This window comes from Lissotriton helveticus, chromosome 8 (assembly GCF_964261635.1).
Source record: "Lissotriton helveticus chromosome 8, aLisHel1.1, whole genome shotgun sequence".
Classification (NCBI taxonomy): Eukaryota; Metazoa; Chordata; class Amphibia; order Caudata; family Salamandridae; genus Lissotriton; species Lissotriton helveticus.
Window position 1 is genome coordinate 1,270,571,288 of NC_136069.1, and position 72,089 is coordinate 1,270,643,376.

The window sequence follows — 72,089 nt, forward strand, 5'->3', positions numbered from 1 at the left end:
TGTTCTGTACATTCTCACGTGCCTTTAAAGATCTGGTAGCAACTGCCAGCACAGATCAAAAGTCTTTTAATTTGGGAGCCAGATGGCACAGGTCTCTTTTTCAGCAGGAGGGCCGCTTTTAAAACGCCAGCTGGAGGAATAACAGAATCAAATGCGCATATGCATTTTTAATGTCTCTATTATACAAAAGTGAACAACTAGATTGTCTCTTTGAATGTAGTATCATTCTAATTATTACATAAAAGAGAAAACTCTCTAACCTGTAATCCAATTCAGAAATGTTGATATATTAGTATTAGGTAGAACACTGACTACTTGAAAATGCTCCTTTAATTAACATCGCCTCCTGGGAATGTATATATTTAACTTAATACAACTGTATTCAATATTGAGAACACATTTAATATACACCTGCACGTGGTTCTAAGTTTAACGCTTTTGTGTATTGGCTTATTTCGTTGGTAAACAGCTAATCTGCGGGAAACACCCATCACAGCGGAAGCACTGCATCGCGCTGCTATCGCATCGCGACTATTACATCGCAGATGGCTGCACACCGCATGCTACCGCGTCGCATGCTAAGACGCCGCAATGACTTTTAAAGCGCTAGGTATTACATCGCATTACAGGGCAAAAGCAATTACATCGCCACAAAACGGCAGGGCAAAAGGCATGCAAATGTACACCAAAGTTATTACGAAAAAAAGATATAACGGCAGGGCAAAAGGCATGCAAATGTACACCAAAGTTAATACGAAAAAAAAGATATAACGGAAATGACACATGATGGGCGAGGGCACCAAATAATAGAAAAGAAAAGCATAAAGAACGGATATGACACATGATGGGCGAGGGCACCAAAATAGAAATGATTACGACCCAAATAATAGAAAAGATTTACGAGCACATATTGTATGATACAATTATGACTTCGAGGGCACCAAATTATAGAAATCATTTACGACCTCACAACGGACAATGATGGTCAAACCGTCTCCAACACATATAAAGAGATGATATTATCTGATATACAATTATGATTTCCGCATAACGGACAACGATGGTCTGAGGGCAACGAGGCCAACTTTGGTGCAGGGGACTAATGTTCGAACCTCCTGTCACGTTTCCAACACATATAAAGTTATGATATTATCTGATATACAATTAGGATTTTCGCCTTTTGGCCACACCAGCAGTCCTACGTCATACTTCTCTGTTTTATAGTGGCAGTTACTGGATGAACTAAGAATTTGAACCCTTGTATATCAGTTCATAGAACTAAGATTTTGAACCCTTCTATATCAGTTCATACTTTCCAGCTGCCTTTTTTTGCTGCCAAATTGGACATAGGCCTCAAGCTGCTAATGCGCATAAATATACAACCCTACTGGGAAGTGGTGCATGCTAGTTAGCGGTCCTTGCAATGTTGCTAATCTTCACCTGATCTAATTTATACTTACACTCCACAAGCAGAATTCTCTTTGAAGAACAGCAGTTAAGATCTGCTTATATAACATTTGCTCTGCTACTTGAATTTACGTTAATTCTGTATATTATATATCTGGCCGATGGCCCCAAATACCAGAAATGATTCACGGCCAAATGATTCACGGCCACAAAACGGACAACGATGTGGTCTGAGGGCAACGCGCCCAACTTTGGTGCCCGGGACTAATGTTCGAACCTCCTGTCACGTCTACAATAAAAAAAACATAAACAATGTACATTTTGTTTTGGTGCCCAACATTCCAAGAAGAACTTACTTTTTATACACTGCGTGGAAGATTCAACAATATACCCTTAATACATTTTAAGTGTTTTTGTTACTTACTGTGGGTGATTGGGTGGATGGGAAAAAAAACCATATATATTTGCTTTCTATGGCTGCGTGCATGGGGTGGATGGGTGGGTCGGTTGGTGGGTGCGTGAATGGGTCGCTTGCTGGGTGCGTGAATGGGTGGGTGGATGGGTGGGTGGATGGATGCGTGGGTTGGATGCGTGGGTGGGAGGGTGGATGCATGGGTTGGTGGATGGATGCATGGATGAGTGGGTGGGTGGGGAGATGCGTGGATGGGTGGGTGGATGGATGCGTGGGTCGGTGGATGGATGCATGGATGAGTGTGTGTGTGGGTGGGTGGGTGGGTGGATGGATGGGTGGATGGATGGATGCGTGGGTGGGTGGATGCGTGGGTTGGATGCGTGCGCGGGTTGGATGCGTGGATGGATGCGTGGGTGGGTGGATGCGTGGGTTGGATGCGTGCGTGGGTTGGATGCATGGATGGGTGGGTTGGATGCGTGGATGGGTGGGTGGATGGATGCGTGGATGGATGCGTGGGTGGGTGGATGAATGCGTGGATGGATGCGTGGATGGATGCGTGGGTGGGTGGATGCGTGGATGGATGCGTGGGTGGGTGGGTGCCATAAGCAGGTGCACCTGCTTTATTTTGATACAACAAAAAACGGATTGTGCCCTTCAACGCGTGCACCTGCTTTATTTTATAAAAAAAACGGAATATCAAAAGGGCCAGGAAATGTTAAAAAACGTTGGGTTGTGCCCTTCAACGCGTGCACCTGCTTTATTCTGATCTATAAGTGCTTCGTGTTGAAATGTGACTTTTTGGGGCAGGAGCATCAACACGAAGCACTTACAGATCGATAATAAAGCAGGTGCACGCCTTGAAGGGCACAACACGACGTTTTTTTAACATATTCTGGCCCTTTTGAGAAGAGACGACAGTGGAATAAGTGAAAGGCATGCAAAATGCAGTCCCTGCACAGAGGGAGAGGAGGTGGAAACACGGATAGCGCTGCTGACTTTGGTGCTTGGAACCAAGGATCGAGACTCGCCTGAGCCACAAAAAAAATACACACTTACAAGTGCTTCTTTTTTATATTTCTGATTTATGATTACCTGCAATATTCCAACAATTTCAACAATGTTGTCAATATTGGCGTGCGCTGCCAAGCTTGCTGTTAGGCACGGAGTGCAATGACTGGCACAGATGCGCAGGCAAAGGGCATTTTTAGCAGATGCTGTTCATGTATAAGTGTAGAGGGGAGTCGCGTTCAATGTACTAGGAGAAAGAAGGTGAGATTGTGTGAGTTACCAATTAGCAGGCTTCCAGTGATTTTGGCACAGCTGTTTTTGCAGAGGATGGCAACCACGGTGTTTTCTACATGTGTTTGGCCTCGGAGTGCAGGAAGAAACACTCGCCACAAACACAGGCCGTGCTGCTTTCCGTGCCAATGTAAGCATGTCAAGAAAACATATTTTACATGAACACAAAGATTATGTATACAGCGCCACCTCAATTATACTTCTGAATGTTACCGCCCAAACTACAGACATTGATTTGAACTTCCCTCCGTTTTTGTTCTGATATCTTTCCTGTTAATGAGTTCACGATTCCCCCCAGCACGAACCTATCTTGCCACGTTATACGTTTTTTTCATTTTCACATTCACACATCCCTTCTGCCCTGCCCTTCTAAAACCTCTGCTGCAGTTACCTCATGTGAGAGGAAGATTCCAAAGACCGCGTTGTTTTGCCATGCGACATGCTGTACTGCGGGGTAAAGTACGGCCCAATAGAAAGCAATGGAATCGCGTTGCAATAGATTGCGAGGTGAAAACAGGCGATGTAATGGACTCGGCGATCAAATAGATGCGGGGAAAAAGCGCGCGATGTAAATGTGCGCGATGGAACGTCATACATCCCTAATCTGCTACATACTGCCCGCCCATAGTTCACAAGGACCTGCTTCAGGTAAAAAGATACAGATATAACCTGTTTACGAAATACAAACGTATTAGAAAAATCTGTATTTCCAGGTAAGATTGTTTAAAAACACCATTGTTTTTTCCGTTTAATTGACTGATTACACCAAGAACAATATGTGAAGAAACCTCAATTATATTTTCACAATTTTCACTAAAAGCATATTTAAAATGATTATATAAAAAATTTGACCATGCTTACAACAATTCTGTGCACGTCTATGAAAAATGACTAAAACAATGATCATGTATATGTCTTAAACAAGCATTTGCAATGCAATAGGTCTCCCATTTGTGAGAGTTTAAGCTACTAGTATTGCAAATGACAATGCCTTTTATTTGTTTTAAAAACCAAAACATAAATAAAAGACATTGTAATTTACAATGCGGATAGCTCAAACTCAAGTAAGTGCGAGACCTATTGCATTGCAAATGCTTGTTAGAGTTGGTGCTGACCCTCCACATCACTTGACTAATATGCCTTGATTCTACTTTCCATGCCGCTGTGGAGGAATATGTGTAGTTTACATTGTAAAGAGGTACAAAAGGGGGTGGTGATGGACGGAGCATCTGAACCAACCAAACACTCACACCCAGCCCACAGATCTGGGTTTAATCCATCACCGTTCTTTAGCCCACTCTGCCACCCCAGTTCAGACATGGCCATATGCAAATCAGTCTGACCCTGTGCCTCATGAGAACAGTCCAGTCCAAACTACCAAGCCATGCCTTACCTGGACCGGAATCAAGCTTCCTAGGACCGGTTTCTGGCATTACAGCCATCTTCAGCCAGGCTTGCTTGAATCCAGTGGCAAAGTGAGAAAGGGACTCAACGTCTGAGCATACCCTGCCAACTTATGGCGATCAAAGCGGTACAAAAGGGGGTGGTGATGGACGGAGCATCTGAACCAATCAAACACTCACACCCAGTCCACAGATCTGGGTTTAATCCATCACAGTTCTTTAGCCCACTCTGCCACCCCAGTTCAGACATGGCCATATGCAAATCAGTCTAACCCCGTGCCTCAGACGTTGAGTCCATTGCTCACTTTGCCACTGGATTCAAGCAAGCCTGGTTGAAGACGGCTGTAATGCCAGAAACCGGTCCTAGGAAGCTTGATTCCGGTCCAGTGAAGGCATGGCTTGGCAGTTTGGGCTGGACTGTTCCCACGAGGCACAGGGTCAGACTGATTTGCATATGGCCATGTCTGAACTGGGGTGGCAGAGTGGGCTAAAGAACGGTGATGGATTAAACCCAGATCTGTTGACTGGGTGTGAGTGTTTGATTGCTACAGATGCTCCGTCCATCACCACCCCCTTTTGTACTGCTTTACATTGTAAAGAAGCAGCTTTTGTGTATATATGTGTTAGAAAACCTCTGCACCACTGTGGTCTTCTTTCACTTGTACCACAGCAAGAGTGTCAGCAGTTATCGTCACAAAGTACCCTAAACATGCAGCCAGAGAGAGGACCGGTAAGCGCATCTCTCATGGTAAATGAATTAGCAGCATTTGCCAAATGAAGTTGCCTGCCATGAAAGTTTGATCTTGCACACTCAATAAATGCTTTGAGACTAATCAATATTTCATTGCTAATTTTCCTTCTAACTCCATCAGGGATACATGGGGATGCTGGAACCCCGCCCCCTCCCCATACTTCCATTGTCACTACACCCAGCTAGCCCAACCCCTGAACCGGGTCTGCGCTGAGTGGCCACATCAATGGCAGAACGCGTGCCACGTAATGACGTATAACATAACTACACACATGTGTGCCAGTTGCGTCACCAACATACGTCCTGCCATGTTAGAACAAACTTTTCTCGCTTGCAACTCGTGCCCCATAAAAAAAGTTTTTCTAAAATGGGAAATACAGGAATACATGTGCCGCCAACAACAAAAAAGTCTGCCAGCTGAAGGAAAGTATAGGCAGCTGAAGAACTGTTTAGTTTGGCTGCACAAGTTAAGTTTGTCTTATCACCCTTTCAGAATGACTGCATCTACAACATTTTGTTATTCCTGTAATGGATGTAATGCACTGATTGATTCTATATTCCCGGCTTAATTTCTTTTTCAAAATGTTATAAAACTGCAATTTTTTATAGACTGTTTTGCCACCTAGCCTGCCATGCTTAAAAGGAGATATTGTTTGGCAGGATAAGGTGACTGAAAGAAAGGAAATTAACATCTACATACATCAAAATCTGGCAAGGGAAATGTAGCAAAAGGGGAGGAAATATTGGTGCCTGGTGATGAGAGTGCCAAAACAATATTATGAATTAGTAAAGCTTATGTTTTTTTTATTTTACTGTTGTTGATGTAGTCCGTTCATGTAGTTGTTGGTTGTAATGTTGTTAAATTGTTTTTCTTTACATAGGTTTTTAAGTTAATACTAATATCTTTCTTAATATCTTTTAGAAATGTTAATATTGTTACAATGTTGCAATGTTGACTTATAGTGGCAGTTCCATCTTCAATGATTGTAACTGTGCTGCTGCATGTATATGTATGTATTCGGTACTATAGTCAGATTAGTGATTCTTCACACTAGTTTAACATTTTTAAACAATAGAGAGGCTTTGGCACAGAGGCAACTGCATCAACATGGTATATTATGCACTGTTGTCAGCAGCCTCTTCTCTGACTCTTAAACTATTGCCCAACTAGAACTGACCTACGGGTGTACTGGGTGATCCACAGTGGCTGTGAACGAATGTCTCCTAGCAAGACCACGGACAACCCTGCACAGCAACTCCTCTTCACTGAAGCTCTTAACCAGTCCAGCACCTTGGTCACCCCAAAGGGGGCCACACCTCCAGAGACTGTGTTGCCCCAGCCTCCAGTGATCACTGCCCAGGACAACACCATCGAGCATATCTTGTAGGAAATATCAGCAGTGAGCCAAAGACTAGAAGGCATGGATGCAAACATATCTTCCCTGGCAGAGAAGACCAAATCGATTCGGCTAGATATTGCAGGATTCCAAACCCATATGGACGAGATCGAACAGAGAGTCACAGTAATGGAGGGCCATCTAAGTGTCCTGCCGAACAGGGACAAGGAACTCCTATTCCTCCGCAGCAAGCTGACTGACCTGGAAGATCGCAGCAGGTGGTAAAATGTCAGTCTTTTTTGGCTTTCCATAATCAGTGGAGGGCCCTGACACCAAATCCTACCCAAGCTCATGGATCTCGTTTTTAACCCTCCATTGGAGATGCAAAATTCCCATTGTATCAGCCATCCACACCTGGACCCCTCGGCACATCCCTGGCCCCTCATCACCTGCTTCTTGCGACATAAGCAAGCAAGACAACTACTCTCTGCAGCTCCCTCACATGGTCCATTTACACACCGGGGCATGAAATATGCATAGTGGCAGACTTCTCCAGGGAAACCATTGATCTCCGTAAGTCTTTTCTCTGCCTCCTGCCCCGACTTTGCCAACTGAACATCAAGTATGGCCTCTTCTAACCCGTTTGATTATGAATCACAGATGATGGCACCTCAAAGAAATTCTTTGGCCTGGAGGACCTGGATAGACTTCCCACGTAGGCCATGATCACTTCCTCCTCATCAGCCAAAACAACACATTCTCTGTCGCCCTCCCTCAAGACTTCTAGCATCTGCTGGCAAACTGACAGTAGATCCCGCCATCAGGGCAGAGACCCAGATAGGGCAGTGTGAACCCATGGCAACAGAGTATGAGCTCTTTGCGTCAAATAGCAAACCCCCTTAAAGACCTCATATGAGGAAGAAGACTGGGCGGACATCCTGGAAGCACTGGACAAGAGTCCCCGAGAGGCCAGTTTGAAGTTCTGTCTTTTCAAAATGCTCCACGATTGGCATTGGTCACCGAAAAAACTGAACAGAGGAGGACTCCTTTCCCACATGAACTGCTGGCGGTGGGCAATCAACCACTGTGAGATAGCTCACATCATCAGTGCCTGCTGTTCGATACAACCCTACTGGTCACATATTGTAACAGTAGTGGGTGCGTCCATTCTGCTGTACCTCCGTCTCACCCCATCCGTCATCCTCCTCCATGACACTGGGGAATTTTCCAGATCTCTCCCAACCGCAGCACCTCCTCCCCCACACAGCCCTGGCTAAAGCTAAGATATGAGTTGTCCGTCACTGGAGGTCACCCATACCCCAATTCCAGGAAGACAGTTCGGTGGCAATGATACAAACGGCCTCGCACTGGTGTGCCATTTACAACTTAGAGAACCAGACTGAGCTATTTATGCAGATGTGGGCTCCTTTCTTCAGGGAATAGGCCGCTAACAGGTACCCAACCCTAGGTCCTCCATCCTCTTAATCGCACAACCAACCCTCACTGTATCTCCAGACGGCTGCCTCCTCTCCCCTCCTTTCACCACTCGCACAATGATGACGTACCCTTCCCTGGCCCTGCCCCACCTTGCTTTTCCTCCTTCCCTCAGTTCACCCTCCCCTCAAGGTCTCCCGCTCTATCTTATCTTCCCCCTTTTTTCTTCTTTCTCTCTTTCTCTTTCTCCCACCTTTCCACTCCTCTCCATCCCCCCTGTGTCCTTTCTTTCTTCCTCCCTCCCTAACCTCTCCGATGCCCTTTCCTTCCAAATCCCATCCCCTCTCTTTACGTCCCGCTCAGCGTTCTCTTCCCCACCACAGCTTTTCCTCCCTCTTTCCGGACACACAGGCCCACAGGTCTGCCGAACACCTTTCCTCTTCAAGGGTAACTGCCACCCATTTTGCCCATTCCACCTTTTGCCAAGGACCCCCATCCCCCTAGCAATGGGCATGGGAACTACTTAAACTGACAGGGGGAGGCTCTCCTCTCCCTTGCTGTCATCACTGCCTCCCTCTAGCCCTGCTATCTGCAAAACCCTGCCTCTGGAGGTGAAATCTTGCTCCTTGCCTTCCTGTACCCCTCACCCCACCACCCCCAACTTGAGGGCCCCTGGCCCAATGGCCCCCAACATATTTGCCTCCTGAAGGACATGCCGGCACCAGGAGAGTGGGTTATTCCTGGATACCAGCTTCCCTTGGATTTTGACTATCTCCATACCATCTTCCCTCCCCTCCTTAGTGAACTGTACCACATCACACTGCATTGCATTGCTCAGTACTTTTACTCTTTGATATCATACGGTGTTCATGTTGAATGCCTTTGCTTCACTCAATAAAAATTTACAACACAAAAAACTCCAAAATGATTTTTTTTTTAAACTACTGTCCCTGGGGGCACTTCTGCTCTTGGGCAAGCTTGTCCTTTGCAGATTTGCCATTCCCAGATGCAAATATGATCTGCTTCCATAAGCAACAAAATTGAGCTTTATTTAACAAGAAGGAAATTGTCAATCTGTGCAGTTAGAACCTGTAAAGGCAATGTATCTCTTAATGCAAAGATACTGAAGCCCCAGTAGAGTTATCTACTTCCGCAGCACAAGCCAACTATGCACGTGCAAGCCTTTATGGATACATATACCTCAGGTGTCTCCAAATCCCTGTGGTACTCATACTACATTGTTTAGTCTGCTTCCCTAGCTGAACTCTTTGCTGTAAAGTTTACAGAAAAACCAAAACTGGGTATGGGCTCCCAACAGCAAGGCCAAGCCACTGACTACTGTCAAACAAAAATCATGCCAATAATGTTCTCCTAGTTTTTGTGCAAATTCACCTCCACATATGATTCAAACAATATGTGTAATCACAGTTTATTGCCAGAATAAATCTATTTTATTTTTCTTTTTAGTTTTGATTCATTATTTTGGTTGAATTTTCACCAATTTCACATTTCAAAAACAACTGTACAAGACATACAAAAACATTGATTGAATTTTCCTAAAACATTACCTCCTACACATTCATAATCATACTCACAATGGCTTCATACCTCAATCATACTGTCTCTCACATACATACACACCACAATATTATTTACACTTTAAATATACTATTCACAAAATGCTATAGACCATTTAGTTTATCAATGTGACAAAAATTGAAAAAAGCATTTTCGATAATCTTATGGCTCAATACACAGAAGGTCTGCGCGTTTCGAACTCGCGATTGATTGTGGAGTTCTCATCAGGACCATAAGCTGTGAAAGGAAGAGGAAAGACCTTTCTTTAGGGATTGATGTTCTCTCAAAAAACGAATGAAGAACTAGCTAGCCCCACCTCTTGTTTCCAATCCTTACCTTTCTACACAAAGGCTTGTATCTTCACCATGTAAACCACAACGCTGAACACTCTATAAGAAAAAATTTATATGTAACACAATTGTACCACCAGTCATCTCAATACCATTCGGGATAAGCCCCACCAATTTTAAACAAATCTCACTTACTCGTTTTTCAGCAGTCATACATTTTCGTTATTACGGCTGGCCCTGCAAAGAAACAAATAGGGGAGGGCGGGGGCAGAAAACGCATTGTTTAGCACTCTGCTGACATAACGCGGTGTGTGTCAATAATCTCAGTTGAAGGAAAAGGCTTACTTTCTTAGTATCAGCCGGCACAGTGTACAGGGTTTGGTTTTTTGTTGGTGGCCACCTGGAAAGAAACGGGGCCCGTTACTACTTAGATTTCAATCAAGATTGGAAAATCTGACGGGACAATGGGTGGGAACTGACCTCATCAGGGACCCTTTGTAGCCGGACGGTTGATTCACGATCGGCGGTGTCGGGAATCCAATCTATGCAAGCAGCCGTGGATGCACTTATGACACGCGATCCACTTCCTGGTGTCGAAGGATCTTGGGAAATGAAGTTCTGTGAACTACATGGCGTTCTTCGTTACTGCGACCGCCATCTTTAAATGTATACTGTTAGGTTCTCCTTCTGTGCATACCTCACTTGGGAGGTACGGCGAGACTATTTGCAGTGCCATTAGGGGATTTGTTATTTATCGGGCAAGAAAGCTGCAAAATGTTTATTTCGATGTTCCGAATGGCGCAAGCTAAAAGTGGGGGGCTCATGGGAGACGTAATTCTGTGTACCAGCATGAGTTCGATTAGATCCCTCCACAAATGCCTACTGATACTGTGTTGGACTGAATTCATGAAAAAGAGATGTTACTCTGCCTTAGATTCCTTAGTCGCTGTGATCACACTGTTCAAATGTGTTTGTTCTTGAATTATCTCGCATAATCTGATACTATGTTGGGCTTAATTTGTTAAAAGAATGATACTCTGCGTTAAATTCCTTAGTGGCTGTGATCACACTGTTCGAATATATTTATTCTTGAATTATCTCGCATAATCAGCATTCTTTACTGTCCCAAAGGGCGTGGGCCCTATCGTCCCATTGTTGGGTACTGTTGGCAGTTTTTGATATATGCAAATGCCTGACTGTTTCTTCCAGGATTAATGGCTTAATGCCAATTCAGTTTAGTTTATACATTTATGTTAACTCATTCAAACCATGTACAGCTGAATTGAACTTGACAATCAGCATTGCCTCTTCTCGATAATTTAGTCTCCATATCACCACCTCTCATATCTTGTTCTACTTTTGAAATCACCGTCCAGCGCAGATCAGCTTCCAAACGATTATTCAAATGCCAGTGGTTGACCAAGGGGGCAGTTTGCACATTTCTTTTGATCCTGGATTTATGCTGTTGAATTCTTGTTCGCACTTCCTGGTTTGTCTTGCCAAAGTACAGCAAGTTGCACGGGCATTTAATTCCATATATCACAAAGCGAGACTTGCAATTGGTAAATGCCTCGTGTTTCCACACAATGTCGTTATGTCTAAAGATGTTACCTTCTTCTGTGGTTGCACAACAAATACAGACGCCACATTTATGATGCCCTTGTATCGGAGGTAAACCAATCATTGTCCTTAAAGTCGGCTGCTTTTTTTGTGGAAGGGCCGCCCGAACCAACCGATTGGCTATGCTAGAATCTTTTTTGAATGCGAACAATGGAGGCTTGTTCAATGATTCATTCAAATTTTTTATCAAATGCCAATTGCTATTGATGACTTTCTTTAGTATATTGGAGTTTGGACAATATGTTGAGACTAGTACAATTCTGTCCAATTCTTGTTTAGTTATCTTTTCTAAGAGGCACTCCCGTGGTGTCCACACGCTCTTTTCATTGATCTCTTCAATAATTTTTTCGGGTAACCGCGTTGTAGTAGATTCTCGGTCAGTTTCATTGCATGTTCTATGTACTCTTCTTTGTATTGGCAATTTTGACAAATTCGGAGATATTGTCCATACGGAAGATTTTCTTTGAGAATGCGAGGGTGATTGCTGGTAAAATAAAGTGACTTGTTGCGGTCGGTCGTTTTTTTTAACAGAGTTGTGACAAGGCCACCTTTTGAAGGATATATCTCGACGTCCAAGAATGGCATTATTCTTTTTGAGTGGCTGGGGCTGAATTTATTTTCCTGTATCCTATTATTTGGCCATTCATGGAATTTAAATAATTCTTCCTCTGTTCCTGTACTAACGAAGAATATGTCGTCTATATAATGACTCCAGTTTTTTATCCATCTCTCGTAGGGATTATTTTGATAGACAAAGTTTCTTCGTAACTCGACATGAATAATACTGCCAATTCTGGGGCAAATGGACATCCCATGGTGACTCCGCCAATTTGAAAATAAAAGTCGCCATCAAAGTTGAAATAATTTCTTTTCAACGCGAACTCTGCTAGTTTGAGAACAAATTCAGTCGGTACCTTTTGCGGTTTCTCTCGTGTCTCTAGAACAGGCTCCAATACATGGAGGCCTTCGTACTATGGTATTTGTGTGTATAAGGACGTTATGTCCATGGTCACTAACCAATTATTATTTTCCTCAAATTCAATGGATGCAAGCTTGTTGATAAAATCCGTTGTGTCTCTTATAAAAGATTTGACATTGGGCAAAAACGGCTACAAAAAGAAGTCAACAAATTTAGCAATGGGTTCCATTAATGATTCGCAGCCGGACACTATTGGTCGTCCAGGTGGTGCGCTTTCATTTTTATGTACTTTGGGCAAAACATAAAACAGCGGAATTCACGGATTTTTGATTTTAAGGTATTCCATTTCTTTTTTGCCTAAGAAACCCTGATTGTATGCTTCATCATTCCGTTGTTTTATGGCACCTGCCCTCATATCTAAGAATTGCCACACCAAGGATTCCTGTGGAGGCTGTGGTAGCTGAGATAGTACAGAATCCCCTGGCTGTTCATTTGAATCAGTGGAAGGTATATTTCTACTAAAAAAAAACAGGATAGTAGAGCAGGCAAAATATGTCTACTCTCACAAAAATCTAATAGTGAAATAAAGGAAAAAGGGTGGAATCTTCTAAAAAATGACATCCATTGGAACCAATCACAATCCTTCCTTAGGGTTCAGTTACCCTCCCGGACCACTCACAATACTCCCTTGAATGTCTCGCAAGATCATAAAAAAATTACTGCTTTATATATTTTATGGAGCAATTCATAATCAATGTTTAACCCCGGGCGGAGCTGGCGGAGTGCAACTATGCAGAGGTCCACAGAGTTGGGAAAAACTCAGTGGAACTCCAAAACACACCCCACCTCCCTAATAAAATAATACTTACCAATTCATTTAAAATAAATAAAGTCACTTACCTGCACTGCGGTGTCCCTTGGCTGCCCTCCTCCTCCTCGCTGTACATCCCGCAAGAAATGTGCATGCATGTGCACGCATTTCTCACAAGACGTCTTGTGAGAAATGGCCACACACACATGTGCAGTTCTCGCAAGAAGTACGGGGAGGAGGAGGAGGGCAGCCCGGGGTTCAAAAACTACAGGTAATTGACTTTATTTCTTTCAAATCACCTTGCAAATATTTTTTTTAGGGGGATGAGGCAGGGAGCCAATTTAGCGGGAGGGGCTGACTAACACCGCTCTGATGCGAGTTAGGGTTTTGCCCTTTACTCTGTGTTCTCAGTAGAGCGCAGAGTAGGGAAATCTGCACACACTCCACTGTCAAAGCGGAGTTCTCCATATGCCTTTATCAATTTTTCCAAGCTAATCAACATCTTGAATATATTTTTTTGTTCAGAATTACAAAAAAACACTAATATTCACGAAATTCCTTGTGGGTAGATCACGAGTGCAGCCCACACAGAGTCCACGCAGGGTATTGTTTGTTGGCCTCCTGCGAGCCTCTTATGAGATCATAAAAATATTATTTGTTTATACATTCAATGGAACAAATCATAATCAATTTTAATAACATATTAAACTTCTGTAATCTGTTACATTGTTCAGAATTACAGGAAAACAATGGGGCCGATTCACAGAACTAACTTACGACAAAATCCTAAACTTACTACTTTTGGTATTCACAGTGGGCATTTAGTAGGCAAAGATACTGAAGCCCCAGTAGAGTTATCTACTTCCGCAGCACGAGCCAACTATGCACGTGCAAGCCTTTATGGATATATAGACCTCGGGTGTCTCCAAATCCCTGTGGTACTCATACTAAATTGTTTAGTCTGCTTCCCCAGCCGAACTGTTTGCTGGAAAGTTTACAGGTCACATACTTCATGGATACCTTGATGGCACCTGCCCTAATTTCTAAAAATTGCCACACCGAGGATTCCTGTGGAGGCTGTGGTAACTAAGATAGTACATAATCCCCTGGCTGTTCATTTGAATCAGAGGAAGACATATTTCTACTCAAAGAGAAACAGGATAGTAGAGCAAGCAAAATATGTCTACTCTCACCAAAATCTAATAGTGAAATAAAGCAAAAGGGATGGAATCTTCTAAAAAATGACATCCATAGGAACCAATCACAATCCTTCCTTAGGGTTTAGTTACTTTCCCTGGCCACTCACAATATTCCCTTGAATGTCTCGCAGGATCATAAAAAATTACTGCTATATATATTTCATGGAGCAATTCATAATCAATTTTTAACCCCAGGTGGAGCTGTCGGAGTGCAACTACGCAGAGGTCCACAGAGTTGGGAAAAACTCAGTGGAACTTCACCACCCGCCCCACCTCCCTAATAAAATAATACTTACAAAGTAATTTAAAATAACTAAAGTCACTTACCTGTACTGTGGTGTCCCTGGGCTGCCCTCCTCCTAGCCATACATCCCGCAAGAACTGCGCATGCATGTGCACTCATTTCTCACAAGACGTCTTGTGAAAAATGGGCACACACATGTGCAGTTCTTGCAAGATGTATGGCGAGGAGGAGGAGGGCAGCCCAGGGGCGCCAAAATACAGGTAAGTGACATTATTTCTTTTAAATCACCTTGCAAGTATTTCTTATTAAGGGGATGAGGCAGGGAGCCAATTTAACGGGAGGGTCTGGCTAACACCGCTCTGATGCAGAGTTAGAGTTTTGCCCATTACTCTGTGTTCTCAGTGGAGCGCAGAGTAGGGAAATCTCCACACACTCTACTGGCGAAGCGGAGTTCTCCATCCGCCCTTATCAATTTTTCCGAGCTAATCAACATCTCTAATATATTTTTTTGTTCAGAATAACAAAAAAAACTGATATGCACCTGCAGCCTACCCAGAGGACACGCAGAATACACGCAGGGGATTGTTTTTTTGCCTTCTGCAAGCCTCTTATATGATCATAAAAATATTATTTGTTTATATATTCAATGAAAAAAATCATAATCAATTTTAATAACATATTAAACTTCTGTAATCTGTTACATTGTTCAGAATTACAGGAAAAAACTGGGGCCGATTTACAGAACTTACTTATGACAAAATCCTAAACTTACTACTTTTGGTATACACAGTATGCACTTAGTCATAAATTAGGATTTTGTCTTAAGTTAAGATTTTGCCTTAAGTTAGGATTTTGTCCTAAATTAGGATTTTTTCTTAAGTTAGTACTTTGTCTTCAGTTTAATTTAACACAACAGCCTAACTTAAGTCAAAATCCTAACTTAGGGCAAAATCCTAATTTAGGACAAAATCCTAACTTAACACAAAATCCTAACTTACGGCAAAATCCTAACTTAAGACAAAATCCTAACTTAAGACAAAAGCCTAATTAAATTGACACAATCCTAACTGAAGGCAAAATTCTAACTTAAGACTACTAAATGCCTTCTGTGAATATCAAAAGTAGTACAGTTAGGATTTTGTCTTAAGTTAGTTCTGTGAATCGGGCCCTGTGTTCTTAAATTAATCCCAAATGTACAATTTCACAGGAGGGTCATGAGAACCGACCATGAATTGCATCTCTCTCAGAGTCCCCACAGGTATTGAGTGGTCGACTCCCGCGAGTTACTAACTTGTAAAAAGAATTTAATGTTACAACCATATTTTACTGACTCTCTTATTACAAATACATTTTAAGTAATAACTGAACATGTTAAAAAGAACTCTGAACAGTTGATTACAACAAATATAGAGCTCTACTGAGTAATCAAACACTCAAAAGTGTGATTTATATATTGAAACTTAATACAATACAATATTAAAAATGATTACTCTCTTTCTGAATTATAAGGCTATGAAAAGTATGCTATTAAAATTTTAATGAACTTACTTTAAGATGTCTCAACATGATTTGATTTTTAATTTGTAAAGCACGGCGTATGCTCTAAGGCGTCTTAGCGCTGCTTGTGAAAGAGAGAAAATCAGAAAATAAACTAGAGCGGGAGTGTAAAAAGCCAAGTTTTGAGAAGCTTTCTAAAAGCCATGAAGTTGGTAGAGTTCCTCACAGAGATTGGCATTTGATTCCAGAGGCGAGATGTGGAAAGAGAAAAACTTCTCCCTCCCCTTGAAACCTTATGTATGCGAGCAATTGACAGAGTCATGAGAATTATTTGACTGCAAAGTCTTGATTGGGGTATACCATGCGAGTTTCTTGCTGAGGAGTATGGGGCCATTGGAACGCGCCACTTTGTAAGCTATACACAAAGCTTTGAAAACTACTCTTTTTGTTACAGGCAACCAATCCAGCTCATCTCAGTGTTTCGTCACTTTCCTGATTTTTTAACATTTTGTCAAAACCCTGACAGCAGCATTTTGTAACCTCTAGAGCCTGCTTAGAATACACTGCTGAGAACTGACCAGTAGTGCATTGCAATAGTCCAATTTTGATAGGACTAAGAAAGAATCTACAGTTTTTTGTAACTCCAAAGGTAGAAAGGAGATGATTTTTCTAAAAACATTTAGTGTATAAAAAAAACAGAGGAGGTGAGATGGTTGGCGTGATCCCTAAAAGACAGCTTAGTATCAAAATTTGTTCCAAGATTCTTGGATTTAGACACTGAGCTGGGAAATGGACCCAGATCGTCTGGCCACAAGGATTGATTCCTGAAAGGAATATCCCACCCAAAAAGGAGAACTTCAGTCTTTGCTGCATTTAATTTCAAGCAATGGTTTCCCATCCATTGCACAACAGCACTCATGCATTTATTGAAACGCAGGGCCACTTCATAAATATTGTTGGTTATGGGGACGATAATTTGCGTATCGTCCACATACGAGATTGTAAGAAGACTAAAAGAACTTATCAGTCCCATGAGAGGGGCAACACAAATGTTGAATAAGGTGGGGCTTATCGAGGAGCCCTGCAGGACTCCACACGGCAAGGATAAGGATTCTGACCCAAAATTGACTATACTAACAGACTGTTATCTTCCATCCAGGAAGGTGCAGAGCAGTTTGAAAGCCGTACCATTGACCCCTATGTGTAGGAGCCCCTGCTTTAGAGCTGCAAAACACCACAGAAAGATCCAAAAGGACCACTGCAGCTCTATCTCCATGGTCCAAAATTGTCCTAACCTCTTCCACTACTATAACTAGAGCTGTCTCCGTAGAATGGGCTTTCCTGAACCAAAATTGTGATTCGTCCAAGATGTCATGTTGGTCCAAATACTGTAAGAGACAGGAATTAATATGTCTTTCAAGTACTTTCACTAGAAACTGCAGTCTCAATATGGGGCAATAGCTTTGTTCTTCATCTGGGTCTATGGTTTGTTTATTAAGGAGTGGCAAAACGGTAGCATTTTTCCACTCTGTGTGGAAAATTAAATATTTTAAGATGTTGTTAAACATCAAGGAGAGAAGATTTGCAATCCAATCAGTTATTTTGTGGAGAAACTTAGGGGGTCAAGGACCAGAAGGAGTACCAGATTTAGTTTGTTTAAGAAGCTCTATCGTTTGGTCTGAGGGAATGCCAAGAAAGCTATCAAGAGACTGATGGCCCAGATAAAGTTGGGTAGTGACTTGTGGTTGATGGTTTAAACCATTTTTAAGAATGAGATCCTTGTAAACTGCCTAAATGTTGTTTTTAAACCTTGCTACATTGTCGCAAAACCGATGTGAGGGGATCTGAGTAGGCTGGTCAGTCAAGGCTGATAAATTGGACACTATCTTGAACAGCTCATGTGGCGAATTTGCCACCAATCTAATTATTTTAGTGAAGAAACTTGTTTTCTTTGGCTACAATCAGGTTCTTGTATTTCTGGAGCTGTTTTTTATATATCATTTTCTTTCTCCGGAGCATAGTTAATTCTCCGTTTCCTTTCCTGCTAATGACACATTATCTTTCTTCTCTTAATTCCTTGGAAAACCAAGGGGCTGACGGACCTTTTCTGTAACTAGTGATTTTCTTCAAAAGGATTAATATATGTATTGCCTCATCAATCCAGTTGGAGTATAGCAAAACAGCCATATCAGGGCTATGCATTGACACAGGTTGAGCGGACTCAAGCGTTCTAATTAGATCTTGTTCATTTACTTTGTTCCAAGGCCTGATCATCTTAATTGGGTGTTCCGAGCCAAGGCCTGTCTTTGTCGGCTTGGAGCAAAAATCAAACTGGACAGCCATATGATCAGACCAGGTAACCTGAATGATATCAAGTAAATGCAATTCCAGAACATTTATGAAAGTACCATCTAAAATGTGGCAGGCTTGATCAGTGGGAGCAGTAACCAGTTGTTTAAGTCAAAACATAACAGATTATCAATAAAAAAAATAGTATCTTTAATACTAGGCTCATAAAGATGAGAGTTAAAATCTCCAAGTATGATGAACTTATCTAGAAGCACACTACTTTCCAGGTATTCATTAAGGGCTTCTAAACATGCAGTCTTAAGACCAGGGGCTCTGTAGACTAAAAGCCGATGTAATTTAGTATGATTCCTCACATTACAACTAAAAGAGAGCGCCAGAAAATCCGTAATAAGAGCAGGATGACAGGATATATCTAGGCAGTTTTTATATAGGATCGCAATCCCGCCACCTTTTTTAAAAATTCCTATCTGGACGGGCAATCTGTTACCCTGAAGGAAGGGCTGCTATGATATCTGGGGCGGAGGTTGCATCAGCATTAGCTCAAGTTTCCATAAGAAACATAATAATCGGGTTGTGGGCTTCTAAGAACTCATATATCTCGTAGCGATGTTTAATCATCCACCAAGCGTTGAGTAGGGTACATGTAATGGAGGGAGAGCAGGTGGAGGGGGCATAAGTTTGCAGCCCTTTCCAACTTAGTGACTGTGTACTGACATTAAGGACATGTATAGGAAGTTTGTAAAATATCGGAAAAATTGCAATTAAAATTACAATTAGAGTATCTGCCTGTTTCATTGAATTGTTTTAAGAAATCACTGGAGTACTTACCAAAACTACCAGGTGGCATGATGAAGTTATACTCCTCCCAGTGAGGGGGTGTGTCCAGAGGGCATGGTCAAGGCTGGGTGCTGATAGCAGGAGACCGGAAAACAGGTGGGGTAAATCAAAGTTAAACAGGGGTCCAGCAACACCTCAAGACTACTCAGGCACCCCTGCGAGAGGCAAGGATACTGGTAACATTAATTAAGGAAAAATACCAGTGCGAAAGAGAACAAATAAAATGATTAAAACAGGTGTTTCAACGCAATAAATATGGCGCTTTGCACTACAGGAGCCAGGCAACTCCTGAAAATGGCACAAGCAGTGCCTACAAGGAACATAAAACAGGGCAATTCTTCTGACATTCTTAGTACAAACTGTATATGAGAGTCAGAAGAACTGAGGAGATAGACAATCTCAACACAAATATTGTTGTATTACTCTGTTTTATACTCAAACATAATTTTTTAGAAACATTTTACAATGTGTGCCCTCTTTTGTGTTAAGTGACAATACAAAAGCAGTTCTCTTTCAGAAAATGCTGCGCACAAAAAATATATTGCTCAGTTATTCTACCATAAATGCACATGAAAAATATTAATTTACTTCTGAAGAATATGGAAGCCGTGGCTTAACCACTATGAACTTACCCTCATTGACCCCCAATGATGTCCTAGGACGGGTTGGGGGGGGCGAAGGGGGGGGGCCAGAGGGGAACCGGAGTGACATGCAACCGCCGTCTTACCGTTTACCACTGCTAAAGGAACTTGATGTTGATGAATTATTACCAAAGCATCTTCACTTTCTTGCTGAGAAGTGTTCCTGTACTGCAACTGTGAAAAATGCCAATAAATACACTTTAAAAAACAATACTAAAAAACAAGAAATTCACTGAAAAAAACAAAGGCTAAAGTAACATTATAGTTAAATGTGAAAAACCTCTGAAATTCACTGCAAAAAAGAAAGGTTATAGCTTTGCACATTTGTCAGTGTCAACAAAAACGGTCTGAACTAAACAAATAACAGAAATAAACCAGTTATAGTTAGCCGCGCTAACTTTACCTTATGCCTCTGCCATGCACTGCTTATGATCTCATGTATGACGTCACTCATGACGTGTTCTATGACATCATTTATGACATCACTAATGACATCTCAAAAGACTACAAACACACTGAAAACAAGTGATCAACATAAATAGATGTGTTCTCCAAAAGAATATTTATTAATGATATGATTAGGGGATCTACTTTGCTCTTGTGAAGTTTAGGAAACAAATATAGTGTGGGCACAATGAGCATTTAATTCTTCAAAAATTGCATTTCATCCCACTCAATTAGCTGACTGTTGTACCATTCTTTGAGATGTTCAAAATATCTGTACTACAGGCTTGTGCAAAATGTTTTATCAATTATTTAATTGCATAACACATTATTAAGCTGTCTATATGCTTCTTTAACTTAGTTCTCCTTTGACAGCAAAAACAGATTTCTTCCCATGTTAGAAGGTTTAATGGCCAAGTTGTCATCTTTCTGTAATGCCAATGCAGCCTCCCACTGGTTCTTACTAAGATTATGTTATCTTACCCTCTCATTAAACAATTGTAATATGCTCTTAGAAACTAAGGGTCTTACTTAGATCTTGGAAGATGGGTTACTCAGTCACAATGGTGATGGATTGTCTGCTGAAATATAAATCCCATAGGATATAATAGGATTTATATTTCGGCAGATGTGAGATCTAAATTAGGCCCTAAGTCACGAAAGATATCAAACTTGGCCCTGAGTGTTTGTGGTACAAATGGTTGCCTAAACTAAGTTGGTGCAGTCAAATCGGTCCTTATCCCAAACTCTGGATAAATCAACTATAAGGGTGGATTCGGAGAGATCACAAGTGTCACCTATGACATTCACATTAGTTTGATTACTGAAATCATATAAGATGTTTAACATTTCAAAGTTATCAATCAATAGATCAGATTTCTCAATGGTTGGTAAAGCTGTCTCCTGGGCATGAGTTTTCTTAAGTGCATGTACCTTGAGTAACTTAAATTTGCAAGCAAATTTAAATAAGTCCACCCTCATTTTGGCATAGTCATTAAAAACATCGGGGAAAATGATAGCTCCAGTTTCAAAAACTCCTTCTCAAAGTCAGTTAATTCATGTAGCTTTATTTCCTTCAACTGATTCTCTGTGTCCACAACATCAATTATTTTTCCTCACCCACGTGTTCCTACAGCAGTCCTGTTGTCTTTGTCTTCTTGCTGTTTTTTGCTTAGTTTTTTCTGCCTCTGGTTTTTTGTTGTGCATTTTGGTGAGACTGTTTGTTACTTGTTTGAGAAGTCTGTATTCCTATGAAAAAGGACTCTTATTCTTCACTGTTAGTACTAACTTATTATTTGAATCTAGATCAGGATACTTCCTGATTCATAGTCTTTCTCATCACATTGGAACTTTCCTTGTTTGCATTGGATAATTTCTTTCTCATAAATTTGAATTCATTCATCAATTGCTTTCAGTGTGTTAGTCACCAATTTCCGATCTGATTCAGCTTTGATCTCGAATAATTATTTGTTGATTTTGTCTACCAATTATTTGCGCTCTTCCAAGGCATGTTAGACCAATATTTTAAGCATCCCTTGGGAACATACGTTAGAGTTTACTGCCCACTCAACAAGTAGTTGTGGGTACGGGTATATGAATATTTATTAGTAGGTCAGTCATAGTAAGGACCATGTTTCTATAGAAAGTAAAAGTCAGCAACGAGCAGAAAGAGGCAAAATAAAGGTGAGAAAAGAGCAGAAAGATGCAAAATAAAGGTCAGAAATGAGCAGAAAGAGGAGGAATAAATGCGAGAGAAGATGGAAAGTGGCAGAATTAAGGTCATAAATGAGCAAAAAGGAAAAATGAAGGTGAGAAATGAGCAGAAAGAGGCACAATAAAGGTCTGCAATGAGCAGAAAGGGGCAGAATAAAGGTCAGAAGAGAGCAGAAAGATGAAAAATAAAGGTCAGGAATGAGCAGAAAGAGGAGGAATAAATGCAAGAAATGCAAGAAAAGCAGAAAGAGGCAGAATAAAATAAATGAGCAGAAAGGCAAAATGAAGGTGAGAAATGAGCAGAAAGAGGCAAAATAAAGGTCTGCAGTCAGCAGAAAGAGGCAGAATAAAGGTCAGCAATGAGCAGAAAGAGGCAAAATAAAGGTGAGAAGCAAGCAGGAACAAGCAGAATAAAGGTCAGAAATTAGCACAAAGAGGCAAAATAAAGGGCAGCAAGGAGCAGAAAAAGGCAAACTAGAGGTCCGAAATTATCAGAGCGAGGTTTTGTATGAGTGAAATCTGAGCCTAACTGTAAAGTTCCTGTATCTATCTATCTATCTATCTATCTATCTATCTATCTATCTATCTATCTATCTATCTATCTATCTATCTATCTATCTATCTATCTATCTATCTATCTATCTATCTATCTATCTATCTATCTATCTATCTATCTATCTATCTATCTATCTATCTATCTACCTATCTATCTATCTATCTATCTATCTATCTATCTATCAATCAATCAATCACTCAGGAGTTTGTTAAAGCGCGACTACTCACCCGTAAGGGTCTCAAGGCGCTAGGGGTGGGGGGGGGTTGGGGGGGTGCAGGTTCCATTCCATCAAGGAGGGGGTCTGTCGAAGAGCCAGGTTTTGAGGTTTCTTGCGAAGATGGGGAGCGATGTTGTCTGTCTGAGGTGGAGCGGAAGGGCGTTCCATGCTTTGGCCGCGAGGAAGGAGAAGGAGCGGCCTCCCGATCTGGTCTTTCTGGTGCGGGGGACCACAGCGTAGGAAAGCTGGGCTGATCGTAGGGTCCTTTGGGGTGCGTGGAATTTGAGTCGACTGTTCAGGTATGCTGGTCCGGTGCCGTGGAGGGCCTTTCTGTGCGTGGGTGAGCATCTTAAAGGTGATTCTTGCCTCGACGGGGAGCCAGTGGAGTGTGCGCAGGTGCTGGGAGATGTGGCAGTGTTTTGGCAGGTTGAGGACCAGTCTTGCGGCGGCGTTCTGGATGTTCTGTAGCTTGCGGATGAGGTTTTTGTTTATTCTGGCGTAGAGTGCGTTGCCGTAGTCGAGTCTGCTGGTGACCAGGGCGTGAGTGACTGTCTTTCGGTGTTCGAGGGGGATCCATTTGAAGGTCTTACGAAGGAGGCGGAGGGTGTGGAAGCAGGAAGATGAGACAGCGTTGATCTGGCGGTCCATTTTGAGCTCGGAGTCCAGGATGATTCCCAGGTTGCGTGCGTGGTCTGTGGGGGTTGGCGGGTTTCCGAGGGCGGTGGGCCACCAGGTGTCACTCCAGGCGTCGGGGTTTGGGCCCATGATGAGTACTTCTGTTTTGTTGGTGTTTAGTTGTAGGCAGCTGTTTTTCATCCATTTGGCGACGGCTTCCATGCCTTCTCGAAAGTTGCGTCTGGCGGTGTTGGGCTCGTTGGATAGGGAGAGGATGAGCTGGGTGTCGTCTGCATATGACACGATGTTGAGTCCGTAGGTTCTGACGATGGGGGCAAGTGGAGCCATGTAGACGTTGAAGAGCGTCGGGCTGAGGGAGGAGCCCTGGGGGACTCCGCAGGTGATAGGTGTGGGGTCCGAGAGGAAAGGGGGGAGTCTGACACGCTGCGTCCTGCTGGAGAGGAAGGAGCAGATCCAGTCGAGGGCCTTGTCCTGGATTCCTGCATCGTAGAGTCTGCGTATTAGGGTGCGGTGGGAGACTGTGTCGAACGCCGCTGATAGGTCGAGGAGGATGAGGGCTACTGTTTCTCCTTTGTCCAGTAAGGTGCGGATGTCGTCTGTTGCGGCGAGGAGGGCGGTTTCCGTACTGTGGTTTTTTCTGAAGCCGGATTGGGAGGAGTCGAGGATGTTGTGTTCTTCAATGAATGTGGCGAGTTGGCTGTTGATGGCTTTCTCGATGACTTTCGCTGGGAACGGGAGCAGGGAGATGGGTCTGTAGTTTTTGAGGTCGGTGGGGTCCGCTGAGGGTTTCTTTAGGAGGGGGTTGACCTCGGCGTGTTTCCAGTCGTCGGGGAATGAGGCGGTCGCCAGGGAGCAGTTGATGGTTTGGCGGAGCATGGGTGCGATGGTGTTGGCGGCTCTGTTGAAGATGTGGTGGGGTCAGGGGTCCGTGGGGGCCCCTGAGTGGATTGACTTCATTGTCTTCAGTGTGTCTTCGGTGGTATCTATCTATCTATCTATCTATCTATCTATCTATCTATCTATCTATCTATCTATCTATCTATCTCTCTCTCTCTCTCTCTATATATATATATATATAAATATATATATATAATATTACCTACTGGCGGTCGCCAGTAGGTATATATAGTTAGGATTTTTTTCCTATGGGATTTTTGAAAATTCTATGTTGAATAACTTTGGCGTTTGAGGACGGAATTGGCTGAAATTTTCAGGAAAATGGAACATTTTGTTTCTGAGCAGCCCCTGAAAATTTGGGGGGGTTTCTCAAGGGGGGGGCCGAAAAAAAAGGGGGGTCCCAAAACACATTTTTCCCATGCAATTTTCCATAGGGCGGTTGGACTCACTTTTAGCTCGAACGGCTGAATGGATTTCCACGAAAATTGGCAAAATTGTAGATATTGTTTGCCCGATGTGCCTTTGCTAGGTCCCAATATATGTGCTCCAGTGGATTTTGATAAATTAACGTTCAAAACAATATATATATCTGTAACAGCGCTCCGGTTAGCGCCACGGTTCGCGTACCTGACGCGTAACGGAACTTCGCGAAGCGAAGCTGATTGGCTCTTTGGTGTCTGTCAACATTCTAAACAGTCCGGAGCGGTCGCCATCTTGTCTCTCGGTAGGATCGAGAGACAAGAGGAGGCCAAAACAAAGGGGGAAATGACCATAAGGGGGCATAGTAGATCCTCCCTGACCCCCTAGGTTTGATGTGGAGGCTTTAAAAGGGCCCTGCAGGGCAAAAAAAAAAAAAAAAAAATCATTTTTTTTTGCCTGGGGAGCGCCCGGTACGCGCACCGGGAAGCGGTCCGGGGAGCGTACTATGAGGAAAAAAGAATGATAGACTTTTCAAATATTGTATGTTTATTGATTGTTCGTTTTGTTGTTTTTTTTTTGTTGTTTTTTATTTAAGTAGCAATATGTAGGTACCAATGCAGAGTCAAAAAATTAATATACACCGTCTCCTTTGTAGATATCTTGCATGTTGTTTCAGAAGTTATTGTGGAATGTGGAATCCATATCATAGTCTGTCAGGAAAGCAGAAAGAACATGGAGGCAGGAGATGAAAAAGAGATGTTAAATACACATTGGAGATAATATAGTTGGAGAAAGGAAGTAACTATGAGCAAAATTACTATGTAACATAAAAAAGTTGCACAGTATACTATAAGTCTGACTTTACATTATAATCAATTAGGTACTAGTTTATGAATTACATATAAAAATGATTAAAGTCTCGAACAATTTTTGAATATTAAATATAAATTTATTTTTGTGATTCTTTTTCCAAATTTAACAGAACATTTAACAACAAATTGTCGGAAATGTCCTCATTTTCAATCAGCGAATCTACTGCATCTACACATTGAACTAATTCATGGTCCCGTGATTCATCCATGAAATCTGAGTCATCATTGTCCTCAATAACTTTTTCTGTGTTGTTCTCCAGAAAAATTTTGAAGGAAATAATCTGCTCTCCTTCCATTTTCTTGCTGTAATTTGCATAAAAAATAAATATATCAGTAGAGATAGGGCACTGTTGGGTTTAAGTTCAGGCAGGTACTTGTGAGTTTATAACAGAGAAGTTATCTATGGGCACTGTATGGTTTCAGGCGTGAAGGGGCATATTTAGAAGGACTTTGAGTCACTTTGATGTTATTTTTCCCATTTTAATTTAAGACATTTCCCCGTGGTGCAAGGTCCTTGTAAATACTCCCCCATGTGTGCTTGGCAAATTTAGATTTTGTTTCTTTGAGTTACATAGCCATGTTAAAAGTGACGCAAAAATGGTGCAAGGGCCTTAAAAATACGCTTTCATGTGTGTTAGGGCATTTTAAGTCACTTCCCCATGAATGTGGTTGAATAATTGGTTTACTTGATGTGTTTAAAAACGTTTCTTGAAGTCATTTAAGTTTCGTGATATGTACTGCTAGAGTTTCATAGGCTGCTTGGGGCATATTTACAAGGCCTTTGAGTCACTTTGATGTTATTTTCCCCATTTTAATTTAAGTCATTTTCCCGTGGTGCAAGGTCCTTGTAAATACACCCCCATGTGTCCTTGGCAAATTTAGATTTTGTTTCTTTGAGTTACATAGCCATGTTAAAAGTGACGCAAAAATGGTGCAAGGCCCTTAAAAATACGCTGTCATGTGTGTTAGGGCATTTTAAGTCACTTCCCCATGAATGTGGGTGAATAATTAGTTTACTTCATGTGTTTAAAAACGTTTCTTGAAGTCAATTAGGTTTCTTGAAATGTACTGCTAGAGTTTCATAGGCTGCTTGGGGCATATTTACAAGGCCTTTGAGTCACTTTGACGTTATTTTCCCCATTTTAATTTAAGTCATTTTCCTGTGGTGCAAGGTCCTTGTAAATATGCCCCCATGTGTCCTTGGCAAATTTAGATTTTGTTTCTTTGAGTTACATAGCCATGTTAAAAGTGACGCAAAAATGGTGCAAGGCCCTTAAAAATACGCTTTCATGTGTGTTAGGGCATTTTAAGTCACTTCCCCATGAATGTGGGTGAATAATTAGTTTACTTCATGTGTTTAAAAACGTTTCTTGAAGTCAATTAGGTTTCTTGAAATGTACTGCTAGAGTTTCATAGGCTGCTTGGGGCATATTTACAAGGCCTTTGAGTCACTTTGACGTTATTTTCCCCATTTTAATTTAAGTCATTTCCCCGTGGTGCAAGTCCTTGTAAATACGCCCCCATGTGTGCTTGGCAAATTTAGATTTTGTTTCTTTGAGTTACATAGCCATGTTAAAAGTGACGCAAAAATGGTGCAAGGGCCTTAAAAATACGCTTTCATGTGTGTTAGGGCATTTTAAGTCACTTCCCCATGAATGTGGTTGAATAAATATATTTATTTATTTCTAAATTTCATCTGCAACCCTGAGTAGGACTCACCTCAAACAAACCTCTGGATAGGCCACACCTTGCTACTATTTGTGAGTTTTAAATTTGCCAATGCACTAAAAATTATTGTATGTAGAATTGACAACTAGTATGTTAATTTTTTGACGACTGTTATTGATTTACTGTTTGGTAATAGTGGTTAATAACATTTTTATTATATTTTACCACAGATTCAACTGCAGATCATTTCAAAATTACACAATGCCATCGAAGCAAAGAAGGAGAAAGGCTACAAAACGTCAAAGACAGCACCTTACTACATGCTTGCAGCAGTCCTCTACAATAAAAACTCGTCAAGTCACCAAGAAAGCTCCGGGTAAGACAACGAAATCATTCCTAAGAAACATTTGCAGAAAAAAAAGTATCACTACAGAACATGTTTTAGTCCAGAAAAAGAGAGCCAATTTAAACGGAAAGGAAAGGCCAATCAAAAATGTTACTGCTAGAGCAGCAGAAAACTCTGTGCATGGTAGTAGAAGGAAAAATCAGTTTAGGGACATTCGTAGACGAATGTTCCGCAACAGGATAATTGGCAATTTGTTAAAAAATATTAAGAAAGGTCAACAGAAAGTGGCTTTTTATAAAAGAAAGAAAAATATTGGGAAAATTATTGATCAGGCATTCGAAATTAAGCGAAAGTTATTTATTTTGATAATTAATAGAATTAGGAAACTAAACAAGGCAATTTATGATTTCAAATCAAATAGTAGATGGAAAAGAGCAGTTAATCGTAGTAATTTTTGTGAAGTTTTTTCAGGAGAATGGATGCATAGTTCAAGTTGTGAGGCATTTTTTAATGAGGAGAGTTATTTCCAGGATAATGATTTGGTGCATGCAGTTGACACCAGTGGTCGAGCTTATGAGGTGAAAGATGGTTGTCCGGTTGAAAAAGAAAAACTTGTGACAACAGAGGCAGAAGAGGTGTTAGGTAATGAGGTTTTAGGAAAACGTCCTAAGGGACCAGTGTATACCTGGAAGTGTAGTAGTATTTGCAGTGTGCGACAGGATTCCATCAATTTGCTTTGTGATTTTCTACGGACATTTAATTAGAAAAGTTTGAAACAGAAAATGAAGTTGTTGCAAGAATTAGATCCTTGCAGAGTGAGAGAAGTGACAGGTTTGCATGGTCATTCATTGGCTTGTCTTTCCAGGAGAGTATGCCAGAGTGTTTTTCATCATTTCAGGATGCTAGCAGTGCATCATAATAAAGTGAGGAAATTTGTTAGAATGTTGTATTATGCTAAGAGTCCAGCAATTATGCTTAAACGATTATGCACTGCTCTTTTGCATGGTTCAGAAGTAGATGTGAAGAATATTTGTGCAGAAATTGAGTTTTGTTACTTTGCAAGTAAAGAGGAGAATGTTGAAATTAACCCAGAAGAAGAAGGTAATGTGGAAGAGAGTATACAGATTTCCAGTACAGATAATTTTCAGAAGGAAATTGCCACGTTTCAGGTGAAATCAAGTGAGAGGCCTAATTTCACTTGTGTGTGTTGTCGACGCACTTATTATAAGAATCAGACTAAGTTAGTGGATTTATATGCAAAAAGTGAAAGGGAAAATAATAGTGAATGGAAGGATTTCGCAACATACTTGATGGTAGAAAATTGTTTTGATTTGGGATCGGATCTACGTGTGTGTACTTATTGTTGTTGCAAATTAAATCAAAACCGGATGCCTGCTAGAGCGGTTCATAATAATCTGGAATTGGTTGACATTCCTTCTGAATTGAAGGATTTAAATACTTATGAATCTATTTTGATTCAAAGTGTCCATCCCTTTCAGACTATTGTACGAATGGAGCCAAAGACTGGGAAATTGCCTCCATCAGATTTACAGAGAGGATTAAAGGGAAGAGTTGTTTATTTGCCTCTAGATTTGAAGAAAAACATTAATACAATTGGAGTAGAGAAAGTGGAAGAGGAACCTCTGGTTATCTTAGTTAACGGGGTTCCGATAAAGAGTAAGAAAATTTGGCAAGATTTAGTGGATGTTAGGAAAGGCAAAAAGGCAACATTGTATTTGATGAAAAACAATCCGCACTACAAGAATGTATGTGTTGCAGAAGAGGAAGTAAGTGAAGAAGAGGACAGCGATCTGTGTGCTGGACAAATTGAGAAAGTAGAAGCCTCTAAAAATGAAGAAATATATGAACATTATAGTGTTCATCCTTTGCATTCCAAGGAAGTCATGGGGAATGCTATTGAGTTGTTTCAAATGAAACAAGCCAAAGGGAGTCCCATTAGTGTTTGGGAGGAAAGTTTGGAAGCTCGGTGTTTCCCACAGCTATTTCCAACAGGTCAAGGAGGAAGATATGATGAGCGACCTCATCAAATTCCTGCTTCTGAATACCGGACTTTACGATTGTATGCAGAAGATCCTAGGTTTCGTCAATGCATTCCCTATTTGTTTCATCTACTGTTTGAAAGTGGTCTGTCTGGACTGTCATATGCAGTGAACCACATTTTGAAAAGTGGTGTACAGATGCAAAATATCTCGGCAAGGGACTTTATGGATAAAGTCAATGTGCAAGACAGTATTTTGGATTCCCACCTGATTAATCTCATGGCGTGTCAGCGTGGTACTAATGAGTACTGGTACCGTCGTCATGGTGATTTAAAATGTATGCTAAGGAACTTAGGAACTCCCACATGGTTCCTCACTCTCAGCTGTGCCGAGTATGGCTGGGAAGACTTACTTGAATTTCTACGAGAGGCAAATGGAAGCATTGAAAATATCGAATTCAAGACACCCGGAGAACTGTGCTCTTTGGATCCAGTGAATGTATGCAGGTACTTCAATCATAGATTTGAAGCTATGATGTCTTTCATCATGAACAAGAAGAATCCACCTCTTGGAGAGGTGTTGGATTTCTTCTGGAGAAAGGAGTACCAAGCAAGAGGTGCTCCTCATATACATATGCTGCTATGGATCAAAGATGCACCCAAATTTGGAACAGATCCGGATGACTGAGTGATGAGTTTCATAGAACAGTATTCTACATGTGCTGTTCCAAACACAAAGGAAGACAAAAGCCTAAGAGAACAAGTTTTATGCTTCCAAAGCCATCGTTGTGGAAAGTACTGTTGTCGTAAATTCAGAAACAAGGACAAGTTCTACACAAAATGTCGTTTCGCCTTTCCACGACTGGTGATTTCTAAAGGAAGAGTGAACAGTTTGATGTCTTCGCTGCGACATAATGTGACGAGGAAATCACCCAAAAATACATACAATTTGAAAAGGAACGAAGAGTCCACGTACATCAACGACTACAACCCAGTGATTTTGTCCATGTGGAATGCTAACATGGATATACAGTTTGTGGCTGATAACTGTATGGCTGTGGCTCGATATGTGACATCTTACATCACCAAAAAAGAAAAGACAGAATTGAAGGATATGTGGGAGGACATTTCCCATGAAAAGAGCCTCAGTAACAAGTTGTACAGTTTCAGTCTGAAGATGTTGTCGCCTCGAGAAATCGGAGCTTACGAATGTTCTGACCGGTTGTCTTCAGCAAGTCTCTATGCCAAATCTAGGAGTATCATTTGGGCGAGTCTTGGTCTTGCTGCAACGCGTAATCGAGTTCTGAAACCTGTGCGGGAAATTGAGTATTTGGCGGAAAAGGAGCCAAACAGTACCGATATTTTGAAGACCAACATGTTGGATACATATTATCCAAATAGAAGCAGTCACCTCGAGAATGTTTGTCTGTATGAGGTTCTACAAAATTACATATTCAAGAGGAACATCAAAGAAGATATTGATAAAGGAGTGTATGCTGTAATTGGAAGTGAGGGATGTCTGGTCAAGCAAAGAAAATGCCACTTGGTAAACCATCGTAAAATTGAGTGGCGAATCTCCTGAAAGAAAAGAATTTTTCTATTTAGCACTTTTGCAACTTTTCAAGCCTTGGCGTGCAGAAGAGGAACTGCTTGGCGATTTTATCTGTTACGAAGACTCTTTCAATGCCGCCAAGGAGACCATAGAATGTCCTGTTTTTCCCAAATATCTAGAAATGTTGAATGCGGAAATCGAGCAGGAAGCAACGATTGCAGCCGAGATTGCTAGAGACAGTTCTCAGGACAGTCAGAGTTCTGTTTCATTGAGTCAGGACCCACTAGGAGGACCAGTTATCGAAAATGAAGCTGCCACTGCCATGATTGAAGTGGAAAGAGCCATGGCACATGCTCAGGAGGATGCGGTTAACTTAGAAGACTTGGAAAGACAACTCAACGTTGAGCAGAGGAAAATATATGACGAAGTTACCAACCAAATTGATCATGGATTAAGTCATGAGAAGAAAGAGTGCTCATGTAGGTCGTTGAAGCCTGTCCGACTGTACGTGAGTGGAGAAGCGGGAACTGGAAAAAGTTTCCTCATTAAAGCAATTTCATGTTATTTGCAGAAAAGGACTGAGTCATCGCTGTCTTGTGTTGTCACCGCTCCAACTGGACTGGCAGCACATAACATTAAAGGTATTACTTTGCATCGTCTACTGATGCTGCCAGTGGAGCATGATAACAAATTACAATACTACAAGTTATCTGGAGATGCTTGTTGTGAAGTTTCCAGAGTCTTGAGGAAAATGAAACTTCTTATCATTGACGAAGTAAGCATGGTTTCCAATGTCATGCTTGCCTTTGTGCATTTGAGAATGCAAGAAGTTCTCAAAACAGAGTATGATGTGTTATTTGGTGGCAAACACATCATTGTTTTCGGTGATCTTCTGCAGCTGACACCAGTGAAAGGACAACCTGTGTTCAAAATGCTCACGCATGAAGATACCAGGAAGTGCCTAGGGAGCATTGGCAACGTCAATATATGGTTAAACTTCAATTATGCTGAACTGCGTGAAAATATGCGTCAAGCGAAGGATGAAGATTATAAGAATATTCTACAAGATGTTAGAATCGGAAAAGTGACCGAGCATGGGAAAGAAGCTTTACATGCACGATTACTGTCAAATTTGTATCCAGAAGAAGACGTTCTGCCTGAGAATATTTTTCAGAAAATTACTGAGAAGAAATCTGGAATATGTTTGATGCCAACTCTTGCAGAATGTGCCATCTTCAACAATAAAATGTTCAATTTAGAAAACCAAGAGATTGTGAAACTGGAAGCTATTGACAGAATAGAGCATATGGGAGCAACAATTATTTTGTCTGAGAATTTGAAATCAAAATTGGATTCATTAGAGAAGACTATATCTAAAACTGCTGGTTTTAAAAAGACTCTGAATGTGTGCTTAAATTGCCGTATAATTTTAAGAAGGACTTTACATGTTGAAAGAGGTCTGGTAAATGGATGCAATGGGTAATGTTGTTGATTTTGAGAAATACAGAAATAGAGATGGAATTGAATTTTTAAAAATTAAATTTGATGGCATTGAGGAAGTACAGCTAATTGGTCGTTGCTCTGCTAGGTTTTTGCTTGTAAAAGACTTATATGTTCGCCGTAAGCAGTTTCCTGTTTGCTTGGCATATGCGGTGACAATCCATAAATCGCAAGGTTTAAGTGTAGACAGTGCATTGGTGAATATTGGCAGTTCTGTGTTTAAGGAGGGTATGGCATATGTGGCATTGTCACGAGTCAGAACTTTATCGGGATTGTACTTGATTGAGTGTGATGTCACAAACATTTGTGCGGATCTAGATTGTGTTAAGGAATACAATAGGTTAAGAAGAGAGTATGCGCCACATTTGCCTCAATATCCTTTGTTTGAGAAACGTGTGGTAGGCCGGAAACGAAGAAATGTGACCAATAGTAGGGAGGTTGTAGCAAAAAGACGAAAAGTCGATGAACCCGAAATTATAAGCAGAAAAAAAATGGATTCTGTTGAAGATGTTGTTGGTTTTCAATTTGAAAATAGTTCTGGTGTCAACTGCTATGCTAATGTAGTGGTTAATGTTGTCTTTTCTCTAGAAACTTTAAAAGAAGAGATTGTGGTCAATTCGGATCAAAGATTTTGCAGTTTGTTGAATTCTGTGTTAGAGAAATGTAGCACTGATAGAACAAAAATAGAAAGTGTGTCTGAAATTCGAAATCTGTTAGACAAATGTTCAGGTCAAACGCAATTCTCTCAAAATATTCAGCAAGATTGTCAGGAGTTTTTAATGTATATGCTTGATGTATTGCAAGATGAAGGTGTAGATGTAGATCATCTGTTTGGCCTTTCTTATCAATGGCAGCATGACAGCGAGAACTGTAGGGTATCAAGTACTACTAGTGTAGACTCAGAAAGATTTATATATTTAACTTTGCCAGACAGTAAATCAGTGTCCTTTAATAAGCTAGTAAAAGCAGCTGATCACAACATGGAGTGTAGCCAATGTAAGTCTGCAATGTTGTCCACATTATTTATACGAACATATGGCCAGTATGCCATTTTAATGTTCCAACGATGTAGACCTGATGGAACAAAATTGACAACTTTAATTAAAACTTTTGTGGCTTCGCAGTTGTCAATATCAGGAAGGACTTTTGTAACTGCAGCAATTATATATCATGACGGTCCTTCAACAACATCAGGACATTACACAGCTTATTTGAAGTCTAGAAACGGCTGGTCATTCTGCAATGATTCTGTTTTAACTTTAAAAAAAAAATTGCCTTTTGACCTTAAAAATTCTTACCTGGTGTTTTTACAACCAAAATTTTAGAGAAAGAATCTCGGGATTTGCTCTGAGGAATTTCAAGAGGTTCTAATGGCTCCTACACTATTTGGCCTTGAGGATAAGTGTAGTACAGAGTAAAAAGTTATTTTTGAGTTTTAAGTAGTTCATGAAAAAAAAGAAGGTTTTCTTACAGAAAGTGGTGGGCTCGGATTAGTTAAAGGACAACAGAGTATTTCCCAAAGCAAACGGTATTCTTACCATAACACTTGACGTCATGGAAAAATAACAATCATTTAAAATGTTAGGGGCAGTTTTATGATGGCCGTGCGCCTCTTTTGCGCCGCCGTTGCGTCACTTTTGTGACGCAGCAGCAGTGCAAAAGATGCACCATGTTGCAAGATAGGCCTCACTTCATCTGCAACAAGATACCGTCAGTTTAAAATGTATATATTTAGGACTGTGTAGGGGGCATGGAGAAGCTGAGGCTTCTGTAAGTGTCAAAGTTGTTGCATACAGTGCTCACCTTCTGCGTAGTCTTTCATATGCTAGACTACATCTGCACAATGAGATACCTAAGGAAACACAAGTGATGTGATTGTGGAATGAGCAAAAAAAAATTTACGTTTTTCAATTACATTACCTGTGTTTCCTAACATTATGAATCACATTGTGTAGATGCCTCACTCAGTCTGTATCTGACACTCTTTCCTTCACTTCCTCTGTCTCCTCTCTCCCTCACTCTCTTTTCCTTATTCACCCTTTCCTTATATAGTTTACCTTACTCACTTTCTTTTAGTAGCTTACACAACTTCAATTTAGTTTTCTCTTCTATCCTTCTTTTCTGTCACTGAAAATATCTTCTTTTTTTTCTCTTAGTAATTTACTCTATTTCAATTTCTTTTTGTCTCTGACTGTCTATCACCGTTTCTTTCTCTTTTTTTTCTGCATGTTTATCTCTAACTTTATTTCTTTGTAAAATTGGATGATTGTCAATCTTTTCCCTTGTCTTTTCTAATTTTTAAATACATGTTTTAATATTTTTCAAATTTTTGTTGTTTCTTTCACAGATTGAAAGTATAAAAATAACAAGTGACTAAGTTAACGACAATTATAAGGTAAGTGTTTTGTACTCTTTTCGTTACATTTCTATCACATTTAACTTCTATTAGTTCCACTGCTTCATTTCTTTAACCGTCAGTTTCCTGCCTTTGCTACTTCCCTCATTCCTTTTTCCATTACTTACTTACTCTACTCCTTCCACTCCTTTTCTCAGTCCCTCTGTTCTCATAGTTCCTCACTCCTGTTCACTCACTCCGTCTCTATTACTCTCACTATCTCTGACTCATCACTCTTTCACTACTTGTTAATTATGCTTTCTCCCTGTAGTTCAAACACACTAAGGGGCATATTATCAACACAGGCGATAAAATTATCGCTGCTTTTATCGGCAGAAAACTGCCGCAAAAGCGGCTTTAGCTGCAGTTTTCTGCCGCAAAAGCGGCTTTAGCGGCAGTTTTCTGCCGATAAAAGCAGCGATAATTTTATCGCCTGTGTTGATAATATGCCCCTATGTTATTTACATTTCTTTGCTGTTTCAATCATTCCTTTTCTGTCACTTCTTCTTTTCTGCTTTCTGTTTTTTCTCTCTGTTATTCCACGTGTTTTAACCTTAGTCACTATCATACATCTTGTTTTATTCCTATTTACTTTTGCTCACTGTTTTCTTAACACTTTCCCTGAGGATTGTTCTTTTAGTCAGGTTCTATCCCTACCTCTCATTCCACATCCTTTACTGTTTTTCTTCTTATTTTGAACATTCACTCGCATTCTCTAAGAAACTCTTGTTTATTATTCTTCTACTCTCCTTTTTTTCTTTCACTTCCTTATCTATTTTGTTTTTCACAATTATACCCTCTTCCATCTTTTCTTCGGTAAATAGATCTATTAAACAGTATCTCTGTGTTACTCCCTCTAGCTGTCTTTCTTTTAACATTACTCTCTGTTTCCTTCCCTTATACTTATTCTTCTTTTCTTTTTTTTTTTTCTGGTTCGCTTCCGGTTCGCGTACCGGCGCGCGAACCGGGAAGCGAATCAAAAGAAATAGAGGTTGCCAGAGTGCTAAACATTCTAGCAATTTTTTATAAAGGGGAGGTAGTTCTGAAAAGAATTTTTTTTAAATTATTTTTGTTGTTTTATATTTTTTTTATTTTTTTTCTGAACATTTTTTTACTTTTTTTGTATTTTTTGAACGGTTTTATATTTTTTTTAATTTTTTTTGGGGGGGGAGAAACGAAAATGATTCATTATAAAGGGCTCAACAGGAGCAACAAAAAAAAAAGATAATTTATTTTCTGGGGCGTTTTGGACAATTATGATTGTCGATAGCTCTGTTGATTAAAGTGATGCTACTCTCCCTGTAGCAAATCAATTGGCCGCAAAAAATGCACACATGCTTCACAATCCCAAACTTCAGCTGGATATTTGGGACCATCTCCCTCGCCTCTGGTCCTGTCACTGCCTCTACATTTGATGTTCTGGCCACAGAAGGGGGGTTATCCTGCAGGTCACGTACCTGCGCAGCACTATAATTATTAGGGTGCCACCTCTCCATATGGCGATGCATGGTGTAATTGCCATAGCTATATTTCTTATCTGTCCCTCTGGACAGATCTTTTTTGCAGATAAGGCAAGTAACATAGCGGGCATTTACTTTTTTTTGGCCCCGGGGATATTTGAAAAATTGCCAAATGAAATTTTCCTTGACATGGGACCTCCTAGGCTCTTCAGGCAAAAACTGCCTCTCTTGCTCCTCTTCCTCTTCTTCCTCTTCTTCCTCCTTGCTGAACGATAACCTGAGGAGGTGGTCCTCTCTTCCTAGGAGGTGGTGGTGGTGGTGGGGGTGCATCAGCTGCAGCTACAAGACTTGCCATTTCTAAGTAATCAAAAAAGGTCTTCCTCTCACAAAGTTGAAAGTCAGAGTGAGGAAACAAGGAGGGGTTTTCATCATTTGGGAAAAAAAATAGTTCTAAACCAATGAAAAGTGTTATTTTTAGGTCACATGACCTAGCCTTACATCATTAGGAAACCAAAAGTGAAATGAACCAATGAAAAGTTTTATTAACAAGTCACATGACCTGTTATGCTTACGTTACGCGCTCCGCGCCGCGCCCCGGATCGCTTCCGGGAAGCTGCGCTTCGCGCCTCGCGCGCCGGAGCACTTCCGGGTGCGCTAACGCGGTGCGTCATATGACGCATTACGCGACAACGCGATACGTCGCGGTTACGCGACGCGTCAGGATGTTGTTTTGTAACGCGGCAGTTGCGCAAACGGAACGTTTACCGGTTCGCGGACTGGGTCGCGGCAGCAAATTGAGCTAACGGGAAGCTACCCGGTTCGCGGACCGGGAGCGAAACAAAAAAAAATAATAAAAAAAATACATAAAAAAAATTGTATTAAAAACATATAAAATATATTTTTCGATTTAAAGAAGAATACATTTTAAAGCTTTTGATATTTGCTATTAAAAAACCATTGAAATTCACTGAAAAAACCATAGGTTAGAGACCATATATAGTTAGGAATTAGCATTTACAAAACCTTGAAAATTCACTGAAAAAACCATAGGTTATACACCATATATAGTTAGGAATTAGCATTTACAAAACCTTATTTTACTCACACAAAATCATTGAAATTCGCATATATAGTTAGTTGCACTAACTATATATCGCGCACCCGCAATCCACTGCTGATCATGTCACATATTACATCATTCATGACATGGTCAGTGACATCACTGATGACATCACTGATGACATCTCAAATGACATCACTGATGACATCTCAAATGACATCACTGATGACATCACTGATGACTACTTCCAGTGACTGTATGTTTCTGTAAAGTTAAAATATGTCTTACATATTGAAGAATGAGTGGATTTATATATATACATATTACCTACTGGCGGTCGCCAGTAGGTATATATAGTTAGGATTTTTTTCCTATTGGATTTTTCAAAATTCTATGTTGAATAACTTTGGCGTTGATGGATGGAATTGGCTGAAATTCTCCTGAAAATGGCACATTTACTCTCCGGTCCTTCCCTGAAAGTTTGGGGGGGATTCGTCAAGCGGGGGCCGAGAAAAAAGGGGGATCCCAAAACGTGTTTTCCCCATGCAATTTTCCATAGGGCGGTTGGACTCACTTTTAGCCCGAACGGCTGAATGGATTTCCACCAAACTTGGCAAAATTGTAGGGACTGTTAGCCCGATTTGCCTTTGCTATGTCTCAAGATATATGCTCCAGTGGTTTTTACGAAAATTAACTTTGAAAAAATATATATTGGGTAACATTGGGCTATATATATGTTAGAGCCCAAATGTAGCCCAATGTAGCCCAATGTAGCCCAATGTAGCCCAAAGATGGCCACCAGAGACAAAAAAAATCAAATGTAGCCCACATTTCAGCCAGATGTAGCCCAACTATAGCCCAATGACAGAATGTCCCAGAGTGTTCTAAAGAACAACTAGAGTGCTAACAGTCTTACTTATGACAAAAGTATGGCACACCTGAAGTCATCTTGATTGGAATAAAGTGTTAACACTTAAAACATTTAATTTGCAAAGGAACAAAATGAGGGGGTTCATTTTGCCATAGAAATTATGATTAGTGCTGAAGAAAGAAAAATTAGGGCACATTTTGAGTGACTTCTGAAATCCTCTTATATTTCATTAAAAAAATTCTGATATGCAGTCTCCCAAGATGGCCACCAGAGACAAAAGAGCCCAAATGTAGCCCAAATATCAGCCAGATGTAGCCCAACTATAGCCCAATGACAGAATGTCCCAGAGTGTTCTAAAGAACAACTAGAACGCTAACAGTCTTACTTATGACAAAAGTATGGCACACCTGAAGTCATCTTGATTGGAATAAAGTGGTAACACTTAATACATTTAATTTGAAAAGGAACAAAATGAGGGGTTTCATTTTGCCATAGAAATTTTATTACCTACTGGCGGTCGCCAGTAGGTATATATAGTTAGGATTTTTTCTCTATGGGTTTTTTGAAAATTCTATGTCTAATAACTTTGGCGTTTGTGGACGGAATCGGCTGAAATTTTCAGGAAAATGGCACATTTTGTTTCTGAGCAGCCCTTGAAAATTTGGGGGGGGTTCGTCCAGTGGGGGCCGAGAAAAAAGGGGGGTCCCAAAACGTGTTTTTAACATTGAGTTTTCCATAGGGCGGTTGGCCTCACTTTTAGCCCGAACGGCTGAATGGATTTGCACGAAACTTGGCAAAATTGTAGGGACTGGTAGCCCGATGTGCCTTTTGTAGGTCTCAATATATGTGCTCCAGTGGATTTTGAGAAATTAACGTTTAAAAAAAGATATATATCTGTAACAGCGGACCGGTTAGCGCTCTGGTTCGCGGACTTTTCGCGCAACGGAGCTTTGTGAAGCGAAGCTGATTGGTTCTCCGGCGTCTGTCAACATTCCAAACAGTCCGTAGCGGCCGCCATCTTGTCTCTCGGTAGGATCGAGAGACAAGAGGAGGTCAAAACAAAGGGGGAAATAACTATAAGGGGGCATAGTAGATCCTCGCTGACCCCCTAGGTTTGATGTGGAGGTTTTAAAAGGGCCCCGCGGGGCAAAAAACAAACAAAATAATAATAATCGAACGGCTGAATGGATTTGCACGAAACTTGGCAAAATATTAGGGACTGGTAGCCCGATGTGCCTTTGCTAGGTCTCAATATATGTGCTCCAGTGGATTTTGAGAAATTAACGTTGAAAAAAAGATATATATCTGTAACAGCGCTCCGCTTCGCGTACTTTTCGCGTTACGGAGCTTTGCGAAGCTGATTGGTTCTCCGGCGTCTGTCAACATTCCAAACAGTCCGTAGCGGCCGCCATCTTGTCCCTCGGTAGGATTGAGAGACAAGAGGAGGCCAAAGCGAAGGGGGAAATGACCATAAGGGGGCATAGTAGATCCTTCCTGACCTCTTAGGTTTGATGTACCATTTTGCCAAGTTTGGTGTAATTCCGTTCAGCCATTCAGGCTGTAGACGTATGTAAATGTCTTATGGAAAATTGCATGGGGAAAACACATTTGAAAGTGTTGAAATTTAGAACCAATTAAAATGTTACTTTGGTTTTGTATTTGTGTGTGATGAAAGTTAATTGGTTATGTATATATGTCAAATGAGAGGAAACCACAGCCATTTTGTGATACTACTGTCTGAGGTACATTTGTGAGGAATTTTTGGTGGTGAATTTCTGGTGTTTGATTTACACAGTACTAACACTTCTGCTACTTTTAAAAAGGTGAGTTGTTAATTTGTATGGGGAACTATGTTGTACACTTGAAGATAATTTGAAAAATGTTTTCTGTTATTTATTTGCAGTCCTTCTGTTATACTAAATACTTGATAAAGTTAGTTTTATATTATGTATTACTAAAGACGATAAATGAAAGTGATTATTTTTTTCTGCAATTTACAGCAAGCAATTTCAAAATAAAATGGCTCACAATGAAGAGACCGTGGCAATTTCTTTTGAATTGTCCAACACATTGATTGAAATTGAGAGCACCAATAATGAAATATTGTCACAAGGAGGACATGACTTGTATGATTCCATTAGATTGATTGAAATGGACAGCACCAAGAATGAAATATTGTCACAAGGAGATGACTTGAATGATTCCACTACATTGATTGAAATTGAGAGCACCAATAATGAAATATTGTCACAAGGAGGAGATGGCTTGTATGATTCCATTAGATTGATTGAAATGGACAGCACCAATAATGAAATATTGTCACAAGGAGGAGATGACTTGAATGATTCCACTACATTGATTGAAATTGAGAGCACCAATAATGAAATATTGTCACGAGGAGATGACTTGAATGATTCCACTACATTGATTGAAATTGACAGCACCAATAATGAAATATTGTCAGAAGGAGGAGATGACTTGAATGATTTTTTTGATCAATCTCTTGATGGCGAATTTATCGAGTGTTTGGAGACCATAGAGTTACAAGAATCATCATTGCAGACTTTTAATGAGGAGATTCCAGATGAGATGATTGAAGAGGAAATTACTGATGAGGACATGTTACTAGTTCTTTCAAATTTAGAAAATTCTGAAGAATAAATTTATATTTAGAAATCAAAAATTGTTTGAGACAATATTCATTTTTATTTTTAATTTATGAGGTTGTAGCGAAGTGATTGTAGTATAAAATGAGACTTATAGTATAGAGTGCAACATTTTTATGTTACATGGTAAGTTTACTCATATTTACTTCCCTTCTGCCACTATATTATCTCCAATGTGTATTTGACATGTCTTCTTCATCTCCGGCCTCCTTTCTCTCACTGTGTGTCTCCGATGCATCTTATCGCTGGTATTTTGTGTAATTACAGAAGAGAGTAAAATAAAATAGTTTGGAACGTGAAAAGGGGGCAAAGTAGAGTACTCCTCACCCCCTAGGCCTTTTTAGGCGTTCCCAAAAGGATCAGTTTCTGCTTTCCTGAGAGATTATGGTATGAGTTCCATATACCACAATAACTTGCATTACAACATGCAAGATATCTATCTCCTATTACCAACTTTTGGAGATATTCGCGGTAAGCGCGAATATCTCCAAAAAGTAACACCTGCCCTGAGCAGTTCTTAGCCATGTTATCCAATGGGAGGTGGATAACATGGCTAAGAGTATTAGCTCGGTAATGCATGAATATCGCTGAGTTTTTAGCGATATTCATGCATTGCGGCCGTTTATTATCGCATTTGCGATAAACCTTGATAATAGTAAGGTTTATCTTCGATAATTTCTGACGATGCTTAGTGGTAAAAAATTGGTTGGTAAGCATCGTTAGCGATAAATATCGCTTAACTTTGGTAATATGCCCCAACGTCTGTTAACGTTCGATTAGAAGGAAATGAGGAAGTGTTGAAAAACATTGTCTGCGCCATCTTGCCTTTTTTGAAATGCCACACTTTTGTCGTGCACGGCAGCCATTTTAGATGTCTTGACCAGACCCACTCTCTGCACGCTGTCGATTCGTAGCATGGCTCCTCACCCTCGTAAGCATCTCCCCCAGGCACTGGTCACCACCGCTCTCTGTCTTATGCATGGGCAATAAACCTTCCCCCATCTGCGCTGCTCTTCCCTGAGAATCACACTCTGTGCCCGCCCGACACCTCCCTTTCGCCCTATTCACTACCGCACCCTCTGACACTCCTCTTCCTCTGTGTCCGAATGTCCAGGCCGGTCCTAGGCTATCAGCTAGCCCTGCAGATGTAGTTTATGGCCCCAGCTGTAAAGAATCACCCCTCTTCAAAGGAGTTATAGTAGATCAAGGCCCACACCCGATGTGATCCGTCACAGCACACGCGTTCCTACTATCTGAAAACCATCCTGTATTGTGATTGGGGAGGGTACCGAGCCTGAAGCGGAAGATTCCAGGAATGACTCTTTGTACATCAAAGTTTTTACAATTATGTGTCACATTAAAAATATATAGCACTCCAACAAAGTAGTAGGAATATAAAACTTTAATAACATATAAATATATACAACAAAACAAAAACAGTAAAAACATTTAAACAACGAAGAGACCGTGGCAATTTCTTTTTAATTATCCAATAGATTTATTGAAATTGACAGCACCAATAATGAAATATTCTTGTCAGTAGCGGTCTGTTGTGCGAATAGTTCAAAGGCAGCAGAACGCGCTGAAATCTAGATGGCACTAAAGTGATGTCTAGCAAGTTGCCGCCCAGCACATAACGGCGTGGGGCGCCGCGGGGGTGAGTGAGTCCAGTAGGCACCACAGCTATTCTTACCGGCATTGCAGAATTACTGCTGGGGACAATGCCTGTGCTGTAGCAGGGTCACAGCAGAAACAAAAAGGATTCTGTTGAAGATGTTGTTGGTTTTCAATTTGAAAACAGTTCTGGTGTCAACTGCTATGCTAATGTAGTGGTTAATGTTTTGTTTTCTCTAGAAAATGTAAAAGAGGGGGAGGCAGTCCAAAGTTCCGTTAAAAGGGCAAAGGAAAGGATCGGTGGTTTGAACTATCAGTCAAAAAGGGGAGGGGGTGCAATAATTTTTCCTACCGGGTCACACTGTGCTTTCACCGGAAGTAAGGTCTGCAGGATTGTAGTAATTCAAAGTGAGGCTGGCGCCAGCATGGGAGCGCCGACGTCCCGCGGATACAGTTTCGTCACTCCACGGGCGATCATGGCAGTCATTCCCCATCGGGGGTCGGAGACTCCCGCGGCTCCTCTAGAATCTTCAAGGTCGTGGAGGACTACGGTGGTGGAGTCAACCAGTGACCGGGCCATTTCTTTATGTTGGGCCCGCTCTTGCCAGGTCGACCGCCATTTTGAGAGTTCGGCAGCTACCGGCGATCGCGGGGTCACATGAGCGGACGGGCTCCACCCTGCCGGGCGAGACGTTGCAGCATGGCCACAGTGGAAGAACCGTTATCTAGGTCGTTCCGAAACTGTGCAGCACTGTAGTTGTTAGGATGCCACCGCCTGGAGCGCTGAGGGTGCAGCTGGGAAGCCTCCACCTGGGGAGGCGGGAGAGGCCTGTTCGCACCGTCTCTCCCTCCCAGTGCACCCCACGGCGTCTCGCTTGAGATTTGTTATGGCCGGACCAGGCGATGAGGACGAGGGGGGGGTCGGAGGCATGTGCAAGACATCCCCCTCCAGTGTTGTCGCAGCCATTATAAAAGAAAGAAGTGTCCCGTCCGTCTTCGGGCCGGGCTTCCGGTGGATGTCGGCCGGACGCCCCTGGCTCTGGCCCCATGAACGGGTTTCTTGGTTTATCGGCTGCAGCCGGATCCGGTCGGCCTCGGCCCCCCGACCGTTGGTGGTCGGACCGGAAGAGCATGTGGCGGGACTACCTGCAACTCTCAAGGGCCACCGCGGCCGGACTGGGAGAGAGAGGGGAGGGTCGAGGAGACATTCCCCCCCCCTGCAACTGTTCAGCGTTGTAAAGGCAATCCCCTGGCCGGGTCCCGCTGGTCTCGGCCTCTCCTCCGGCTACACCCTACGTTAGGATCTCCTGGCCGAGGCGTGGCAGCAGGACCTGCCTTATATGGGCTGCTCCCGGCTGGGCGTAGCCGGAACCCTGCCCCACCTTGGAAGTTTCCAGAGTGGGGGTGGATGTTCTACTGACTTGCATTTTCCCTAGTCTATCGATTTTTTTGCCGTGGCAGGCGGTGGGACAGCGAGGGGTGATTTGGTTTCTCTTACTGTTTTTCTGGTCTCTCACCACTGGCATATTTTAACGTTTTCTTGTTTCTAGGACATTAATAGGTTTTATCATTACGTTATGTTATCGTTTCTTTGTTCGTTGTTTAATAAAAGTTCATGTTCATCAGTGGCCTACTGATTTTCGTTTTCCTATTTTTTTCTTTCCAGGTTGTTTCATGGTAAAGTTTCTGTTAACAGGATACAGTGATCACTTCGTTATTATTGCATATGTCCTTTTCACTAGGGGTGCTCTCTGGTCGGGCCAGATGACGTATCTCTAGTAAATGGTCCGGGTGAAAAAGGTGCATCAATCAGTGGGGAGTAGATAGGCATGACAGATTACAACGGGGGAGAACGGTCCGCATTACGTACCCTTTCACTACTTGCAAAGATTTTCCTACGTTTATTTGCAAACAGGGAATACCTCCAAAAAGAACTAATTCCCAAACAGTCAATGTTCGGACAATCAATCAATCAATGAGGAATGAAATAGGTACGACGTGTTAAAGGCTTGCGTTACCTACCCTTCACTATCTGCAAAGGGAGATAGAATATTCCTATTCTTCCTCGTTTGCAGGTAGAGAAGATCGTTAAGAGAATTAACTTCGAACAATTCAATGCTCGATTGAAACAATCAACAAGGGGTACTGTGAACACAAATGAACGCCGCTTATATACATACGCATTGCTATTTTCAACAGGTTGTTCCTAATGTTTCTATTTTAGCGAGGTCAAAAGAGATCCCATTAGTGGCCTACTGATTTTGCTCGATTCCTTTTGTTTTTTTACACGATTTTTCGCTATCTGCAAAGACTAAACAGAGTATTGCGACTCTGTGCTTGTTTGTAAATAGAGAATGAACCAAAGAGAACAATCAATCAAATGGAGAGAGAAGCAGGCACGACGGATTACAAAGGGGGAAAGGGCTGCGTTAACTACCCTTCACTATCTGCAAAGAGAGAGTACTCCTAATAGAAATGAGGGGTGGGGGGCAGCAATCAAAGCAGATCAGTGTGCATAAACACGAAAAAAAAAATTCTTACCACGTACTTGACATTCGACAGCTTATGATATTTGCTATTAAAAAACCATTGAAATTCACTGAAAAAACCATAGGTTATAGACCATATATAGTTAGGAATTAGCATTTACAAAACCTTGAAAATTCACTGAAAAAACCATAGGTTATAGACCATATATAGTTAGGAATTAGCATTTAAAAAACCTTATTTTACTCACACAAAACCATTGAAATTCCATATATAGTTAGTTGCACTAACTATATATTGCGCACCCGCAATCCACTGCTGATGATGTGACATATTACATCATTCATGACATGGTCAGTGACATCACTGATGACATCACTGATGACATCTCAAATGACATCACTGATGACATCTCACTTGACATCAATGATCACATCACTGATGATATCATTCATGTGACAATACAATGCATCTCCTCACATTTTAATATAACCTGTGTTTCACCCAGTGTTAAAAACAGAGTATAATTTTTGAAACCATTGACACACCAATACTAGTTACTACATACGTACTCACTGATTCCTACGTCTACACACACATTCACTCATTCACCCATACAATCATTCATACATACAATCACTCATGTTTACAACACAATCATATGCACTCATACACCTATACAGACACTCACACTCTGCCACTCATCCATGGAGTTACTCACACACCTAGTCAGTCCTGTAAAGAATCAATCACACTTCCATTTTCTACTCTATACAGTTAAACATAGAGCACCTTACGTTTTCAACCATATACTAACACATACTTACTCTCTTATACAATCATTGATACAAGTACACATTGATCTGTACAGAGTCACACACCTCCCATCCAGCCACACACACACTCAGTCTCCCATGGAAATACTTGGGCAATCAATCAATAACCCATATAGTTACTCATATAGCTACTGATCAACACATGCAGCAGTTTACAGAACAACAGACATAATGATGCACAAATTAAGACAGTTTAGTCACTAACCCATGCACTCAGTGAGACACATTTAATCACTCACTCATACATTCAGTCATGCACCTACTAAATCCTTCGTCCAGACACTTATACATCCACTCATTCTTCAATATGTAAGACATATTTTAACTTTACAGAAACATAGTCACTGGATGTTGTCATCAGTGATGTCATCAGTGATGTCATTTGAGATGTCATCAGTGATGTCATCAGTGATGTCACTGACCATGTCATGAATGATGTAATATGTGACATCATCAGCAGTGGATTGCGGGTGCGCAATATATAGTTAGTGCAACTAACTATATATGGAATTTCAATGGTTTTGTGTGAGTAAAATAAGGTTTTTTAAATGCTAATTCCTAACTATATATGGTCTATAACCTATGTTTTTTTCAGTGAATTTTCAAGGTTTTGTAAATGCTAATTCCTAACTATATATGGTCTATAACCTATGGTTTTTTCAGTGAATATATATATATATACATATATATATATATATATATATATATCTATATATATATATATATATATATATATATATATATATATATTCACTGAAAAAACCATAGGTTATAGACCATATATAGTTAGGAATTAGCATTTAAAAAACCTTATTTTACTCACACAAAACCATTGAAATTCCATATATAGTTAGTTGCACTAACTATATATCGCGCACCCGCAATCCACTGCTGATGATGTCACATATTACATCATTCATGACATGGTCAGTGACATCACTGATGACATCACTGATGACATCTCAAATGACATCACTGATGACATCACTGATGACATCTCAAATGACATCACTGATGACATCACTGATGACATCATCCAGTGACTGTGTGTTTCTGTAAAGTTTAAATATGTTTTATATATTGAAGAATGAGTGGATGTATAAGTGTCTGGATGAAGGATTTAGTAGGTGCGTGACTGACTGTATGAGTGAGTGAATAAATGTGTCGTACTAAATGCATGGGTTAGTGACTAAACTGTCTGAATGTGTGCTTCAGTATGTCTGTTGTGATGTAAACTGCTGCATGTGTTGATCATTAGCTCTACGAGAGGCTATATGTGTTATTGATTGGTTTCCCAAGTATTTGTATGGGAGATTGAGTTTGTGTGGGGGTGGCTGGGAGGTGTGTGACTCTGTGCATAGATGTGTGAGCAGTTGATTCACTAGGTGTATGAGTTCAAGAGTGCATGTGGAAACAGCTACATGGGCGGTCGACTGTGTGCATGAGTGTATTGATGAGTGAATGGATATCTCAATGCTACATGTCATAGTAAGTACATATGTAAAACACAGTACATGTGAGAGTTGGCATATATAAATAACTGTGCATGAGAGCCACTGAATGTGTGAGTGGCTGTATGGATCATTGTGAACTTGTATCAGGGATTGTATAAGAGAGTAAATATGTGTTAGTATATGTTTGAATAAGTAAGGTGTGTATAACTGTATAGTTGAGGAAATGTAGGTGTGATTGATTCTTTGCATGACTGACTAGGTGAGTGAGTAACTCCATGGATGAGTGACAGTGTGTGAGTGTCTGTATACACTGAGTGTATCTAAGGTTATATTAGAGTCTGAAGAGGTTTATCGTATTAGCACAAGAATGATGTCAAATGAGATGTCATCAGTGATGTCATCAGTGATGTCATTTGAGATGTCATCAGTGATGTCATCAGTGATGTCACCGACCATGTCATGAATGATGTAATATGTGACATCATCAGCAGTGGATTGCGGGTGCGCGATATATAGTTAGTGCAACTAACTAGATATGGAATTTCAATGGTTTTGTGTGAGTAAAATAAGGTTTTTTAAATGCTAATTCCTAACTATATATGGTCTATAACCTATGGTTTTTTCAGTGAATTTTCAAGGTTTTTTAAATGCTAATTCCTAACTATATATGGTCTCTAACCTATGGTTTTTTCAGTGAATTTCAATGTTTTTTTAATAGCAAATATCATAAGCTGTCGAATGTCAAGTACGTGGTAAGTAAAAACATTTTCGTGTTTATGCACACTGATCTGCTTTGAATGCTGCCCCCCCCTCATTTCTATTAGGAGTACTCTCTCTTTGCAGATAGTGAAGGGTAGTTAACGCAGGCCTTTGCCCCCGTTGTAATCCGTCGTGCCTGCTTCTCTCTCCATTTGATTGATTGTTATCCAAGCATTTACTGTTTTAGAATTGGTTCTCTTTGGTTCATTCTCTATTTACAAACAAGCACAGAGTCGCAATACTCTGTTTAGTCTTTGCAGATAGTGAAAAATCGTGTAAAAAAACAAAAGGAATCGAGCAAAATCAGTAGGCCACTAATGGGATCTCTTTTTGACCTCGCTAAAATAGAAACATTAGGAACAACCCCTCATGAGAAATACGAAACTAGTGAGATGAACTGAACTCCACACCATGATGGCTGCAAGACAGCTCGGCTCCGCCACCCACCCCGCCCAAAATAACGATAAACTCTATGCAAATATTACAAATATATACAACACACCAGCAAAGTAACAGGGTAAAACATTTTATTAAATAACTATTTACATAACTATTTTATACTTTTTGTTGCCCGATCCGGCTAGCTCAATCGATCGAGCATGAAACTCATGCACTCTGATAGTTCAAAGTTTTGAGGAGTGCTTGTTAGACTGTCTGAAGCTTATTTGCACCTGCTACAGCTTCACTATTCTCAATGTAAGTGGGGGCTGTTTGAGGACGTGACTGCATTTGAAAACAATGTGATGCGGTGCCTCCCTGAACCGCTTGACGGAGGCCCCCGAGGGACGGTGTGATGGCGCGGACTCGGAGGGGGCGCTTGGCTCCGGCCCCCTCCCCAAGTCGTGTTGCCCTGGTGTGGCCTGAGATCGCCCCCGACATAGGTGGCCGGCTCCCGGGGTCAAGCGGAACTTTTTGCCTTTTGGTGACTCTTCCATTCTGGACCTTGTCCCACAATCCGTTTGACCTGAAGACACGCTGTAGTGGGGCGCCCCTTTACCGCTTCAGTTGCCATTCCGCCCGCTTTTGCTACACTGTGCCTCTTCCGCTATTCAGCTGTTTACCGCCCGCTCTTGCGACTACAGCGTTTCGCTCACCATGTAGTTGAGTTGCTCCCGCTCTTGCGGTGCAGCGATAGGCGGCTGCCACAGGACTGTCAAAATGGCGGCCGGCTCTTCAGATTTGGGCGTGGTCCACTAAAATGGCCCTACGACACCTTGGAACTCGGACGCTTGTCTGCTAGGGGTTGGGCTCCATTCTCGAAAGCGTCCCCTCAGCCTTGAAGATTCTACAAAAGTCTTGGGGGCCCCCGACTCCCGCAGGCTTCTGGTGGGGAGCGGCTGCCATGATTGCTCGTGGAATGGCCACGACGGAGCTACGAGATGGTGGTGCTCTCATGCTGACGCCAGCTTCAGTCTGAAACATCCAGAAACACTGTAGACTACCAATTCGATCAGTTCCGGTAGCGCCCCAACGTGACCCGGTAGAGAAGAACTTGCCCTCCCCTCTTTGACTGATGGTTCTTGTTGCCTGTCCCTTCTGTTGTCATTTAACAGAACTATTTAGCCTGCTGAAAGGGGTTGTGTTCCGACCGCTGGTTGGTGGAGACATTTTGACTATATTCTGGACCTGCGTTGTCGCGTAATGCGTCATATGACGCGCCGCGTTAGCGCATCCGGAAGTGCTCTGGTGCGTGAAGCGCAGCTTCCCGGAAGCGATCCGGGGCGCGGCACGCAGCGCGTAACGTAAGCATATCAGGTCATGTGACTTGTTAATAAAACTTTTCATTGGTTTTCATTTTACTTTTCTTATTCTAATCATGAAAGGCTTGGTCATATGACCTAAAAATTACGCTTTTTATTGCTTTCGAACATTATTTTTTCTTAAACATATATGTTATAATGTTCCAGGCTAATGTACTTTCCCGGAAAATTTACAACTGTCCTGCAAGTAAAATATATTCCTTTTTCGAGAAAAAGGGCGTTTCTTCGTCCCATGACGGAGCCGTTGAGCAAAAGAGGCTCGGCCTGCTGTCTTAGTCGCCGATACGCCTGAATATCAGATTCTTATCGATCACTTTATGTTGCAGGAGTAGAAAACACAACAGCCCTTGACCATTTATCTTTACTGCGTTCCTGCGTATTATACCTTTTACCCTTCATGTAATTGGACTGCTTTATTTCACTTGCCTTTTACTGATTCGAAAACAGTGACTATTATTAAAAACTTTACCAATGTAAATACTACTACCATGTTTTCTTTTAAAAACCTTTATTGTGAAAATGTCAGTATACAAATACGGGCCTATAACCACGTGGGCCGGCCACGGAGCAAACTGTAATCGTATATGATGAGGAGACATTTACACTGTAGAGGAACGTAACGGGCGGGCCATTAGGTTGCAAGAACTAAGGTGTCTAACAGTTGCGGAATCGGTGGACGTACATTTTATAATTAAAATACGACAGGGCCAGTTACAATAAAATTATCTAGATATACATTTGCGGGCAAGTACCATGGGTGACGTTAATTCGAACTTTCAATAGTACAGTAATCAATAACACATCAGAACTTAATATCAATAGGGATGTCGAAATATTCAATCAATTCTCGTCCCCGCCCGCCATGTGCTTCAAAACTGCATACGTATCTCGTGATATCAAGGTTGTGCAACCAGTACACAACAAGGAGTTACGAGTCCCATTTATTCCGGCGCCATTTTGGGCGAGGACGGGCAGGTCCAGGATATAGTCAAAATGTCTCCACCAACCATCGACTATGATGATGTTCATATGCTGTATTTATTAGAGTAACACTCATCTGTCCACATGAAATTAATTTGCCACAATTACCATAACTATATATTTTTTCGGTTCCTCTGGAGAGTACATCGTGGCAGATGAGGCAGGTAACGTACCGGGCATTTACCTTTTTTGCATGTAGAGGAAAGGAAAAAAAATTCGAGCGTCCGAGTTCTAAGGTGTCCCAGGGCCATTTTAGTGGACCAGGCCCAAATCCAAAGAACAGGCCGCCATTTTGAGAGTCCTGTTGCAGCCGCCTGTCGCTTTAGCAGCAAGAGCGGGCGAAACTCAGCTAGACGGCGCTCCACTGAAGGAACATAGACTTGCTGTGGACCTTTCATCTTTTCAACACACACCAGTGCGGCAACTTGCTAGACACCACCTCGGTGCCATCCGGATCTCGGCGCCCCACTGCAGATGAAGTGCCTCCACATGGAGGGAGAGACTCATTTGCGCCGCCTCCCCCCCGCTTCTCAGAACTCTCAACTATGACACCACCTCGGTGCCATCCGGATCTTGGCGCCTTGTGCTGGTTCCGGCCTATTCACACATCGGTCCGCTACTGACGCCACCTCACAGGCCAACGGGGCACCCCACGCCGACTTTCGGCGCAGCATTGTAGGATGGCCACACCAGTGCGGCAACTTGCTGGACACCACCTCGGTGCCATCCGGATCTCGGCGCGTTGTGCTGCCTTCGGCCTATTCGCCGCAAGTGCGCACGCAACTCAGCTGCATAGCGAGTGAAACACCAAGGGGGGCCCCACTGCAGCCGAGGAACCTCCATCTTGGGGGCGACGCACAGCATCACATTGCTTTCCAATGCAATCAGATCCTCAAACAGCCCCCACTGACTGACGCGAACTCACAGGCCAACGGGGCGCCCCACGCCGACTTTCGGCGCAGCATTGTAGGATGGCCACACCAGTGCGGCAACTTGCTGGACACCACCTCGGTGCCATCCGGATCTTGGCGCGTTGTGCTGCCTTCGGCCTATTCGCACATCGGTCCGCTACTGACGCCACCTCACAGGCCAACGGGGCACCCCACGCCGACTTTCGGCGCAGCATTGTAGGATGGCCACACCAGTGCGGCAACTTGCTGGACACCACCTCGGTGCCATCCAGATCTCGGCGCGTTGTGCTGCCTTCGGCCTATTCGCCGCAAGTGCGCACGCAACTCAGCTGCATAGCGAGTGAAACACCAAGGGGCGCCCCACTGCAGCCGAGGAACCTCCATCTTGGGGGCGACGCACAGCATCACATTGCTTTCCAATGCAGTCAGATCCTCAAACAGCCCCCACTGACTGACGCGAACTCACAGGCCAACGGGGCGCCCCACGCCGACTTTCGGCGCAGCATTGTAGGATGGCCACACCAGTGCGGCAACTTGCTGGACCCCACCTCGGTGCCATCCGGATCTTGGCGCGTTGTGCTGCCTTCGGCCTATTCGCACATCGGTCCGCTACTGACGCCACCTCACAGGCCAACGGGGCACCTCACGCCGACTTTCGGCGCAGCATTGTAGGATGGCCACACCAGTGCAGCAACTTGCTGGACACCACCTCGGTGCCATCCGGATCTTGGCGCATTGTGCTGCCTTCGGCCTATTCGCACATCGGTCCGCTACTGACGCCGCCTCACGTGCCAACGGATTTTCTACGCTTTTTATAGCCCTATGCCGCATAACAGGTCATGTGACTTGTTTATAAAACTTTTCATTGGTTCAATTTACTTTTGGTTTCCTAATGATGGAAGGCTTGATCACATGACCTAAAAATAACACTTTTCATTGGATTAAAAAGTTTTTTTTCCCAAACGATGAAAGCCCCACCTTGTTTCTGGATGTTTCAGACTGAAGCTGGCGTCAGCATGAAAGCACCACCATCTCGTGGCTCCGTCGTGGTCATTCCGCGAGCAGTCATGGCAGCCGCTCCCCACCGGAAGCCTGCAGGAGTCGGGGGCCCCTAAGACTTTTGTAGAATCTTCAAGGCTGAGGGGACGCTTTCGAGAATGGGGTTCAAGACCTAGCAGACAAGCGTCCGAGTTCCAAGGTGTCCCAGGGCCATTTCAGTGGACCAGGCCCAAAAAGGAAAGAGCCTGCCGCCATTTTGAGAGTCCTGTGGCAGCCGCCTATCGCCGCACCGCAAGAGTGGGCGCAACTCAGCTGAAGGGCGGATTTTGGCACAGTGTACCAAAAGCGGGCGGAATGGCAACTGAAACGGTAAAGGGGCGCCCCACTACAGCAGACGAGCCTCCACCTGGGGAGGCCCGTTCATGCCGCCTCACCCCCCCCGGGGCGCCCCACGCCGTTATTCGGAGCAGCATTGTAGGATACCAAAACCAGTGCGGCAACTTACTGGACATCACCTGGGTGCCATCCACATCTCAGCGTGTTCTGCTGCCTTGGGACTATTCGCACAACAGACCGCTACTGACGAGGCCTCCCCCCGCACCCCCCGGGACGCCCCACGCCGTTTTTCGGAGCTGCATTGTAGGATACCAAAAACCATTGCGGCACCCAGGTAACATCACCTGGGTGCCGTCCAGAACTCAGCACGTTGTGCTGCCTTGGGACTATTCGCACAAAACACAGCTACTGACCATTGTTGCTTCTTTTTTCAAATTTTTTTTAAAATGTATTTACTGTTTTTGTTGCGTTGTATATATTTATAAGTTATTAAAGTTTTATAATCCTACTACTTTGTTGGAGTGCTATATATTTTTAATGTGACACATAATTGTAAAAACTTTGATGTACAAAGAGGCATCCCTGGAATCTTCCGCTTCAGGCTCGGTCCCCTCCCCAATCACAATACAGGATGGTTTTCAGATAGTAGGAACGCGTGTGGTGTGACGGATCTCATCGGGTGGGGGCCTTGATCTACTGTAACTCCTTTGAAGAGGGGTGATTCTTTACAGCTGGGGCCATAAACTACATCTGCAGGGCTAGGTGATAGCCTGGGACCGGCCTGGACAATCGGACACAGAGGAAGAGGAGTGTCAGAGGGTGCGGTAGTGAATAGGGCGTAAGGGAGGTGTCGGGCGGGCACAGGGTGTGATTCTCAGGGAAGAGCAGCGCAGATGGGGGGAGGTTTATAGCCCATGCATAAGACAGAGAGCGGGGGTGACCAGTGCCTGGGGGAGATGCTTGCGAGGGTGGGGAGCCATGCTAAGGATCGACAGCGTGCAGAGAGTGGGTCTGGTCAAGGCATCTAAAATGGCTGCCGTGCACGACAAAAGTGTGGCATTTGAAAAAAGGCAAGATGGCGCAGACAATGTTTATCAACACTTCCTGATTTCCTTCTAATCGAACGTTAACAGACGTTATCTCTCCCACACTACCGGTCCCCCTGGGCTTAAACGCCGAGATGGTAGGGACTGCATCCCGTGGAGATAGGCCGAGACGTCACTCAGCAGAAAAAAAAAAAAAAAAAAAAAAAGTCTATAAACATACAATAAGTTAAAAGTCAATCATTCTTGTTTCCTTGTAGTACGCTCCCCAGTCCGCTTTCCGTTACGCGTACCGGGCGCACCCCACGAAAAAAAATGATTTTTTTTTTTTTGCCCCGCGGGGCCCTTTTAAAGCCTCCACATCAAACCTAGGGGGTCAGGGAGGATCTACTATGCCCCCTTATGGTCATTTGCCCCTTCGCTTTGGCCTCCTCTTGTCTCTCGATCCTACCGAGAGACAAGATGGCGGCCGCTACGGACTGTTTGGAATGTTTACAGACACCGGAGAGCCAATCAGCTTCGCATCGCAAAGCTCCGTAACGCGAAAAGTACGCGAAACGGAGCGCTACCCGGGACGCTGTCACAGATATATATCTTTTTTTGAACGTTAATTTCTCAAAATCCACTGGAGCACATATATTGAGACCTAGCAAAGGCACATCGGGCTACCCGTCCCTACAATTTTGCCAAGTTTCGTGCAAATCCATTCAGCCGTTCGGGCTAAAAGTGAGGCCAACCGCCCTATGGAAATTAACATGGGAAAAACGCGTTTTGGGACCCCCCTTTTTTCTCGGCCCCCCCTTGACGAACCCCCCCCCAAATTTCCAGGGGCTGCTCAGAAACAAAATGTTCCATTTTCCAGAAAATTTCAGCCAATTCCGTCCACAAACGCCAAAGTTATTAGACATAGAATTTTCAAAAATCCCATAGGGAAAAAATCCTAACTATATATACCTACTGGCGACCTACTGGCGACCGCCAGTAGGTATATATAGTTAGGATTTTTTCCCTATGGGATTTTTGAAAATTCTATGTCTAATAACTTTGGCGTTTGTGGACGGAATTGGCTGAAATTTTCTGGAAAATGGAACATTTTGTTTCTGAGCAGCCCATGAAAATTTGGGGGGGGGTTCGTCAAGGGGGGGCCGAGAAAAAAGGCTGAATGGATTTCCACGAAACTTGGCAAAATTGTAGGGACTGGTAGCCCGATGTGCCTTTGCTAGGTCTCAATATATGTGCTTCAGTGGATTTTGAGAAATTAACGTTTAAAAAAAGATATATATCTGTAAGCGCGCTCTGGGCAGCGCTCCGGTTCGCGGACTTTACGCGTAACGGAACTTCGCGAAGCGAAGCTGATTGGCTCTCCGGCATCTGTCAACATTCCAAACAGTCCGGAGTGGCCGCCATCTTGTCTCTCGGTAGGATCGAGAGACAAGAGGAGGCCAAAACAAAGGGGAAATGACCATAAGGGGGCATAGTAGATCCTCCCTGACCCCCTAGGTTTAATGTGGAGGCTTTAAAAGGGCCCCGCGGGGCAAAAAAAAATAATTTTTTGTTTGTTTTTTTTGCGTGGGTAGCGCCCGGTTCGCGAACCGGGAAGCGTTCTGGGCAGCGTACTATAAGGAAAAAAGAATGATAGACTTTTCAAATACTGTATGTTAATTGATTGTTGGTTTTGTTGATTATTTTTTAATTTTTTTTATTTTTTAAGCAATTATTTATTATTGTGATTGTGTTTGAAAATTTAATAACATTTCTAACATTTAACTAGTTTATGAATTACATATAAAAATGATTAAAGACTCAAACAATTTTTTAATATTACATACAATTTTATTTTTCGGATTGTTTTTCAAAATTTAATAGAACGTCTAGCATTTGACTGTCCGATATGTCCTCTTGTTGAGTGAACATAAGTTCCCACATTTGACCGTCATCATAATGAAGTAAATGATCCACAGATTCTACACATTGAACTAATTCATGGTCCCGTGATTCATCCATGAAATCTGAGTCATCATTGTCCTCAATATCTTTTTCTGTGTTGTTCTCCAGAACAATTTCGAAGGAAACATTCTGCTCACCTTCCATTTTATTGCTGTAATTTGCATAAAAAATAAATATATCAGTAGAGATAGGTCACTGTTGGGTTTAAGTTCAGACAGGTACTTGTGAGTTTATAACAGAGAAGTAATCTATGGGCACTGTATGGTTTCAGGCGTGAAGTAGTACTATTAAAAAGTGCCTGTGAAGAAGCCTAAGTAAATTCATAATTATACCACAGAAACCTAAATCAATCCATAATTATAATAAAGAAGCCTTTCTCAATGTCTAACTCTTACAGAGGGATAGTATATAACTATCTGAAAATGTTTTCAAATTTATAAAATAATATCTCACCTTCTAAAAAGAAGTTTAAGTTGTGAGTGAAAATGATCTTGCAATGTAGTTCAGGAAGTAGTAGTCAAAATGGCTGTGTTTCTCTCTCTTCCTTTATATATATTCAGGTACATAGCCAATCAAATGTCAGGTAAAAAAAGTAGAAAATGAAAGTAACATTTTAATTGGTTGTCAATTCCAACACTTCAGATGTGTTTTGTGAAGTAATATACCTCAGGGTATTTAGAGAGGTCTACAGGCTAAATGGTTAAATGGAATTTCAATCAAATTTGTGAAAATGGTAGGCATTGGTATGTAGTATGAGCTAATCTATATTTGGTGAAATTGTCTCCAGTCGCTTTTCTGTAAACTACTTTCCCACCTTTTTTGATGGTGCGCTTCCCAGGGAGCGACCCGGTACGCGAACTGGTGAGCGCCCCGGTTCACGAACCTTAAGCGTTACAGGAGTCCACCATTTTGTGTTTCGGTCGAATTAAGATACAAGATGGAGGGTAAATAATGTTCAGAATGGGTAGAAGGGGGCACGGTAGACTTATCTTGACCCCCTAGGTTTTCTGAGGGTGGCTGAGGAGGCCCATATGTGCGAAAAAAACATTTTTTAAAAAATTTAGCAAGGTTAGCTTCCGGTTCGCGTACCGGGTAGCGCTCCGGGGAGCGTACTTTGTTGAAAATTTGTGAAAAAAGCTAGAGTAAAATAATAATTGTGAGTGATCAGATGTAGGGTAGCTCTGAGAAGAGCTTTTGGGTTTATGGTACATTTAGGTACTTATAAGTAGGTACCAATGCACAGTCTTAAATTCAGAATGAAAATTCTGTTGCCCTCATCTTTGAAGTGAACTCCATCTCCTCTGTAGATATCTTGCATGTAGTAACGCAAGTTATTGTTGTACAGGGAGCCCATTCCATGGTCTCTCATGTAAGCTGAAACAGATTTGTTTACATGCTTCCTCGACTTCTCAATTTGTGGACAAAATTGGTTTGACCACCTCCATTTCTGTCTTTGGCATATATTTGAATATACCAAGGCAGTCTGAGGAAAAAGTGCCATCAATTGCTCAAAGGTGTCCTTTAAAAGCATTTCCAGACCTACCCCAGTCAAAAGTGCCCAAATCATTACCTCCACAGTGCACAAATAACAGGTCAGGTTTTGGCAAATGCATAAAGGTTTTCACCAATGGTATCAATTGGTGACATTTTAATCCTCTGTGGCCAAACCACTTAATTTCCACATCTTGTAGATTGAGGTTAGGTAAATTCCTGTTCTCAGCATACCTCTGAGCCCAATAGATGTAACTATGTCCAACAATCCAGACAGAAAACATGGTGAGAGAAGCTTCTCCTGCAGTCAGATGAAGTGTGGCAATGAAATGGCAGTTGAAAAAATAAGAGTTTAAAATGAAAAAAACTGTGGAGTTTCTGTGTTAATGAAGCAGTAACAGTGATTGGTGGATTTTGATTGCTGAAAACAGAAAGTTAGGGTGCATGGATGAGTTGTTTGAAAGATGTATTTTGAGTGGTCAAGAAAAAATAATTAAATGAAAGAATGCACTGGATATGAGGTGCACTGAGAGTTCAGAGTTCAATTGCAACATTGTTGTGTGAACTTGCAAACACCAGAGGTCTTCCAAGAGGTGGTTGCCATGCAGAAAAGGCATGAAATGGCAGAGGGGGGAAGGGTTTTGATTTGAAAAAAAGTGAGGGAAGAGTTTTGATTGGGTGACATGAGAGATATGTGTGAAGAATTACAGCATTTCTGTGCTTTTGATAGCTGCAGACTCTGGAGTGAATACCTTTTGCCCTGCTGAAGACAAATTGGTGTGTTTCTGAGACTGTTTTGAAACTCAAAGTATTTGCTAAGGTGAGAAAAGATTTCTTTAATTTAGATAGAGAATAGTGTGCTTTAAGGAGAAAATTATGAAGAAAGTTGTGTTCTTCAAATGTTGCTTTGTCTCAAGTGTTTTACAAATAGATTTTGTTTCTTTGAGAAAATGTAATTGGAGAAAATGTGAAGTATTAGTACTGACAGGGTGTTATTGTGCATAGGAGCTGTGGAGTCTTTTCAATTTATGACTTGAAAATCGTTTTTGAGGAAAATGAATGGTTATAATATTTATGACAAGGACATAATGGTGTATGCTTCATTATAAGGCAATTGAGTGTCTCTGATGTTATTTTTCCCATTTTAATGTAAGACCTTTCTCTGTGGAGCAAATTGCTTGTAAATATGCTCCCATCTGTGCATGGCAAATTTAGATTTTGAATGTTTGCGTTACATAGCCATGTTAAAAGTGACACAAACATGCTGCAAAGGCAATCAAAAAACGCTTTTATGTGTCTTAAGGACATTTTAAGTCATTTCTCCATGTGCAGTGTTTTGAAATTATGATTTGAAAATCGTTTTTGGGGAAAAGGAATGGTTTTTAAATTTATGACAAGGACATAATGGTGTATGCTTCTTTATAAAGCATTTCAGTGTCTCTGATGTCATTTTTCCCATATTACATTAAAAGACCTTTCTCCGTGGGGCACATTCCTTGTAAATATGCTCCCACCTGTGCATGGCAAATTTAGATTTTGAATGTTTGTGTTACATAGCCATGTTAAAAGTGACCCAACAATGCTGGAAAGGCAATCAAAAAACGCTTTCATGTGTCTTAAGGACATTTTAAGTCATTTCCCTATGTGCAGTTTTTTCAAATTATGATTTAAGAAAATCGTTTTTGGGGAAAAGGAATGGTTTGTAAATTTATGACAAGGATATAATGGTGTATGCTTCTTTATAAGGCATTTCAGTGTCTCTGATGTCATTTTTCCCATATTACATTAAAAGACTTTTCCCCGTGGGGCACATTCCTTGTAAATATGGTCCCACCTGTGCATGGTAAATTTAGATTTTGACTGTTTGAGTTACATAGCCATGTTAAAAGTGACCCAAAAACTTGCAAAGGCTTTAAAAAAACACTTTCATGTGTCTTAAGGACATTTTAAGTCATTTCCCCCCGGGTGCAGTGTTTTCAAATTATGACTTGAAAATCGTTTTTGACGTAAAGGAATGTTGTTAAAATTTATGTGCGCCATATGCCCCCAAATTTCTTTTTCAGGGGTGCAGCAGGGTGTTCTTGAGACACCCCTGCACCTTTGGAAAAATTCCTAATTTGCGATGAGCTAATTGCTAATCGCAAATTACACCTTCATTCCTATGGGCCTCCTGGCCCATGGAAATGAATGGGTAATTTGCAATTAGCAATTTGCTCATTGCAAATTAGGAATGGTAAAGAATCGCTATTTATTCCTTAAAATTCGCTATTTTGGAAATGCAAAATAGTTTGATGATACATATGGCGGTTCATCTCTAACAAGATAAGAAGCTTAGGGATACATTTATGATGACTGGCGCAATGAAGTGGACATCACTTACTTCATTGGTAGAGCTTTACATGTATTATCTCCTCTGTATTCTTCGTCAAGCGTAACTTTCATCTGCAATCCTGAGTAGGCCTCACCTTAAACAAACCTCTGGATAGGGCACACCTTATCTTCATCATGAATTAATCATTTAAAATGCTAGGGACAGATTTATGATAGGTGTATGCCTCTTTTGCGCCACTGTGCGTCACTTTTGTGATGCAGCGGCGGTGCAAAAGATTTGCTATGAGGCGACAAAATTACAAATTGATGCATTTAGGCAGATGTGTCATGGTGTAAAAAACACCGTGCCACATGAAACTGATGCAGCAGTGATGCAAAAGATGCACCATGTTGCAAGACAGGCCTCACTTGGGGCCATATGTATGAAGCTAATTAGCATTTGCAAAGGTCGAAGTTCTGTGAATTTTGGCCTTTGCGAATGCTAATTAGACAAATGGTATGTATCAAACAAGTTTGATGCAAAATAAGGAATAGCAAAATTTGCTATTCTTTATTTTGCGATTGCACTGAAGGATTTGCAAATTTTGTGATTTCTTAAATGCAATGTATCAAACAAAAAATATGCAAAAAATGCCATTAAGGATTTGCAAATTACCACCAACTTCTAGTTGGTGGTATTTTGCGAATTCTTTTCAAAAAGCTTTTTTTCCAAAAAACAAAAGGTGCCATATGACGCCCATACATGCCCTTAGGGCATGTATGTGCGCCATATGCCCCCAAATTTCTTTTTCAGGGGGTGCAGCAGGGTGTTCTTGAGACACCCATGCACCCTTGGAAAAATTCCTAATTTGCGATGAGCTAATTGCTAATCGCAAATTGCACCTTCATTCCTATGGGCCTCCTGGCCCATGGAAATGAATGAGTAATTTGCAATTAGCAATTTGCTCATTGCAAATTAGGAATGGTAAAGAATCGCTATTTATTCCTTAAAATTCGCTATTTAGGAAATGCAAAATAGTTTGATGATACATATGGCAGTTCATCTCTAACAAGATAAGAAGCATAGGGATAGATTTATGATAACTGGCACAATGAAGTGGACATTACTTACTTCATTGGTAGGCCTTTACATGTATTATCTCCTCTGTATTGTTCATCAAGTGTAACTTTGATCTGAAATCCTGAGTAGGCCTCACCTTAAACAAACCTCTGGATAGGCCACACCTTATCGTCATCCTGAATTAATCATTTAAAATGCTAGGGACAGATTTATGATAGGTGTATGCCTCTTTTGCGACACTGTGCATCACTTTTCTGATGCAGCGGCGGTGCAAAAGATTTCCTATGAGGCGACAAAATTACAAATTGATGCATTTAGGCAGATGTGTCATGGTGTAAAAAAACCGTGCCACATGAAACCGATGCAGCAGTGATGCAAAAGATGCACCATGTTGCAAGACAGGCCTCACTTGGGGCTATATGTATCAAGCTAATTAGCATTCGCAAAGGCCTAAATTCTGCGAATTTCAGCCTTTGCGAATGCTATTCCTTATTTTGCGATTGCACTGAAGGATTTGCAAATTTTGCGATTCTTTAAATGCAATGTATCAAACAAAAAATATGCAAAAAATGCCATTAAGGATTTGCAAATTACCACCAACTTCTAGTTGGTGTTAATTTGCGAATTCTTTTCAAAAAGCTTTTTTTCCAAAAAACAAAAGGTGCCATATGACGCCCATACATGCCCTTAGGGCATGTATGTGCGCCATATGCCCCCAAATTTCTTTTTGAGGGGTGCAGCAGGGTGTTCTTGAGACGCCCCTGCACCCTTGGAAAAATTCCTAATTTGCGATGAGCTAATTGCTAATCGCAAATTGCACCTTCATTCCTATGGGCCTCCTGGCCCATGGAAATGAATGGGTAATTTGCAATTAGCAATTTGCTCATTGCAAATTAGGAATGGTAAAGAATCGCTATTTATTCCTTAAAATTCGCTATTTAGGAAATGTAAAATAGTTTGATGATACATATGGCGGTTCATCTGTAACAAGATAAGAAGCTTAGGGATACATTTATGATGACTGGCGCAATGAAGTGGACATTACTTACTTCATTGGTAGGCCTTTACATGTATTATCTCCTCTGTATTCTTCATCAAGCGTAACTTTAATCTGCAATCCTGAGTAGGCCTCACCTTAAACAAACCTCTGGATAGGCCACACCTTATCGTCATCCTGAATTAATCATTTAAAATGCTAGGGACAGATTTATGATAGGTGTATGCCTCTTTTGCGCCACTTACAAAACACTGCCCACGGGGAAATGACTTAAAATGTCCTTAAGACACATGAAAGTGTTTTTTTTAAGCCTTTGCAACTTTTTTGGGTCACTTTTAACATGGCTATGTAACTCAAACAGTCAAAATCTAAATTTACCATGCACAGGTGGGAGCATATTTACAAGGAATGTGCTCCACGGGGAAAGGTCTTTTAATGTAATATGGGAAAAATGACATCAGAGACACTGAAATGCCTTATAAAGAAGCATACACCATTATGTCCTTGTCATAAATTTACAAACCATTCCTTTTCCCTAAAAACGATTTTCAAATCATAATTTGAAAACACTGTACATGGGGAAATGACTTAAAATGTCCTTAATTCAAAATTTGCTATTCCTTATTTTGCGATTGCATTGAAGGATTTGCAAATTTTGCGATTCCTTAAATGCAATGTATCAAACAAAAAATATGCAAAAAATGCCATTAAGGATTTGCAAATTACCACCAACTTCTAGTTGGTGGTAATTTGCGAATTCTTTTCAAAAAGCTTTTTTTCCAAAAAACAAAAGGTGACATATGACGCCCATACATGCCCTTAGGGCATGTATGTGCGCCATATGCCCCCAAATTTCTTTTTCAGGGGTGCAGCAGGGTGTTCTTGAGACACCCCTGCACCCTTGGAAAAATTCCTAATTTGCGATGAGCTAATTGCTAATCGCAAATTGCACCTTCATTCCTATGGGCCTCCTGGCCCATGCAAATGAATGGGTAATTTGCAATTAGCAATTTGCTCATTGCAAATTAGGAATGGTAAAGAATCGCTATTTATTCCTTAAAATTCGCTATTTAGGAAATGCAAAATAGTTTGATGATACATATGGCGGTTCATCTGTAACAAGATAAGAAGCTTAGGGATACATTTATGATGACTGGTGCAATAAAGTGGACATTACTTACTTCATTGGTAGGCCCTTACATGTATTATCTCCTCTGTATTCTTCATCAAGCGTAACTTTAATCTGCAATCCTGAGTAGGCCTCACCTTAAACAAACCTCTGGATAGGCCACACCTTATCGTCATCCTGAATTAATCATTTAAAATGCTAGGGACAGATTTATGATAGGTGTATGCCTCTTTTGCGCCACTGTGCGTCACTTTTGTGATGCAGCGGTGGTGCAAAAGATTTGCTATGAGGCGACAAAATTACAAATTGATGCATTTAGGCAGATGTGTCATGGTGTAAAAAATAACGTGCCACATGAAACCGATGCAGCAGTGATGCAAAAGATGCACCATGTTGCAAGACAGGCCTCACTTGGGGCCATATGTATCAAGCTAATTACCATTCGGAAAGGTCAAAATTCTGCGAATTTCGGCCTTTGCGAATGCTAATTAGACAAATGGTATGTATCAAACAAGTTTGATGCAAAATAAGGAATAGCCAAATTTGCTATTACTTATTTTGCGAATGCACTGAAGGATTTGCAAATTTTGCGATTCCTTAAATGCAATGTATCAAACAAAAAATATGCAAAAAATGCCATTAAGGATTTGCAAACTACCACCAACTTCTAGTTGGTGGTAATTTGCGAATTCTTTTCAAAAAGCTTTTTTTCCAAAAAACAAAAGGTGCCATATGACGCCCATACATGCCCTTAGGGCATGTATGTGCGCCATATGCCCCCAAATTTATTTTTCAGGGGTGCAGCAGGGTGTTCTTGAGACACCCCTGCACCTTTGGAAAAGTTCCTAATTTGTGATGAGCTAATTGCTAATCGCAAATTGCACCTTCATTCCTATGGGCCTCCTGGCCCATGGAAATTAATGGGTAATTTGCAATTAGCAATTTTCTCATCGCAAATTAGGAATGGTAAAGAATCGCTATTTATCCCTTAAAATTCGCTTTTTAGGAAATGCAAAATAGTTTGATGATACATATGGCGGTTCATCTGTAACAAGATAAGAAGCTTAGGGATAGATTTATGATGACTGGCGCATCACCGGGATGTGCCAGTCATCCTGCGCCACTGTTCCGCCACCCATGGTGTGCTGCATTTACAATGCGGCGCAGCATGGGGCAAAAATGGCACAGATGCGTGACGCATCTGTGCCGTAAAGGTGGCGCATTGCTGGAGTTGTATCGCAAGTGCGATGCAGCTCCAGCAAGGCTCAGGGGTGCCCCATCTCCACAATGTTGTGTCAAGACCTATGCCTGCTTAAAGCAGGCGCAGGGTTTTGACGCAGCTTTTTCCTATCTGATTGTAAATGCGGCACACCATGGGTGGCAGAGCAGTGGTGCACGTTAACTGGTGCATGCCTGGGGATGTGCCATTTAACATAAATCTGCCCCTTTACATTTAAGTATGTGCAGGGGACACAGAGTCGGTGAGGCTTATCCAAGGTTAAGAAGAGATGAGTCCTGTTCACTGAAAAATTAGACATAGGCTTCACCTGCTCAGCATCGCTGGACATGGCTAAATAATAGCTGCAAAATGTTACTCTTGTTAAACAATTTTACTATTATAATCTCTGAGATTTGTCTCTTACTCTGCAACATCTCATTGTTGTTATCTTTCTTTAAAGATAAAGACAACATCAACATGAGCGACAATCAGCAATCAGTTGATTTCGACCTCATCATTGAACTCGTAATTGAAACATCAGTGGATGTTGATCCCTTGGATGATTTAAATCCTGAGGATGAAGAAGAACGTGATGAGGATGCAGATTTGTCCGAATTATATGACATAGGGTGGGAAGCTGACCTGCTTGAGCCTATGGAACTATAAACATTTATTTTTAAAATTTACAATAAATGAAAAGTAAAAATGTAAACTGTTTAATTTTAAATTAAACACACCTTCAAAAACAGGTTATGTGTAGTGTCTTCAATAAAATATTAAAATATGCTCATAAAATTAAATCAGATTCACATATAAAACAGGACAGGTAAATGAAGAAGAATTCCATTTCTTTTCTGCTATTTCTGTATTCTAAATTTGCCAAAGCACTAAAAAATATTATATGTAAAAATGTTAAGTAGTGTGTTAAGTTTTTGTTGACTGTTATTGATTTACTGTTTGGTAATAGTGGTTAATAAAATTTTTTATTATATTTTACCACAGATTCAACTGCAGATAATTTCAAATTTTGAGAATGCCAACTAAGGAGAGAATGAGAAAGGCTACAAAACGTCAAAGACAGCAGGTCCATCATTTACAGCAGCAGTCCTCTACAAAAAAAAATCGTCAAGTCAACAAGAAAGCACCGGGTAAGAGTACAAAAACATTCATAAGAAATATTTGTAGTAAAAAAAATACTACTACAGAAAATGTTTCAGTCCAGAAAAAGAGAAGCAATTCAAACGGAAAGGAAAGGCCAATCAAAAATGTTACTGCTAGAGCAAGAGATAACTCTGTGCATGATAGTAGAAGGAAACAACAGTTTAGGGACATTCGTAAACGAATGATCCGCAACAGGATAATTGGCAATTTGTTAAAAAATATTAAGAAAGGTCAACAGAAAGTGCTTTTTTATAAGAGAAAAAAAAAGTTGAGAAAGTTATTGATCAGGCATTTGAAATTAAACGTAAGTTATTTATTTTGATAATCAATAGAATTAGTAAGCTAAACAAGGCAATTTATGATTTCAAAAGAAATAGTAGATGGAAGAGAATAGTTAATCGTAGTAATTTTTGTGAAGTTTTTTCTGGAGAATGGATGCATAGTTCAAGCTGTGAGGCATTTTTTAATGAGGAGAGTTATTTCCAGGATAATGATTTGGTGCATGCAGTTGACACCAGTGGTCGTGCTTATGAAGTGAAAGATGGTTGTCCAGTTGAAAAAGAAAAACTTGTGACAACAGAGGCAGAAGAGGTGTTAGGTAATGAGGTTTTAGGAAGACGTGCTAAGGGTCCTGTGTACACCTGGAAGTGTAGTAGTATTTGCAGTGTGCGACAGGATTCCATCAATTTGCTTTGTGATTTTGTACGGTCATTTAATAAGAAAAGTTTGAAGCAGAAAATGAGGTTGTTGCAAGAATTAGATCCTTGCAGAGTGAGAGAAGTGACAGGTTTGCATGGTCATTCACTGGCTTGTCTTTCCAGGAGAGTATGCCAGAGTGTTTTTCATCATTTCAGGATGCTAGCAGTGCATCATAATAAAGTGAGGAAATTAGTTAGAATGTTGTATTATGCTAAGAGTCCAGCAATTATGCTTAAACAATTATGCGCTGCTCTTTTGCATGGTTCTGAAATAGATGTGAAGAATATATGTGAAGAAATTGAGTTTTGTTACTTTGGAAGTAAAGAGGAGAATGTTGAAATTGACCAAGAAGAAGCGGGTAATGTGGAAGATAGTGTACAGGTTTCCAGTACAGATAATTTCCAGAGGGAAATTGCGACGTTTCAGGTCAAATCAAGTGAGAGGCCAAATTTCACTTGTGTGTGTTGTCGACGCACTTATTATAAGAATCAGACTAAGTTAGTGGATTTATATGCAAAAAGTGAAAGGGAAAATAATAGTGAATGGAAGGATTTCACAACATACTTGATGGTAGAAAATTGTTTTGATTTGGGATTGGATCAACGTGTGTGTACTTATTGTTGTTGCAAATTAAATCAAAACCAGATGCCTGCTAGAGCAGTTCATAATAATCTGGAATTGGTTGAGATTCCTTCTGAATTGAAGGATTTAAATACTTATGAATCTATTTTGATTCAAAGTATCCATCCCTTTCAGGCTATTGTAAGAATGGAGCCAAAGACAGGGAAATTGCCTCCATCAGATTTACAGAGAGGATTAAAGGGAAGAGTTGTTTATTTGCCTCTAGATTTGAAGAAAAACATTAACACAATTGGAGTAGAAAAAGTGGAAGAGGAACCTCTGGTTATCTTAGTTAATGGGGTTCCGACAAAGAATAAGAAAATATGGCAAGATTTAGTGGATGTTAGGAAAGTTAAAAAGGCAACATTGTATTTGAAAAAAAAAAAATACTATAAGAATGTATATGTTGCAGAAGAGGAAGTAAGTGAGGAAGAGGATAGCGATTTGTGTGCTGGTCAAATTGAGAAAGTAGAACCCTCTACTAGTGAAGAAATATATGAACATTATAGTGTTCATCCTTTGCATTCCAAGGAAGTCATGGGGAATGCTATTGAGTTGTTTCAAATGAAACAAGCCAAAGGGAGTCCCATTAGTGTTTGGGAGGAAAGTTTGGAAGCTCGGTGTTTCCCACAGCTTTTTCCAACAGGTCAGGGAGGAAGATATGATGAGCGACCTCATCAAATTCCTGCTTCTGAATACCGGACTTTGCGATTGTATGCAGGAGATGCTAGGTTTCGACAATGCATTCCCTATTTGTTTCATCTCCTGTTTGAAAGCGATCTGTCTGGACTGTCATATGCAGTGAACCACATCTTGAAAAGTGGTATACACATGCAAAACATCTCGGCAAGTGACTTTATGGATAAAGTCAATGTCCAAGACAGTATTTTGGATTCTCACCTGATTAATCTCATGGCGTGTCAGCGTGGTACTAATGAGTACTGGTACCGTCGTCATGGTGATTTAAAATGTATGCTGAGGAACTTAGGAACTCCCACATGGTTCCTCACTCTGAGCTGTGCCGAGTATGGCTGGGAAGACTTACTTGAATTTCTACGAGAGGCAAATGCTAACGTAGAAAACATCGAATTCAAGACACCCGGAGAACTGTGCTCTTTGGATCCAGTCAATGTATGTAGGTACTTCAATCATAGATTTGAAGCTATGATGTCTTTCATCATGAATAAGAAGAATCCACCTCTTGGAGAGGTGTTGGATTTCTTCTGGAGAAAGGAGTACCAAGCAAGAGGTGCTCCTCATATACATATGTTGCTGTGGATCAAGGATGCACCTAAATTTGGAACGGATCCAGAAGACTCAGTGATGAGTTTTATACAAGAGTATTCTACGTGTGCTGTTCCAAACGCAAAGGAGAAGAAAAGCCTAAGAGAAAAAGTTCTGCGTTTCCAAAGCCATCGATTTGGAAAGTACTGTCGTCGTAAATTCCGAAACAAGGACAAGTTCTACACCAAATGTCGTTTCGGCTTTCAACGACCGGTGATTTCTAAAGGAAGAGTAAACAGTTTGATGTCTTCGCTGCGACATAATGTGATGAAGAAATCACCTAAAAACACATACAATTTGAAGAGGAACGAAGAGTCCAAGTACATCAACGACTACAACCCGGTGATTTTGTCCATGTGGAATGCTAACATGGATATACAGTTTGTGGCTGATAACTGTATGGCTGTGGCTCGGTATGTGACGTCTTACATCACCAAAAAAGAGAAGACAGAATTGAAGGATATGTGGGAGGACATTTCCCATGAAAAGAGCCTCAGCAAGAAGTTGTACAGTTTCAGTCTGAAGATGTTGTCGCATCGAGAAATTGGAGCGTACGAATGTTCTGACCGGTTGTCTTCAGCAAGTCTCTATGCCAAGTCCAGGAGTATCATTTGGGCGAGTCTTGGTCTTGCTGCAACGCGTAATCGAGTTCTCAAACCTGTGCAGGAAATTGAGTATTTGGCGGAAAAGGAGCCAAACAGTACCGACATTTTGAAGACCAACATGTTGGATACATATTATCCAAATCGAAGCATTCACCTCGAGAATGTTTGTTTATATGAGGTTCTTCAAAATTACATATTCAAGAGGAACATCAAAGAAGATACTGAGAAAGGAGTGTATGCTGTAATAGGAAGTGAGGGATGTCTGGTCAAGCAAAGAAAATGCCACTTGGTAAACCATCGAAAATTGAGTGGCGAATCTCCTGAAAAAAAGGAGTTTTTCTATTTAGCACTTTTGCAACTTTTCAAGCCTTGGCGTGCAGAAGAGGAACTGCTTGGAGATTTTCTCTGTTACGAAGACTCTTTCAATGCCGCCAAGGAGACCATAGAATGTCCTGCTTTTCCCAAATATGTAGAAATGTTGAATGCGGAAATTGAGCAGGAAGCAATGATTGCAGCCGAGATTGCCAGAGACAGTTCTCAGGACAGTCAGAGTTCTGCTTCATTGAGTCAGGATCCACTAGGAGGACCTGTTATCGAAAATGAAGCTGCCACTGCTATGAATGAAGTGGAAAGAGCCATGGCACATGCTCAGGAGGATGCGGTTAACTTAGAAGAGTTGGAAAGACAACTCAACGTTGAGCAGAGGAAAATATATGACGAAGTTACCATGCAAATTGATCATGGATTAAGTCATGACAAGAAAGAGTGCTCATGTACGTCGTTGAAGCCTGTCCGACTGTACGTGAGTGGAGAAGCGGGAACTGGAAAAAGTTTCCTTATTAAAGTAATTTCATGTTATTTGCAGGAAAGGACAGAGTCATCGCTGTCTTGTGTTGTCACCGCTCCAACTGGACTGGCAGCACATAACATTAAAGGGATTACTTTACATTGTTTACTGATGCTGCCAGTGGAGCATGACAACAAATTACAATATCACAAGCTATCTGGAGATGCTTGTTTTGAAGTTTCAAGAATCTTGAGGAAAATGAAACTTCTTATCATTGACGAAGTAAGCATGGTTTCCAATGTCATGCTTGCCTTTGTGCATTTGAGAATGCAAGAAGTTCTCAAAACAGAGTATGATGTGTTATTTGGTGGCAAACACATCATTGTTTTCGGAGATCTTCTGCAGCTGACACCAGTGAAAGGGCAACCTGTGTTCAAAATGCTCACGCATGAAGATACCAGGAAATGCCTAGGCAGCATTGGCAACGTCAATATATGGTTAAACTTCAATTATGCTGAACTGCATGAAAATATGCATCAGGCGAAGCATGAAGTTTACAAGACTATTCTACAAGATGTTAGGATTGGAAAAGTGACCGAGCATGGGAAAGAAGCTTTACATGCACGATTACTGTCAAATTTATATCCAGAACAAGATGTTGTGCCTGAGAATATTTTTCAGAAAATTACTGAGAAGAAATCTGGAATATGTTTGATGCCAACTCTTGCAGAATGTGCCAAATTCAACAACAAAATGTTGCATTTAGAAAAGCAAGAGATTGTGAAACTGGAAGCTATTGATAGAGTTGAGCATATGGGATCAACAATTATTTTGGCTGAGAATCTGAAAACAAAATTGGATTCATTAGAGAAGAGTATATCTAAAACTGCAGGTTTTGAAAAGACTCTGAATGTGTGCTTGAACTGCCGTATAATTTTAAGAAGGAATTTACATGTTGAAAGAGGTCTGGTAAATGGATCAATGGGTAATGTTGTTGATTTTGTGAAATACAGAAATAGAGATGGAATTGAATTTTTAAAAATTAAATTTGATGGCATTGAGGAAGTACAGCTAATTGGTCGTTGTTCTGCTAGATTTTTGCTTGTAAAAGACTTATATGTTCGCCGTAAGCAGTTTCCTGTTTGCTTGGCATATGCGGTGACAATCCATAAATCGCAAGGTTTAAGTGTAGACAGTGCATTGGTGAATATTGGCAGTTCTGTGTTCAAGGAGGGTATGGCATATGTGGCATTGTCACGAGTTAGAACTTTATCGGGATTGTACTTGATTGAGTGTGATGTCACAAACATTTGTGCGGATCTAGATTGTGTTAAGGAATACAATAGGTTAAGAAGAGAGTATGCGCCACATTTGCCTCAATATCCTTTGTTTGAGAAACGTGTGGTAGGCCGGAAACGAAGAAATGTGACCAATACTAGGGAGGTTGTAGCAAAAAGACGAAAAGTCAATGAACCTGAAATTATAAGCAGAAACAAAAAGGATTCTGTTGAAGATGTTGTTGGTTTTCAATTTGAAAACAGTTCTGGTGTCAACTGCTATGCTAATGTAGTGGTTAATGTTTTGTTTTCTCTAGAAAATGTAAAAGAAGAGATTGTGGTCAATTCTGATCAAAGATTTTGCAGTTTGTTAAATTCTGTCTTAGAAAAATGTAGCACTGATAGAACAAACATAGAAAGTGTGTCTGAAATTCGAAATCTGTTAGACAGATGTTCAGGCCAAACACAATTCTCTCAAAATATTCAGCAAGATTGTCAGGAGTTTTTAATGTATATGCTTGATGTATTGCATGCTGAAGGTGTAGATGTAGATCAGCTGTTTGGGCTTTCTTATCAATGGCAGCATGACTGCGAGAACTGTATGGTATCAAGTACTACTAGTGTAGACTCAGAAAGATTTATATATTTAACTTTGCCAGACAGTAAATCAGTCTCCTTTAATAAGCTAGTAAAAGCAGCTGATCACAACATGGAGTGTAGCCAATGTAAATCTGAAATGATGTCCACATTATTTATACAAACATATGGCCAGTATGTCATTTTAATGTTCCAACGATGTAGGCCTGATGGAACAAAATTGACAACTTTAATTAAAAATTTTGTGGCTTCGCAGTTGTCAATATCAGGAAGGACTTTTGAAACTGCAGCAATATATCATGACGGTCCTTCAATAACATCAGGACATTACACAGCTTATTTAAAGTCTAGAAATGGCTGGTCATTCTGCAATGATTCTGTTTTAATTTTCAAAAAAAAATTGCCGTATGACCTTAAAAACTCTTACCTGGTGTTTTTAAAAC